At 40.1% G+C, this 71,419-nt stretch overlaps 6 protein-coding genes across 7 annotated transcripts; all 6 read right to left on the bottom strand.

Annotated features, from left to right (window-relative positions):
• Positions 1 to 14,806: 14,806 nt before the first annotated feature.
• Positions 14,807 to 34,515, bottom strand: hoxd3a (homeobox D3a). 2 transcript variants are annotated; one of them, XM_033617832.2, is made up of 4 exons: positions 34,196 to 34,515; positions 19,044 to 19,103; positions 16,875 to 17,433; positions 14,807 to 16,502 (listed from the first exon to the last, which is right to left on the bottom strand). In XM_033617832.2, the coding sequence occupies exons 3-4, from the start codon at positions 17,329 to 17,331 to the stop codon at positions 15,751 to 15,753; spliced, it is 1,209 nt and encodes a 402-aa protein (XP_033473723.1). In that variant the 5' UTR covers positions 17,332 to 17,433; positions 19,044 to 19,103; positions 34,196 to 34,515; the 3' UTR covers positions 14,807 to 15,750. The 2 variants fall into 2 exon arrangements, with proteins under 2 accessions (XP_033473723.1, XP_033473724.1); XM_033617833.2 differs by having other exon boundaries at positions 16,890 to 17,433; positions 34,196 to 34,513.
• Positions 24,780 to 28,583, bottom strand: hoxd4a (homeobox D4a). The gene is made up of 2 exons (XM_033617838.2): positions 27,168 to 28,583; positions 24,780 to 26,750 (listed from the first exon to the last, which is right to left on the bottom strand). The coding sequence occupies exons 1-2, from the start codon at positions 27,634 to 27,636 to the stop codon at positions 26,452 to 26,454; spliced, it is 768 nt and encodes a 255-aa protein (XP_033473729.1). The 5' UTR covers positions 27,637 to 28,583; the 3' UTR covers positions 24,780 to 26,451.
• A 6,478-nt stretch (positions 34,516 to 40,993) lies between the features above and the next one.
• hoxd9a (homeobox D9a) lies at positions 40,994 to 42,784 on the bottom strand. The gene is made up of 2 exons (XM_033617835.2): positions 42,079 to 42,784; positions 40,994 to 41,589 (listed from the first exon to the last, which is right to left on the bottom strand). Exons 1-2 carry the CDS (start codon positions 42,650 to 42,652, stop codon positions 41,345 to 41,347), a joined length of 819 nt encoding a protein of 272 aa, XP_033473726.1. The 5' UTR covers positions 42,653 to 42,784; the 3' UTR covers positions 40,994 to 41,344.
• Positions 42,785 to 44,369: 1,585 nt separating this feature from the next.
• hoxd10a (homeobox D10a) lies at positions 44,370 to 46,702 on the bottom strand. Its single transcript, XM_033617834.2, has 2 exons — positions 45,855 to 46,702; positions 44,370 to 45,104 (listed from the first exon to the last, which is right to left on the bottom strand). The coding sequence occupies exons 1-2, from the start codon at positions 46,603 to 46,605 to the stop codon at positions 44,830 to 44,832; spliced, it is 1,026 nt and encodes a 341-aa protein (XP_033473725.2). The 5' UTR covers positions 46,606 to 46,702; the 3' UTR covers positions 44,370 to 44,829.
• Positions 46,703 to 47,552: 850 nt separating this feature from the next.
• On the bottom strand, positions 47,553 to 52,169 carry hoxd11a (homeobox D11a). The gene is made up of 2 exons (XM_033617839.2): positions 51,395 to 52,169; positions 47,553 to 50,770 (listed from the first exon to the last, which is right to left on the bottom strand). Exons 1-2 carry the CDS (start codon positions 51,996 to 51,998, stop codon positions 50,535 to 50,537), a joined length of 840 nt encoding a protein of 279 aa, XP_033473730.1. The 5' UTR covers positions 51,999 to 52,169; the 3' UTR covers positions 47,553 to 50,534.
• A 4,002-nt stretch (positions 52,170 to 56,171) lies between these two features.
• hoxd12a (homeobox D12a) lies at positions 56,172 to 58,599 on the bottom strand. The gene is made up of 2 exons (XM_033617836.2): positions 58,010 to 58,599; positions 56,172 to 57,470 (listed from the first exon to the last, which is right to left on the bottom strand). Exons 1-2 carry the CDS (start codon positions 58,569 to 58,571, stop codon positions 57,232 to 57,234), a joined length of 801 nt encoding a protein of 266 aa, XP_033473727.1. The 5' UTR covers positions 58,572 to 58,599; the 3' UTR covers positions 56,172 to 57,231.
• Between the last annotated feature and the right edge of the window lie 12,820 nt (positions 58,600 to 71,419).

The raw sequence follows: 71,419 nt of genomic DNA, 5'->3' as shown, positions 1-71,419 counted from the left end.
ACAGCATTAATCCTGATAGAGAAAAAAAACGATTACAGTATATTTAGAATTCCCAGTCAGAAGTTATGTTTCAGATTTTACGGACAGTATTAATGCACAGCTGTTTTTACAATCTGAATCACATCACTGAAACCCCTGTGTCCCACTGTAGCCATTTTTTCTAAATATATCCTAACAGACTGCAGAGTGAAATCTTGATTCAACAAGACAAGATAGTCACAAAATTCCCAGCTCGGTCTTAGTCCATATTGAATCTTTGGAGACAGATACAGTGCTCAAACGAATATCAGATTGACAGATTGATACATGAGGATGCCGGACGTGTTGATAGTAGCAATCTGTATGAAACACAGGCCAGAGCAGCGAAGAGAAATTACTTATTTTTTTGATGCATGGATCCCGCTGTTGAGCCTAGTTCACGGAAAGTTCAGTTGAGCAGCCGGCTCTGTCTTGGTCCTTTTGAATGGATTCACTCTCCACTATCTCTCTGGCAGGCCGAGGGTAATGGATGAGGTGCAAGGTTCCAACAAAAAGCACATCTGCATCCACACGATAAAGTGTCTCACAAAGGAGAGGCAGGTTTCTTTGAACGGGGACCCTCTTGGAGTTTCCCACACATGGTCCTCATAAACAGTTTAGGTCCACAAGTAACCAAAATGTTACTCTTTGGAGATAGACTGTTGAAAATGTGTGTGACTACATCACTATGCTGCAAACAGATGCACACACAGACACATTCATGCATGTTCACCGCTGACCACAGCACTATATGACATAATGATAATATCAGACCAAGAATATTCGAGTAATGGTTTGGATATTGGTGTAAATAGTTCTTAGATGTGTTTTCTCTTTGCCTTTTGGTCCATTATTGAGCACATGTCATTGCTCAGGGTAGACAGTATTGTGTAATTGACTGGCTGGCCCTGAGGCAACTGGAGATGTTAGGCATCTCTGTGGTCACACCTCAGTGCCTCACAGTTGGCAAGGCTGGGCTTGCAACAAATCACACTCCACTGACAGCCACGCTCGTCTTTCGCTGCTTGCATCCTGTGGAACTGCAGCAACAGCAACAAAAGGGCCTGCAAGCCAAGGGCAGCACATTTAAATATTACTCAGCACCAAAAATTTCAACTCTATCTGCAAATAAGGGTCCAGCTAGTTCTGATCAGAGAGCTGTGAGCACATGGTGGAAGTGCTTACCCTGCCTGTAACCTTAGAAATGGCTGGGAAACCTCTGCTCCAGCAAATGGGAAGGTCTGGCGGGGGAAATGTATTGTCTGGGCACTCCAGAGAGAGAACAGATGGGGACCTGCTCCTGTTGCTGGGCCAACAGGACACTTGAACAGGCAGATTGCACATTTACATTCACGCCTCAGAAGTGGGGACATTACGAGCCGGCGCTTTAGAGTAACATGCATCGTTGCATCCAACATATAGTCTAGGGCCAGTGTTCCCAAGCTGAGGGTCGGGACCCCTCAAGGGGTTACAAGATAAATCTGAAGGGGTGCCAAACAGGATATTCCTCTAATCTTTGCTTTTTTCATGCAAATATTTGGAAAATTATACCTGACTATGATTTATTCAGATAAAACTGGATGAGAGTTTGGCTATAACCCGACTGTAACATTGGGCAGTGGATACCAACATGAGGGACGGGTGCCTTCCGTGAGGTCACAAGATAAATCTGAGGGGTCATGAGTAAACAGATTTGGGAAGTAGAAGAAATATAGTTCTGCTGCACTATTTTGTTATTTACAAAATGAAACAATCTGGAGGGGGAAAAAAACTGGCAACACATTCTCACTCTGACCTCGTCACATATTGACGTTTGGTCATGGACCTTCCACGTCCAGATACGAAGTGAAAAGATACCCTGGATGCATTGGTTGTTGACGTTCTGGGATGCCGTGTCAAGGTATGCCTGTTACATGCAATTGTCTTCTTTCAAAATACACTTCTGTTTTCACAGGAAATTTACCGTTTGCTTACAGTCTCTTTCAAAATAAATGTATAATGTCAGTACAACAACACAAACTGATGTTTTTTTCCTCCAACAACTAACGCACATAGGTTTAGGAAAAAAGTACAGGGTCTGGCTTTAGAATCTTACTGGATGTGAACACTGCTGGTGAAAGTCGGTGTTTGTTGGACCCATCCACCTGCCCACCCTATTCAGACTTCCGCAGCCTTGACTTTTGTTCTTGTCCCGCCAAGCACAGTTAAACTTTAGGCGACTGGCTGTATATCATGCCAACGGTAAAGGACGTTTATTTTCAGTCAGTGTCCTATGCCATAAGTCATTGCCCAAAGGATTTCCACGACTTTGGAGTGAGACCAGGTTGCTTCTGGTTGAAGAGGCCATCTCAAAGCAAAGTTTGTAACTCATGACGAGGGGTTGCAAAATGATACGGCTTTATTTCAGGAGTCACAAAAAAAAGGTTGGGAAGCACTGGTCTAGGGGAGCAGAAAGCTCTCAGTGCATGAACGTGCTGGTTTACTAATTCGGCACAGACATTAAACAAATCAAAATTGGAACGGTTGCGTAAGAAATGTGATGATATTAATCATTACTCGCGAACTCAAAATGATCCATATAAAATCAGTTATCCTTTCCAGGACAGACAGGAGGCAGGGGAGACACAAGCACAAACAATTGCCAGCATCGTTCCTGGGGACACAAATGTATTCAGATTATGCCTGGTGGTCAGAGTGCATCCCAAAAATCCTCTAGTTTGATTTTATCCCATCTATCATTATTCTCTTTGGCAAACACAATGCCATTGGTTCCCAGAAGAATTACAGGGCAGCACTGCAGAAGACAAACAATTTACTGGCACTTTGCCTCACTGAACAGCACTGTCAGCCTGCCAGGAACCATCCATTTTAAACAATACATGTTTTAGTCACCAAGCTGCACATTTCTTGGATACAATAACTCACAGTATTCATAGAACCATTGAAGTTAAGCCAACTACTTAAAATAATAGAAGCTATTCAAACATGGGGAATGTGTACTCTCATCACAAAGATTCCATTTTATGCTTAATGCATTTAGATTAACAAATATGTCATCTTTAAATAAGAAGACTGTATGTGCTGGAAGAGAATACCATCACCTTACACACCTCTATTCAATATACTGTGCTCTAAACTACCTCACCTTTAAAGAGGGAGAACAGATAAGATTCTTCTTGGCAGGCTTTTCTGCATTAACTCCCTCTCCTACCAGAGTGTAAATTAAGAGGGGAGCTTGTGCAGTGTGCCGAAGCAGGAATGTGGGCCTGAGGCAGAGCAGAGCTGAGCAGCGGGATGCTCCAGGGGAGCCGGAGGCCACATTATGCTGCAGCAGGGCCAGAGAGCTCAGCGTCTGACAGCCCCGTGCCCTCGGCGGACACACCAGGACCACTGCCACCGTATTCTCAGGACATTTACATTATTCAAAGATAAATGCATTGTCAATTTTGTGTCTCCCAACACTAGATATGTGTGCCGCTTCACTCCTCCCGCAGCCAAAGGTGGGCTCACCTACGCCCGCTGCAAGACACACTACAAATGAAATCAAATGTCTTTCTCAATGGTGCAGAATTACTTAACCCTGCATGCTGCCACTGCGCGCTTGGATTTTAGATTGTGATGCAGAGGGCTGTAGGTAAGGAGAACAATAGAGGTAGGACATGTGGCTTTGCATTTGGGTATTTTTAAAATGTAAGATTCACATTGTGCTGCAGCACACTGAGAATGAGGATTGTTAGGGGGATAGAGGAGACTCTTCCTGCGTGTTAATGGAACACTTCATCTCGTTGAAGGCAGAAATTAGATCACCAAAATTATCGGCTGTTAACTGAATAGGTGAATTAGAGACTTGATAAGCTGCACTTGATAAAAGAAACATAATGCAATTAAACGTTTTGTGCCTAAATTGTGACATACTCAATTCTGACCAAGAAATGCACTTTGAAATAACCTTTACATTCTCTACATGCTACTCAGTTGTCTGAAATTTGAAACTCAGAAGAGCTGTCTCAGAAGACTGAGTGGTTTAAGAGAGTAAGGAAATATGGACGCTGGCTTCAAATTTGTAACACATTTGTATCAAGTTGTAAAACTACGCAAACAGTGTCAGACTTGATCTAAATGTCACAGTCAGCCTGCTGAAAAAATTAAAGCTGAAGATGAATTGTGGTACAAGGTTTTCTTTTGAGATTTAGATACATACTGTGTCACACTGAATATTTGTAATGTGTCCTCAACACACTGTGAGGTTAAATGATCCAAAAACAAAGCCGAGCTGCTCCTTTTTGATCTGATATATAAAGGATACCTCTAGTGACATCATGTGTTTTGTTATTGTGAACAAATCCCATGGAAAGACCCAAACCAGCAACTAACTGAACCTAATACCAAGTATTTCCTTTGTGCCTGTTAAGTCGTGTTTCTCTGCAGCCCAGTCGCCAGCAGAAAATGTTGGCATTGTACATTTCTGCAAACCATGGATATATTACACTTGTATGTTTCATACATATCATAACATCGTTTCTAAGGTGACATAGTTCAGATTGCTTGTATGTGAGTTGAGTTCATCAATGGGAGGAGGGGATAGTAGATGGCATGAGACCTAGGTAAGACGGCTGCTAAACAGCCAGTCTCGGCTATTGTCTCATGACGTAAAGTCTCTGGGAGTGAGGGCCAATATTTCGAGCTGATCAAATGTAGCCAGTGGATATCTAAGACAAGACATCCTCTTCTGTGCATCTTCATTTTGGCTAATCTCTATGGATAGGTATTTTTTAAGGCAAGTTCGCCACATTTCAAGCCATGTTTGCAGTGACAGTTCCAGGTATTTTGAGCCAAAACATGACGTTTTCCTAACCTAGGTGGTTTTTGTGCTTAAGCCTATACACACATTAAATCATAAAGTACTGTCACAACAAAAAATTGCATTACAAGGAAAAGAAACATAATGTTTCAAGGAATTTACTACATATGAAATGTAATGTATATATCCGTGGTTTGGTTGCAGAAACATACAATGCTAGCAACTGGGTTGTCCTCTCTGTCATAAACTTCAGTTGTCATCTAACACTTAATGAAACAACAACTAGGTCTCACTCCGAAGTTGTTGAAATCTGGCGCTTGGGCAGTGACTTGTGGCATCAGAAACTGACGAAAAAAGCCATCCTTTAACGTCTGCATGATACATGGCCAGTTGCCATGTAGTTCAATGGTGCTCAGTGAAGTCAGGGGGAAACACGGTGGAACAGGAACGAAAGTTAAGGCGGTCAAAGTTCGAGTGGGGCAGGCGGGAGGGGTGGTGGATGGGTCCAACAAACACCAGCTTTCACCCGAGAGAGCGGTGATCATGTCCTGTAAGATTCTAAAGCCAAACCATGTGTTTTTGTTGCCTAAAGCTAACCACATGTGTTAGTTGTTGGAGGAACAAACCGTCAGTTCACATTGTTGTATTGACGTAGTGTGTTTATTTTGAAAGACACTTTGTGTAAATGGTAAATATCCTGTGAAAGCAGAAGTGTATTTTGAAAGAATTGGCCTAAAAGGTTCTGCACTAAGCTGGTTTAAATCTTATTTATCTGATTGTTTTCAGTTTGTTCACGTTCATAATGAATCATCCTTACGTACTAAAGTTTGTTTTGGAGTTCCGCAAGGTTCTGTGCTCGGACCAATCCTATTTACTCTATATATGCTTCCTTTAGGTAACATCATTAGAAATCACTCTGTAAATTTCCATTGTTATGCGGATGATACACAGTTGTATTTATCTATGAAGCCAGAAGAAAATAATCAATTAACTAAACTTCATAATTGCCTTAAAGACAAAAAAACCTGGATGAGCACCAATTTCCTGATGTTAAAGTCAGACAAAACTGAAGTTATTGTTCTTGGCCCCAAACAACTCAGAGACTCTTTATCTGATGACATAGTTTCTCCAGATGGCATTGCTCTGGCCTCTACCACTACCATAAGAAACCTCGGAGTAACATTTGATCAAGATTTGTCTTTTAATTCTCATTTAAAACAAACCTCACAGACTGCATTTTTTCATGTGCGTAATATTGCGAAAATTAGGCCAATCCTGACCCGAAAAGATGCAGAAAAATTGGTCCACGCTTTTGTTACCTCAAGGCTGGATTACTGTAACTCTCTATTATCAGGTAGCTCTAGTAAGTCCTTAAAACCTCTCCAGCTAATTCAGAATGCAGCAGCACATGTACTAACAGGAACTAAGAAACAAGATCATATTTCTCCTGTTTTAGCTTCTCTGCACTGGCTCCCTGTAAAATCCAGAATTGAATTTAAAATCCTACTGTTAACTTATAAAGCTCTAAATGGTCAAGCTCCGTCATATCTTAGAGAGCTCATAGTGCCATATTATCCCACTCTGCGCTCTGAGAACGCAGGGTTACTCGTGGTCCCTAAAGTCTCAGGAGCCAGAGCCTTCAGCTATCAGGCTCCTCTCCTGTGGAATCATCTTCCTGTTACGGTCCGGGAGGCAGACACCGTCTCCACATTTAAGACTAGACTTAAGACTTTCCTCTTTGATAAAGCTTATAGTTAGGGCTGGCTCAGGCTTGCCCTGTACCAGCCCCTAGTTAGGCTGACTTAGGCCTAGTCTGCCAGGGGACCCCCTATAATACACCGGGCACCTTCTCTCCTTCTCTTGCTCTCTCTCTCTCTCTCTCGTATCCTATTCCTGCATCTTGCTAACTCGGCCATTCTGGATGTCACTAACTCGGCTTCTTCTCCGGAGCCTTTGTGCTCCACTGTCTCTCAGGTTAACTCGTATTGCAGCGGTGCCTGGATAGTGTGACGTGTGTGGTTGTGCTGCTGCTGTGGTCCTGCCAGATGCCCCCTACTGCTGCTGTTATCATTAGTCATACTTCTACTGTTATTATACACATATGATTATTGTCACACATGTATACTATCAGATATTAATATATTATTATTAATTATAATATTATTACTTTCATTAATGTTGTTGTAAGCTACTGTCATTACCGTCTGTCCTGCATCTCTCTCTCTCTCTCTCTCTCTCTCTCTCTCTCTCTCTCTCTCTCTCTCTCTCTCTCTCATTGTGTCATACAGATTACTGTTTTACTGTTAATTTATCATGTTGATCTGTTCTGTACGACATCTATTGCTCGTCTGTCCGTCCTGGAAGAGGGATCCCTCCTCAGTTGCTCTTCCTGAGGTTTCTACCGTTTTTTTTTTCCTGTTAAAGGGGTTTTTTGGGGAGTTTTTCCTTATCCGCTGTGAGGGTCCTAAGGACAGAGGGATGTCGTATGCTGTAAAGCCCTGTGAGGCAAATTGTGATTTGTGATATTGGGCTTTATAAATAAAATTGATTGATTGATTGAAAGAAGACAATGCATGTAACAGGCAGAACTTGACAGAACGTCAACAACCAACACACCCGGGTTACCCTTCACGTTGTATCTTGATGTGGAAGGTCCATGACCAAACGTTGATATGTGACAAGGTCGGCGTGAGAATGTGTTGAAAACACACACGAGTCATGTTGTTACACTGGGTGACATGTTGCTTCATTACCATGAACATGGGCACTGTAGTTTGAATCAATGCCACATACACTGTCCTGCTGCTTAAATACTGGCTGGAGTAAATGTGTATTCATCCACCACTAAAAATAGTCCCCAAGAAACGCACTGTATACTCCTGTTTGAATGTTGTTTGCTAAAACACACAGTGCCCAAACTTTTCAGGGAATTATTTGGGCTTTTATCAAAAGAAACTATATATTTGTCATGGGTATTTAAAGATTTACATCTACAGTAGGAACAAATGGACGTGGAATTTAGTGCCACAGATGGGAAAAGCCAGAAATGTTTGAGAGATATCCCATCACATTGCTCGTTTTGGTGCTTTCATGATATTTTTTAACAAGAGAAGAAATAGACGATATCCCCAGCCTCATTCTTTAGATGTACATTTCTATTGATTTTCATGCCACATACTCCAAACCAGTCTTCATATTTCAGATAGCATTGCTTTACAGTGAATTTTCCTTTAATAAGATATTATTCCTGTTGTCCATAAACCATCCTGTGTGTCAGAGTGATAGAGATCTACCTCACATCCTCAGCAGGGGAAAGACCTCCAGTGAAGCGGCATCCAGTCCCCATCCACTGTGAAGGAAAGGTTACAGAGGACAGACTGTGGGATTGATGTTGAAACTTGCTTCCATGGATGAATTGTTAACTTTAATACTAAAACTTATGAATATACTTATTCATTCAACAATCCATCTCTCATATCTAAAAGTCACAGACTATTTTACTGAAATAATGTGTCTGGGATTACAAATGAAAACCACACAGGATCATTCTTTATCCAGCAGACAGATTAAATTCCAAATCCTGTTACTGTAATAGGCACACTTGTAGCTTGCCATGAATTAGAGCTCTAATTATATTAGGTACTATTTTAAACAAAATAACACATTTCTTATGATCCATAGGTGTAATTTATAGCAAAGCCAGGTTCATTTTCCTGGGCAATCAATTTCGTGGTGTAGCAGAAGACTAATATAATTATGTAAAGCGCTGAGAGCTGAGTATCGCAGTCAGCACAGAAGGGTTTTTCGAAGATAAATGAAGATGCAATTTATTCACTCATAATTTCATACAGAAAATGCCGTGAAAGAAATCCATATGAGCATCAGAAAAGGGTAGAGGCACTAATACTTTTTGATATAGACTACCAGAGCATTGTAGTCAAGCCTTGGGTAATGTATGAGTTACTTCAGGTTTCCTCACATCAGTGAGCTATCTTTCACACGAGGAAGGAGGAGAAGAGCCTTTTGGCCAAGCCCTCTAAATCATACCCAGAGGAGCGAGTCATTTATTATAGTTACAATTATATCAATATCACTAACACATAAGAGCTGCGATAAATCCACGCACATCAGTTTCTGTGACAACATGCGTGATCAATGTAGGGAGGTTCCTCAGCTGCAGTTATTCTTAGCAGTTTGGTTGCAGTGTTTTATGAATCAGCAAGCTGACATGCTTTACTCAAAACTCAATGTGTTATGGGATAAGATACGTGTTTTCAATTCTCATCTTCCTTCACGGTTCCTCCTGATATTTTGCATGCACCAACCAGTAACCCTGCAGTTACGGAATGTGCAAAACAAAGGACTATCTACACTTCACTGGAAATCCATTTCAGTCAGCTGCAGAGGCCAGTTGCAGGAGAGAGGGTGCTGGCAGGGTAAAGATTCATTTTTAAAGGGACAGTTCAACCCCAAACAAAAAATACATATTTTTCCTCTTACCTATAGCGCTGTTTATCAGTTTTAATTGTTTTGGTGTGAGTTGCAATATGATGGAGATATCGGCCATAGAGATGTCTGCCTTCTCTTGAATATAATGTACCTAGATGGCACTCGGAGTGTGGTGCTCAAATCACCAAAAATCATACCTTTGAAAACCTCAGCAGCAATGTCTCTTTCCAGAAATCGTGACCCGGTTAGTCAAGATAATCAGGCAGATGAAACCCTGTCTCACCCAGAAGTCATCGAAATCCGGCGCTTAGCAGTCATTTATGGCATCAGATATCGACGCAAAAAGCAGTCCTCTAACGTTCATGCATGATACAAGGCTGGTTGCCGTTATAGTTTAACGGCACCCAGTGGTGTTGGGGAAAACGTGGCGGGATAAGAACGAAAGTTAAGGCGGCGAAAGTCCAAGTGGGGCAGGAGGGGTGGTGGATGGGTCCAACAAACACAGACTTTCACCATGAGAGCAGTGTTCATGACCTAACCTAACCACATGGATCAGTGGTTGAATAAAACAAAAACATCAGTTTGTGGTGTTGTACCGACATAGTGTGTTTATTTTGAAAGAGACTGTATGTAAACTGTAAATTTCCTGTGAAAACAGAAGTGTATTTTGAAAGAAGAGAATGCATTTAACAGGCAGAACTTGACACAGCACCCAGGGTACCTTTCACATCGTATCTGGACGAGGAAAGTCCATGACCAAACGTCGAGTGAGAATGTATTGGCCGAGCAGTTTCACACGGGAGGTATTTTCTATATTGGCTACTGAACCACATCCGCCAATCGGGAGTGTGCAGAAGTAAGCATACATCTGCTGTGAGCTCACCTAGCACCGCTAAGCTAGCTAACGTTACAGCTCAGTCAACCTGATCAGGTTGGCTCAGTCAAGGTGGACACCGTTAATGTTTACATCTCGCACTGTCGCGAGCCTCTCATCCATGAGTAGATGCACATTTCTTTTTGTATTGTAATGCAGTTGGTGGGTGTAGTTTGGTAGAAAGAAAATAGTTCCTATGAAACTGCTCACACCAGGGTTTATGGATTATCTTGAGTAACCGGTTCTGGAAAGAGACATTGCTGTTGAGATTTTCACGTGTTTTTTGGCAATTTGAGCACCACAAGCCGAGTGCCGTCTCGTTCCATTATACTCAAGATTAGGCAGCCATCTCTACAGCCAATATCTCCAACACTTGGCAACTCACACCAAAACAATGTAGACAGATAAATAGCCGTTTAGAGGAAAAATATGTAGTTTTGAGTTTGGCATGAACTGTCCCTTTAAGGTTTTAGGTGCTTGAGATGTAGCCTAGATAATGCAAAATGGGGAGTAACACTACATCAGTCAGTTTTTCCTCCAGTGCAGCAATCTTATTTCAGGCTCTTCATGTTTAACAAATGATTTATTTGGCCATTTAGGGATGATTTTACAAGTGTGGACAGACTTTTCCCATGCAACATGCCCTGTTTCATAACATACCAACAGAAGGACATATGTAGCCTCTTACAACCAGCACACAAATAATGAGTATTCACATGTGATGCAGCCCTGCAGCAGTCGCTTTCCTTCCAGAAGGAAAAATGCAGTGTAGGCTTTATGAGTTGGCAAACAACAGAGCGTCTGCCTCCTCTGCTCATTCACCTACACACTGTGTGGCGAATCCTTAATGACAGCAGAGGCCAGAGGACAGGAAGGACTTCTGACAATGGTGTCCTCTAACATTCACATCCTCTGTCAGTGTTTACAGATGGTCAGGGTGTGTGATACAGATCAACTGTCCTTCCTCCTCGTGTCTGATAGCAAACAATTACTGGACATGAACACAAATGAGGAAAGAAATGAAATACTGTCTGTCAGGTTAATGTACTGCCACAAAATATGGATGTGCAACTGGCTAATACATAAACCCTTTGTAGAAAATGTGCGGTGTAGGTGTGTGGAATATTGTGAGGAAAAATATGATGATCTTTTTGAAAATGAAAACAAAAATGCTCCTTTTTTCTCTCCTGTAATTTGTATGAATAGTTTAAATTAGAAATTGTGAGTTAATGAACACCAGATGACAAAAAAAACATAATTACAATGCAAATTATGTCATTTATTTGAAAAATATGGGTCTTTCACATATCAAACATTCTCTTTTATTAATATACATGAAAATACTTACATTACATATACATTATAAATTCAATAAGGCAACTTTTACATCATATAATGGCATAATAAGACCAGGCACTCAATTTGATTCATATTAATAAGCCTGAGAAACATTTAGAAATAAAACTAAACACACAAAACTGAGTTCATATTTAAACTATTTTAGTTCAGACTGGAAGATATAAAAGTATGCACATAAATGAACAAGTAAATACATTCATAGATGTGTGCAGATCCACAGTAATGTCATCTAGTAACTTTCCCATCATAATTATAAAAGTGGCAAATTATTTTAAAGCACATTTCTCTGAAATTGGCTCCTACATTTAAGCATTTCAGCCATATTAGCTGTTCTGATTGGATTTAATTAGATTTAAGTCCACAATAATACATCCTGCACTTTACAATAAGTTTCCTCAAATCATCACAGTTTGCTCCATTACAAAGAAATTAGTGAGTTGAGGGATGCTGTGATAAACCTGTGCAGACCTTCAGGCCCCTTCTTTCTGTCACTGCTCCACGCCACTCTGTAGTTTCTGAAACCAGTTCAAACTACCAGCCAGTCCATCTAGTTCTTGTCAGCTCTTGTGTTGAGATGAAAATCCTTTCTCTGTTCACTTCCGTGAAATGCACTGCTGTGATCTTGATCCGGAGTAAATCCACAAAAACTTCCCTCCACACGACGCGTTTAATAAAAGTCAAGAAACGAGACATTTTCTTACTGATCTTAATTTTCTCCTGCGTCGTTCCCACAACTCCTGCTCCCCTCCTGTCTCTCGAGCCGGGGCGCGTAAAAAAATAAAAGCCCTCTTGGGATGGAGATGAATACTGCTGAGGAGTCATCGCGATATGTTCTGTGCGCACCAACTTTCTTCGAGGTGCTGATTAAAGGATTGTCTTGTGTTGGTGCAGTGGGGATGGAATATTTCTTCGTGCACCCTATAAAGAAGCAGAGGAAGCAGCTGTGACTGCACCTCTTTTATTCTACTTCTAACATTTTGAATGAAAGGCTGCCTGCTTCTCTCCCGGTGGTCCAACATGAAAACCTCCACTGCTGCAGGCTCTCTGTCCATCATCATCCCACACAACAATAAATATCTATCCATATTTATGATTAAATAACTAACTGTTTCTAGTCAGGATGTCCTGTGCAGAGATTGTTAGCACCTCTTGTTCTCATTAATAGTTAGCCTACAGTAGGGCTACACTTCCCCATATGTAAATATTACCCTCCACTGAGCAGGCGTGGTCTGCTCTGCTTTTATCCAATCAGGAGCACAAAATGAGCTCCCAGCTGCACTGTCTGCTCCAACAAAGCTGCTCTAGCTTTACTTATTTATGGCTATGATTCACTTGGTATGAAACTGCAAAGGAAAATTTGAGCATAGCCTAAAACAAGTGCATATTGCCAAACAAATCTGCTGCTGTTTACATAAAATAAAAAATAAATTAAAAAATTAAAAATCAATCAATTAAATCACAAAAAATATAGAAATAAATAAAACAAAACAAAGTAGAATAAAATCAAGTAAATAAATAAATAAAATAAAATAAATATTAATCATACACATTTATAGCAACATAGGACTCAAGTAGTATGTTTTCATATAGTTTTCTAACCTGAACCCACTTTATAATGTAGACTGTTTTGCAGAGCAGCTCTAATCAAAGGAACTATGCTGCTGCTATTTCCAATTGGGGTGAAACTTCCTTTGTGCATGCCACATCCATGTCCAATCACAGAGTCAGGGGCGAGATGAAAAGGATAAAATCTAAAACTCCATTTGCTCCATTTGGTGCCACAACTGTGAGACTTTTAGTATTTCCTACATTGTGTGGTAGCCTTTATTTTCCCATTAGGGTTAATTGTTTATTATTGGAGGGAAAAAAATCATAAATTATGTTCTTTTTTTTCCAAATTCAAAATTTAAATCTTCAAATGAGAAAGATGTTTTATTTTAGATTAAATAATGTGACTTGTTTCCATGCATTTTCATTTTAATCTGTATTTTTTATGCAAAATAATGCAGATCACATATTTTTTATTAAATAAAATTTTATTAATATTCAGCTTGATTTAAAAAAAAGAAGAGACGTTTTTCAGTCAATTTTCCAACTGTTATTTTGTAAAGAGTATTATTCTAAAGGCTGCATAAATGCCTAGTGCGGTGCAGAGAGCTACAGTGGGGGAGATGAAAGAAGAAAGAGCTCACCCAGGGTTAAAATGGCCGCCATCCACTGAATACTGAGGTGATTTGTGGCCCATTGTAGCAGCTCTAAGCCAAAATCCAGGAATAATTCTATTATGAAATAAAATGAAATCAACTTAAAAGCTATGTTATTAAATGAATTAGGTGCAGAGTTGGTTTCACTTCACTGCAGGCAGGCTGAAACTTTTTGGGGGAGCAGTGTGTATGTGGGAGCTGTGAGAGGATTTAAAGTCACTGGTGATGATTTCATTTGCTTTGATGCGCTCTTAAATCTGAGGATGTATCATCTCAGAAAATGTGAACACAGAAGCTATTTTTTCTTTAAAAAAAAAAAACTCTCTCCCCTCCACCATTAAAGATTGAGGCTGCTCGGTTTGAAATGTGTTACTTGGATTTGGAATGCAAATGCTTTGTTCAGGAGGAGGAGGGATCAGCGAGGAGTCTGAAAGCGACGAGTTTTTGATTAATGAGCTTTGAAATGGCTCTCCAGGAGCAATAAAGGATGAACTGCTCTCTCCCTCTCTCTCTCCCTCACACACACACTCACACACACATCCATCGTTGCATCATTTCCAATGTCAAAGCATGTTTTTCCTTCTTTTCCTTTATTGTCACCAACCCACCATCAGAGTGCACATATATTTTTTCTAACTTCCACTCCACCAATTTATGAAACATAATTCTGAATGTGTGTACCGATCAATTAGACAGCTTTGCTCTGTAGCAAAATGGAGCTTATTGTCTCGTCCCAGCAGATATGAAGGTAATCATGTGGCCGATTCTAAACAAAAAAATAGCTAAGTGACATGTGGAAGATGCAATAAGCCCATAGACTCACTTCCCTCGTCCCAATGAAACATCAATAATCTCCAGAGCCTTTTAGCCCGCTGAAATGCATTTTGCATTGGATGCATAGAGCCGTCTGATGAGTTTTAGATATCCTGGTGTCTAATTATTGATTGGCTCCCCCTGTTTGGACCGTACAGTAGAGCTGCGGAGTCAATAAGCCTCCTCGGTACTGTTACCTGACAGTGTCACTGGGAGGAATTCAAATAATCAGAATCACAGTGCTGCAGGGTGTTTTGGGGGAAAAATCAACAAAATGCAATAAAAAAATACAAGTTTGAGCACTTTATTTACAAAATGTTAAACACAATAAAATATAACATTTCAATATCATTAGGGTTTCATAAATTTATGGATATCCAACTGAATGGAATAACAATGGAAGACAAATAAAAAATAGTAATGGACTACACAAAATGACATGCTGGTGTGTATAATATTTCATACTTCGATAGTCTACGTTTTGCTTTAGGTTTGACACAAGATTAACCATGGACATATAGTGGTGTTTATACACTCCTATCAAATGCCCCATTTATCCCAGATTTACAATTAGAAATGCTCTTTTTTCAACAATACACTGCGAGTCATAGCATTTTTCGAACCCTGTTTTGCCAACACTTCCAAGTGCACTGATCTGTCCAATCTTACAAAAAACTCCACACTTATAAATACTCGCATAGAAACGATAAATAATGTGCAATACAAAAGGATTTAAATAATAAATAGGCTATATGCTAGTACGAAAGATTATGCCAAAAAAATGATGCGAAATAAATAAATAGGATGCCCGTGAGGAGAGTGAGATCCTACAAAAACAGACGCAAAATTCCCTAAAAGTCCTTCTCTCTAAAGGTGAGCTTCTACTTTCATGATCTACAAGACTTACCTTCAAGTAACGGCATGAAATATTCAGTCAAAAAACTGCGCATTGCACTTGAGAAAATAAAAACAAAAACAAATAACCAAAGAAAAGGAACAACCAGTCTGCCTTTGCGCATCCCCAAATATTCAAGAGAAATGGACAAAGCTGTATTATTTAGAAAATAATTACACAATAGCATTAATAGTAATATCAATAATACTGTAATAATACACACGACTCGCTTGGAGTGTCGTTATTAGACTAGTGAGGTAATAAAAAGAGCGCAACATAATTTTGGCACACATACACACACGCACGCACGCACGCGCACACACACAGAAACCACATATTACAAATGCGTGAGTTTAGGCGCTTCCTGAATCCTTCCCTGAGACGCTTGGTGAGAGGTGAGGTCTGTGTATGTGGGATGGGGATCACAGGGTCCATGATGGTGGTTTCCTGGTATCTGAGCGGCACAGCTGTAGTCCACACTGGTGGATGAGGGGTGGGGAAGATGGCCGAGGTTGAACATGGGGCCCGAGGCTGGCATGGAATCAACAAAATTCCCACCCACATAAACGGGGCTGCCTTGCAAATTGGCGTTGGCAAAGCTGCCGTTGCTCTGCATGCCGTGGTGCTCGTACTCGGAGCCCGGGTACCTCTTCTGTTGCGGGATGCAGCCACCCAAGGGCGCCGTGTACGCCGCCAACCCGTACATGTTTTGCTGGGGTTTGGCGAAGGACGGGGGCGAGGGCGCGTCATAGCTGAGGCTGTTCACGTTTTGGAGCTGACCAGAGTATCCAATGTGATTTGGGCCACTCAGCGGCGGGCTTCTATCCGGGGAGTGTCCCAGGGGAGAGTGCGCGAGCCCTTTAGACTTCTGGTCCTTTTTGTATTTCATCCTCCTGTTTTGAAACCAGATCTTTATTTGGCGCTCGGTGAGATTCAACAGATTGGCCATTTCCACTCTCCGAGGGCGACAAAGGTAGCGGTTAAAGTGAAACTCCTTCTCCAGCTCCACAAGTTGCGCGCTGGTGTAAGCAGTTCTGACCCGTTTGGAGGCTGGTCCCGGCGGGCTCTTCTCATCACTCACCTCGCCACCTGTGAAGAAACAACAGCATCATTTTAGCCTCTTTTGCAGCCATTGTTTTACTGATGCAATCATAAGTAAGCACAACAAGGCCCAGTCCACCTCCTTCCCATACAGATACAGGTAGATTTCGTGGGTGAAGCTGGGGATACTTCTCCCCAGTATTTGTAACATGTGCATTGTCCTTTAAATAAAAACATGGAAGCAGGAGAGGACTTTTATTTTTAAAAAATTAAAGACATTAACACCATGAATTGATGCAGAAATGGCACAAACTGGCGCATAAACATTCACCAGAATGCAGGAAATAAAAATCTGGCAGTGGACCCCCAAACCCCCCAAAGTTGAAATGAAACCTACGCCCTTGAGGTATACACACGCACCATCATGGTCTCTACCTGCACTGGTGCAGTTGTTGCTCTTCTGCTTTGAGTTCTGCCGGGTCTCCTTCATCCAGGGGAATATCTGCTTGGTGAGGGTCGGTGTGGCAGTGTTGGAAGCGCTGGATGGGGACTTCTTCTTCTGGGATGCATTGCTGTTGGAACTGGGAGAAGATGCGGACAGTGGAGGTGCCTGCTGCTCCCCAATACTCGTGGCTTGGCTACTGCTGTTGCTTTGACTGCTGCTTTGCCGCATGCAGTCTCCGTTCAGGTCACTGTCTTTGAGGGTCGGTGGCCGGACAGCAGAGGTCTGGATGGGACACACTGAGCCCTGGTAGTCATTGTCAATGCTAGAAGCAGGGTAGGACTGATGAGCGGGGCCGTAGTTGTAAGAGTCTGGTTTGGGGAAGGTGTAGCCTCCAAAAAGTCCAGAGTTATCGTAATATGTTGCTTTCTGCATTTTGGGGATTCAAAGCCAACAAGCCAATGAAACTCTGTCCAATGGCATGGATGTTGTTTATTCACGTGATTGGTGTTTCCCACCGTTGCTCCAGTCTGTGACCTATACAGAGAAATATATCATGAGGACACACATGGATAAGGCCTACACTCATTACAGCTCCAACTTCTTTAACACTAGCCATTTGAGATTTAGGGTTTAAATCCACAATAAACTAGGATAGTCACTCTGCTCTGCCCAGTATTCATGCTGCTGGAGGCTGCAGCAGCTATTAAATTAGAAATTACCAACTGTCTCTGCGCTGTCTATAGCAGTGATGCATCTCCCAGCCCCAGATTTGAGACTCATCTCTGGCACAAAACAGTTAAAGTTTAACTTGCGTTAAAAGGACCCTCTGGGAGGCTTTAGGAGTCCCTCAGAAATAAGCTGAATCAGCATTTGACACACACACGTACACACAATACCCTTTTCACTAATCACAAGGCCTGACAAAGCCCGTCATGCATTGTTCCCTGCAGCAGAAATATAGCCCACCAAGGCCGCGCACATGCGTTTGGATCACTTGTTTACGCACGCAGGAAGCTAAATACTCATCTCCTGCACCGTTTGTTATTAATGTTAGTATTAAAAATGTGGGTGATAGAGGTGTGTGTGAGCAACTGTGTGTGTGTGTGAGAGAGAGAGAGAGAATGAGAGGGGGGTGGGGGATGGGGGAGTTAAATATGATATTTCATTAGCCTTTACACATGCCTTAACCCTTATATTTTTGGTTGGTTGGCTGGTTTTCTGTGTTTTACCCATCCATGCAACATTTCCCTTACTTTTAAATAATAATATTAATAATTAAGAAAAAATGGATCTATTATTTTGGATATTTTTAAAAGCAGCCACATTTATTTTCAGAATATAACACAGAAACGCGCGTCAGCATTTGCACCACAAGTTGAAACACAAATATCAAAGGGCCCTGTACTGTATGTTGGTGGCTCGAGGAGGTGCAGCCTGCGCCGTGCATAACAATTGCACCTGTCAGTGTGGACCGCGGCAAAATTTATGACCGCAAATGTTATGGTTGTAAACGGCCTCAGAGAGGAATGAAAAGCAAAACAGTCCTCAAGACTCGCAGCCCTCAGAAGTGTAAAACTAAGCGTAGGAGGAAGGCAAGGGAAAGAATTTCATAGTCGGCGACTTCTCCCATACAAGAGGCTCGGTTTATAAACGGTGCCTCCAGTCTGGCTGAGCGCGAGGCTGCAGCCAAACACCGAGGTGAAAGACTGAAGACATTTCTGCTGGGTACAAAGAGGCAGGGGATATAGGTGAATACGCATCGGTTGGTGGTGAAATGGTGAAATTCTTCCTGATTGTTAAGGCTTTATAATTTGCATGTCTTTAAGCTATGTTTTAAAATAATGTAGCCTAAACATAATGTTATTTTTTTTTGTGCGTAAAACAGTATTAAGTGTGCTGTTGCTCATTAGGCCCTATTCACGCGGACGCACAATTGGACATACTGGAATGGGACTCCGGCCTGCGCAAATAATTACCCGTACAGGCGAAGTTAAAGTCATCCCTCATGTCTGTGTTCGTGATTTAAGCCTCCTGTGAAACACTGTGAGCACCGCTAATATGTTGCCTAATAACAAATCACCCTTTCACCTTGTTAGCAGTTGCTCTGTGTTGTCCACTCCCTTCATTAAAGAAATGTTACTCACCGAAATCTGCGCAAATCTCTTTTATATCCCTCACGCATTCATCACTGCTCCCACCTCGACCTGGAAGAGAAATAAAATAAATGGGTCTTAACATTAGAATTTTTTCCTCTGTTAAATCACAGTCAAATATTGGCTGCAAATTCGATGCATACAACTATAAAATAAAGATTAATATCATCAGGCTCAGTCTTTTCTTCCACGTTTAAACAAATGAGCATTAAAAATTAGTAATTTAATTTAGCTAAAATCCCAAAATATATTTTAATTCAAATTATTCCAGGGCAAATAATTATTTCATTTTTTTAATGTATTTATTTGGCTTGTTTAATTTTGCTGCAGTGACCACATATGACATTTTTTTTCCAAGTCTCTGCTTGCAATGTTTGAAAGAAAAAAGTCCTACATGTGCACTTTTGCCACAAAGAGCCAGCCCAAATATTTAGCAGTCATAAGCTTTTTTAGGTGACCTTTGGGTCATTTAGCTTTAAGTCAAAGTTTAATGAACAACGAGCAGTTTGGCTTCAAGTAGACTCAACTCTCAAGTAAATTCAAAGCAGCTTTTCAGCGGTGACTGAAACAGGAGAAGCAGAAGATGCTTGACAGACGGCGAGAAAGCAGAAATTAAACCTCAGGATATTTTCGGTGATTTGTTTTTTTTTAACGTCTATTTCCTGCTTGTATCTGAGGATAATTACTTAGAATATAGCTGTGGAGATTTAAGATTCCCTTGCTGAGGAATACGTGTTAAAGCTGGTCGATAATCTGCGCCTGAAGTGCTTTTTGAGCACACTGGGTTACTAGTAGCAGACATGGCCCTCTTTTCACACAACAGTGTTTTTCGCCTACGCGTTGTTACGGTAAGTTTGGTGCACACAATGGGCCGGACTCAATGTGGAGTGTTATTATCCCAGTTAGTCGTTTCTCCTGGTTAGCCCTTCAAATGCAGCTCATATTTCAAGTTAAACAGCACTCCAGAGGCGTTTTATTGTTGTTGGAAATGTTTGGCACATGCGAGAAATAGCTGCAGCTGATAACAGTTTGATAATACTGTGTCACTGTTGTATGGAGGAAACTGCAAGGTTTGGTTTTTGCTGGAGAAAATACGAGCTCCTTGCGAAATGAGAAATCACCAGTTGCTGGAAAATGTTTTGTTTTAATGCTGATTTTGGTGAAAAATCAGCTGCTATTGCGCAAATACGCACGAGCATACATGGAAATGTTGTGCGCATAAATCAAACCTTAATACACATAAGCAGAATATGAGCAAAATTAGGAATAATTATATTGAAATATAAAATAAATAACCTTTTATTGTAGCGATTCATGCCCAGTATTTAGTCCCAACATCAAATTTTAAAAAAATATTCACGAGTTACAATTATCCAAATGCAAGTGAGCCAAAAACGCATCCAAAATGATATGAAAATTAAGCATTTGCCTTTATCCTTGTTCACTATCCAGTCCGGTAATCCTTCAAAATATCCAATATGAATTCATGTATAATATAACGCTGCAGGTTAACAAAGCCATACAGCTGAAACCACATAAATCACGGCAAACGCCAGTGTGACGATAAGACAACAAATTAATGTGATTTACGATCCAAGAGTCAAAAAGAAAAGTTCCTCTCCTACTTCTTCTTCCCTCCGAGCCGGTTTTCATCGAAACGTGAAATCAGCTGAAAAGCAGCAGGGGCAGCAGCTCGAGCTCAATCTGTCGATAATATTTGAACGCGCTTCTTCAAAAATATATATATATTAGAAATAATGAATCTGCTTTTGAGGAGGTATGGCTGTGGACTCCATATCCGCACGCTCGCCGGCTGAGAGCGACATTAACAAGCATCAGCTCCTTGAGTGGAATAAATCATATATATTTCCTTGCATTATATTAACCCGTGGTTAAAGGTTGCTTTCTGCCGTGCGATTGCTTACCTGCGAATCAATTCATCATAAAGCAGCTTCCCTCTCAGTCTCAGCTCCTTTCCACGCAGTCTCTAGAATAAATCCTTCACCCTTTGTCTGTAGACAATGCTGTCCTAAACCTGATCTTGCTGTTTTTCAGACATTTCCATATACCAGTGGAGACAGTATTCCCGAAAGAATGGAAGGACTCGCATTCAACTACCAATAAAAAGCGCACAAGGTATCCTTATTCCAGAAAAAAAAAATCCCTGGCAATCAATCACCCATTGAAATATACAGGAATTCAGAAAAGGGATAGGCCTGTGCACATTTGGAGCTAACATTAGGGTTTTTTTGGGGTGTTTCGGAAGCTTTGTGGTGACAAATAAAGGCGCTGCCTTAAGATACAAGCATATTTGTTCACGTGATTGTTCTCTTCTACAACCGAGCCTTACCTCACCAATCCATTTTGATAAAGGGTGGCGTTTATTTCCTCATCTCAACTGTGTGAAAATGTTCCACTGCCTATTTCTTTTCATCTCCTCCTGAATTACAACCCGGCTGCACTTCAGTATTTAAACACGAGCATCATATTATGGGCTGTTGTTAAGGTATCAATAATAAAGATTTACACATTCTCCTCCTCTGTTAGAGCAGCTACAGCATCTACAGTGCAGTGTGTGTGCGTAGGTTGCCATTGTGAATTTCTCTGCTTTTTTAAAAGTCACAGCAGCTTTGTAATTTCCTGCATTTTGTGCATTTTCTTCTCACTTGTTTTTAAAAAAGAAACTGAGTTCAATTTCACAGCAAAGCGCGCAAACTGGGCCTTAAACGCACCACGGTTCTGTATTTTGAATAATAATGTAAAGCAATACTATTATACTTTCTATTTATGTCCTGTTTGGTCGCTCGGTAACTGCGATGATGTGCTTTCTTAAAAAAAAAAACATGATTTATGAAATAAAAGACATGTGGTTTTCTCTTCCAGCTGGGGCTGGATTGTATTCAAATAAACCACATTATCATCTTTTGTTTGTTGTGTCTGTCTTCACACACTGCCTCAAACAAAGAGTGGGAGAGACATGTCTTCTCCTGCATTGTTTTCAATACCAGAAAGAAAAAAGAGGAACAATGGCACCGTTTGATAACCAATAAATAAATATATTGGGAAAAAAAGACTAGGATGGATTGGAAGATTTGGAGCGAGCGTCGGCTGCTTCAGCGGTGGGTTATCTTTGCTGAGAAGAAGGAGGAGGATAAGAAGAAGAAGAAGAAGGGATGCAGGACTGGTAGCGTCGCAGCATATGTTCAGAGGGTAATAAAAGTGAAAGATTTACAGTTTTCGCCCGGCCCCCCAACAGCCTCGCACCCTTTCAGGAATTACTGAGAATGATTTACAAGGAGGCAGAACTGTCAGCCTGTGCCCAAACTTCCACGACTTCTTGGAAATCAGAATCAAATCATCCCCCACTCACACTGAAAACAGTAGAAATACACCTCTGTCCTCTCAAGCACAAAGCAAAAATAAACTATTATTTATCTTGTGCTGAAAACTATAAATCAAGATGCTCATACTTTGCAATTTATAATTTCAATACTGTTTCTCTTTTTTAAGAAAAAAAATATTGAGTGACTTTTATATTTGCAGTAAATTGGTAAAAATCTGAATTAAATTCTGAATAAAGACTCAGTGGGCCCTGTGGAGGGGCCACATTGAGCTGTGTCCGAAAGAGCATTTATTCAGAGCGAGCACCCATAAATATATGTCACTGCCCTTTAGTTTTTACCATTTATCCTATCAATTCCTCTCAAGACTCATGCGTAAACAGCAAGCTGCAAAAATTCTACCATTTCTTACATATCTGCTAAAAAAAAGAAGACATGCACACAGCGACTAACCACAGCATATACAACCCTGCTCAGAGCGCACACATCAAAGACAGCAATTTATCAAATATCACGACATTTGATATCGTCATTTCCCAGCTCGGGCAACATGAAAAATGCTGAAATATTTACCTACCCAAGCATCCATCGGTTCGGATGTGTTGCTAAAGTACGGGGCTACGCTTGCGCCGGGTATCGGATATTATTTTCTTGGGGGATCTCTTCAGTTTTCAAGTCTGATAGAGTCCTTGCGATTAATGACGACGCCGTGTTTCTAGGGGGACGTGCTGCATTAATTATTTAGACAATCACGTGGTCGAGAATAGAGAGCGGAGTGGTATAGTCTCTGGATTATATCTCTGAATGCAGACAGCGCACTTTAATATATCTTAGGGGGGTTGTCTGGCTCGGAGAGGCTTCTGCGAAAACAGCTGGAAATCAAATATGGCCGGATGGAGAGCAACGACGTTGTATTCCTGCACTGGGTGCAGTGTCATTGAAAATGGCACTGCCTTTGGCTCCCATTTATTGCTGTTCAGACATGTAGGTCAGTGTGGCTACACACTGTACGTTGTAGTAGGCTGCTCTGACCTGATAATTACTGGGGGGGGCTGTGATAGGATATGTTTAATTTCAATTCATGTTTTAATATCAGGCAGCAAGTTTGATATGAAATGTTTTTTAAATGCAAAATAAAAAATAGCATTCTCTCTGCATCTTAAAACTAGTGATGTATATGAGGTAGGTTATTTGTCCAATTGTGCCAATAACACCTCCCCTCCCCTCCCCCCACCCCCCTCATCCCCCCCCCCCCTCCCTCTCCGGCTCATCCTCTCTTCAGCATCTATGTGCAGATCATTTATGGCAGGATGGTGGATTGGTAGCATCACTTTGTCTCAGCTTCTCTCTGAAATCCATATGACACACGCTCCTATTTTACGCATACACACACAAACATATAAGCGCCATGTGCGCGCCTCTAGGCCCCCGTGCGCCCCGGTGGGGATCAGACAGTGGTCACTGGGGATGAAAACACTGCTGAGTGACTGAAGATTGTCTTTCCACATGTCCGTTTATGGCCACTTGTGTTTGTATCAGGGCTGATTCTGCAGTGTGGTGGGTCGGAGGTCAGTGTAGCGATGGGTCGTATTCAATAAAGGCATAACTTGTGAAGCATGAGGGAGTTTAATATCAAATATAGAGTGGTTTATCATGTGTGTGTGCCTGTATTTTAAAAATATTTAGTGATAAATGTGGCGTAATGTGGGTTTGGAGCAGCACCACCGCCTCTGATAAACTTTGCATGTGTCAGTTTGAATCTACGAGGCCAGTAAACTTCATTTGTGTTTCTATTATATAATAAAGACTCATGTAACTAATAAATATTTTGCGATATTGACTCAATGCAAAGTCTTACAAGAGAGCAAAGCCAGTTTTTATTGAATATAATCACCTTGAAAAGCTCCACTCAGAGCTTGTGAGTGTTTTTGCGCAATCATGCGCTTCTTTCGATAAGAGCCAACGAGGCTGAATTAAGGCTGGAAACTCATTCTTTATGGTATTTTTAAAGATATGCCACACTTATAGAAGACTAATAATATATTTATGATCGTAAATTCCATGCCTGACAGGAGAAGAGGGTGACTTTGCCCATGCAGCGCACATTTGGTGCATTTGTGGATATTTTGTGAAGGGGGCTGTGGGTCCATATGGCTCCACACGCTTGTTGAGAAATCTTTTCCCACCAAAAGTGATCCTTTTGAAAACGGCGCAAAAGGACTGATGCTAAATAACCCAACAAAATATGGGAATAGAATACAAATTTGAGCAGGAAGGATTTTTTTAAAATACGTCAGTGGGCCCGGAGAAATTTATTTCCTCCAAATCTAAAGTATTCTCCTCTGATTTTTTTCCCAACCTCGCGACAAATTGCTCTCTGCAGCCATTTAAATGCATAATCAGTAGAAATCTTTATTTTCCAATATACTTCTCGCATCTCAATACACAATACAAGGTAAAAAGCATGTACAAAAATAAAACCAAAAAGATTGCATATTGACATGAGACAAATGCACAAACCAGAAGCTTTTTGGGGGCTGAAAAAATACTGTTAAAACACGTGTAGAAACTATGGAGATTGACGCACTGACTCTTGCTTTGAATGCTTTGGTTTTTTAAGTGTGGACAAAAAAAGCCTCCAAACCAAAGCGAAGAGCGCCTGGGAGAGAAAATGCTGCTTGTCCGGCGGGTCAGGGGTGCTGGGGTCAGTCCTTGCGGCTGAAATGTGTCCCCTGGATGAACCTGCCACTGCTGCTTTTGTCGACCTTCGGTTGAAATACCTTTTCAATCGTCTCGTGGTGAAGACTTCACAGAGAAGACCTTCTTCGTACTGGGAGAGCTTCTGGGCTTTTTTTGTTTGTTGTCCGAGGACAATGACGGTATAAAACAAGAAATATCTGTCTTGAGACGTGACGTGAAAGCCCCCCCTCGGTTGTGTCAATGAAAAACTAGAAGATTCCCACATGAACTAAAGACTAAAACTTCTGCATAAAGCCATGCTAATGATCCACAAGAGTTCAAACATATTTTTTTTAGATTAATTAAAGTTTAACGAATTAATTAAAACTGTATGTGTGCTATACGAAAATTTACACTTTTTAAACAAATAAATAATGACGTAAAAAAATCATATCAAGAAAAATAAACAATTATACTCCTAAATATTCTGGATTTGATTATTTCCGATGAGAAACATCCAATATTCATTTTCGATGCCATGCAGGAACAAATGATCTTTCATATAAGATTTCCAAATGGCACGAGAGAGCCTCTGAAAATGTACACTGTTTACAAAGATGTCAGGAGAGATTTATAAGGGCACTCAGAATAGTATGCACACAGGAATGTCTTGCTTTTGGGAATAATATTTAGGCTAAGAAAATTTCAAAGCTTTATTGTACAAAATAAATTAAAACATACGAGTCACAAAGAAACCTGGAGCTGAGAGATTCACCGGGGTTTTTGCAACTTAACGAAAGTGTGTTTGGCGTGCTCTAAATGCAAATAATGGTTCCTTCAAGTATATTTATATATATATATATATATATATATGTTGTGCGTTTAATGTGAGGTTTCAATAGCAGGAAAAACTGAAATATCCTTTGTGTGTGTGTGTGTGTGTAGAATTTGAACCAAGGGCTCTCCTGCTCTGAATAAAGACATTTCAATCTTTAAACCAGCGTGAATCCACGTGAGAAGAGCTGCAACACTTTTGTTTAAATCCATGAAATCAGCCGAGGTTGCTCATTAAATGTCCTCAGGTGGGTAAACGTCCAAAGGGAAAAAATAAAGGAAAGAAAAAGAAAAGTTTCGATGTTTTTGTCTCTTTGAGGAAATAAAACAAGGAAGAACTTTCAAACATCTGACTTATAAAGGCTGATTGATTTTCTGACTCAGTCTCGAGTCAACACTGCTGGGGTCTTTTTTGTTAAATAAAAAATAAAAGGCTAAAAACAACATCAGTCCATGCAGAAGTCAGATGCACCCTTTTGTCTTTTTTATGTACAGTTTATTTCTAAAAAAAAAAAAAAAAAGGTGCGTGACACCTTCCTCCTCTCTTATAATGACGTGATATCAGTCTGGTTATCCTTCTGCATGCTCTGCAGATGGCTGGAGGTTGGTGCAGATCTGCCCTTGGTGTTGGGGAGTTTGTGATCTTTCTTCCATTTCATCCGTCTGTTCTGAAACCAGATTTTGATCTGCCTTTCGGAGAGACAAAGAGTGTGGGCAATCTCAATCCGTCGCCGCCTGGTCAGATACCTGTTAAAATGAAACTCCTTTTCAAGCTCCAAAACCTGCTGCCGGGTGTAAGCTGTTCTGGACCGTTTGGGCTCAGATCCTGTGTAATCCGGGTTCACTATAGGAGAAAGAAAACAAACAAGGAGGGAGAGAAAAAAGTCATCAAATGTGGCCAATGCAGCATGCAGGAAAAAACAATACAACAAGAGGCGTCTCTCTCCACACACCCGGGGCGCTCAAACTTTAAGAACAAGCTTCAAGGAAGCGAGAGCAGGAAATAATGAGTGGGTTTTAAATGAATTTAAGCAGATTTGCAGCAGATTTAAGCACCATTATAACCGGTCAATATGTGTTTTCAGGAGCTTTCAGGCGCTCACCTAGCGGCCTATTTCCTGAGCTATAAAAATTTATGACTTGTGTAATTGGCGAGGCCTTTCAAAGACTCCCATAAATATTACACTGAATGATTTCTAAAGTACAGGTCTCAGTTGGTCCATAAGAGAAGAAGAGGAAGAAGAAGAAGTGGAAATCTTACCAGTAGTTACGTGGACTTTCTTCATCCAGGGGTAAACTACTGCAGGCTGCTTGGACTGTATCCCATTTTGGCTCTTTGTGTTTTGCTGCTGTCCACAAGTCCGGGGTCCGGCCACTTGGACCGGGGGCCCCTGCTCAGTCTGTGCGCTAAAAGGACTCGAGTGGCTGGATCTCTCGTGCACATGACCCCGTGGCTGCACTGTGGAGTCCTGCACAGTGTTGCAGCTGAAGGGCTGCTCCGTGTAGTTTGGCCGTGGGTAGATCCCTGGATGCTGAAAGTCTGTGTCCTGCGATGGACTGTAGTAGTCCGAGCCCTGCTCAGGTATATAGTTATTTTGTGAATATTCCTCGCAGGGAGGAAATTTGGGATCCACATACTTAGAGTTCACCATATACGAACTCATGGCCATTAATTTCTGAAGGTAGAAAATACTAATTTTTCTCGAGTTGTCTTTTTTTCCTCCCTCCATAAAGCCCTCCTACTTGGTGTCAACTGAATAAAGTTAGCGAACCATGTGACCAGATCGGCCAATAGAGGTGATGCTGGTCCATAAACGGGTAAACATACAACTAAAAGCAATTTTATCTAACTTAAGATACACCAAAATTACACCCCGGTGGCGGAAAAACAAATATTGCAATGAAACATCTGCGTGCGCATTTTGGATAATAAAAAAGCATGCTGGGAAAATAAGAAAAACACACATAATTCAGAATGTACCCCAATATTTAACTTTAAAATCATATATTTAAAAAGAAACATGAAACCCTGGCTGCATTTAGAGTCGATTTATGCACGCAGATATACAAATATATCAGTTTCTAAGCTCTAACGTGGAGGCACGGTGTTCAACAGAGAAACCAACAAAAGATACAAAAAGCCCCATGGCATAAAAGCAGCGAATAATGACTGAGGACAATTGATGGACACTGTCTTTGTCAAGAAGGGGTCATCCAAAAGTTACACGAATCTCATCACTTCATCTGCTCCCATCCCTTTGAAAAAACTGTCTCTGAAGCCTATTGGCCAGCAGCAGCAGCCTCTGGGAATCAATAATGTAGAGACACAAGCGACCCACAGGAGGAAGAGGCTGCAGCTGGAGCGTGCACTGGCTTTCTTTTACTTAATCCATTTTGGTGTTTAATTCCAACATGACCCTAGATATTAATAATCCCTAATTTTCCTGTGCAACATTTTGCGTCAGATTTCCTTTACAGCATATAGAGTTACAACACGCCCTGAGCGCCTCTTTGTGAGGTATGTGCTGTTGTCAGATCTCATCCATAAGCCAACACTGTCACTGTAGCATCTGACAGCACGTCATGCACCAGACTCATGATCATAACAATAATAATAATAATAATAATAATAAAGATGGCGGATAAGTCGAAGTTTTTTCATCGACCATATACTCCCCTAGAATCGAATCTGTGATTGTGGTTTTATGACACAAATTCGGTTCTACAGGGTATATATAGACGACGGCAAGCCCACTTTTAGCAAGCATAACCACAGCACTTTATTTGCAGGGCACTTCCAAGCCAAACAAAACACACACTGTGGCTCACAGAAACAAAGTTACACGAGGAAATAAGAGGCAAGGATCACAACCAGATGGAGTTAAACACACTCTGCAGAAGTCATATTACAGGCTTTGATCATATCAGAATGTCTCACTGTATTCAATCTCAACTTTTACGCATTTTTCTCCCTTTGAAGAAGCTTTTCCTCCAGATTTTATAATTTCCCTTTAACGCTTTTCTTTTGTACAAGCATCTCATTGAGTTTAGGTCAAAAGTCAAGTCTGCAAAAATGAAACTGTAGGCCTGCAGGCGGCTCCTGCGCAGAGATATTCCTGTCAGTTTAGCCAGTAAATGACAAGCACAAGCCACTGAAGGAAAATACCAGTATGTCAGGTCAACCCAGGTTTCTGCGCAGTGTGTCCTCTTCCCCAACATCACACTCCCAAGTTCAGTATTAGAACAAACAAACCTTCTTCAAACACATAAATAACTTCTCACTTTTCCAAGCTGCCAGCTTGTAATCACAGATAAGCATTGGTCAAATACAGAGATAACAGTTAGATCCTCGCTGCCTAATAAAGGGGAGCTTATCAGCACAAAAGATGAGGCGAGAGGCCACCGAGGTCAAACTAAATCATTTACAAACTTATCAAAAAGTTCAATTATTTTCGCTGCTGGTGACAGCTCAAAGGGTGCAAAAGTTTACCAATTCCCCGTCAGCCATTAACTAAAGCACCATGGCGGCTACTGCACGTCCCTCTGAGACATCCTTACGCATGAATTAAAGCTGAGGATGATCCAAAAATGGCCAAGAGAGGCTAAATATTTTTTAAAAATAAATATATTAATGCAGTAATTGAATCTAAATATGTTCCCTGACTATAGAGCCCATAGCAGGAGCAGCCTTGAATTCTTATGGTGCTGATTTCAACAAATTAAATTAAAATTAAATTTGTTTTGAGGCACATGTGGCCAAATGTGACACAGGGGTCACATCATGGCTCTGGAAAATCTTGCTTAAAGATTGTGGCACACATTCAGCCCATGTTTTCTTCTTTAATAATAATAAAAAAGGCACATGGGGACATTTTTGTCTAACTGATATTTACCGGAGTTTGCATTTTATTGTAACGTCTTGACTTGAGTTACATTTTCAGCTTGATTCATTCATTTGGACACGTTGAGAGAATACAGGCCTTTAAAGGGTGAAATTAAAACAGAGAGCAGCTAAATGATTATTTTACATGTCTTTATACGAAATAAAATCTCACCATGACGCACATCTAAGCTTTAATCTCCACTCTGCAAATTTACACTCAAATTTTAACCAGAACATGTAATATTCGTTTCAACTGCAGCTTAAAAAGAAATTATAGAGTCTGCAAAAATTCGTTGTTGCACTTCACATCTCAGTATTAGTTACATAGACAGCCTGACCTGTCTTTCACCTTCCTCTGATGGACCTTCAGACGGGTCAAAGCCGAGAATCACAACAAAAGAATGATAAAGTCAGCGTTTCCTGACAGCTTGTGTTAAACCAAAGGCTAACTAGTCCAGCTTGCGCCTTTTTTCATTTTAAATACGAGGTGTTTGACTATAAAAAAGCTCCACATGGAGCGTTTGGGAGCAACAGAAAACACGAGGCCTATTTAATCTAATAATCGGGCGAAGGAATGGCGCGTTTTTTCGGTGCGTGATAATACAAAATAAAGGTTAAATTCCCGTTCAGCGTTGTGTTGAATATTATTAAACATTATTACAATGGATTTCTAAAAGTGGAAGAGGAAATTAATAATTTAAAGGCCTGCAGCAGGAATGGCCTAAAGTGAAAAAAGCTGCAGACTTAATGTGAGAAAACCTTTGAATTATTTTTTTGTTGTTGTTATCTCAATGCTTGTTTTAGCTGTTTATTAACTTTAATGTGGTTAAAGCAGCCAAGCTCATTTTCTCTTGTGAATTATGAAAATTGCAACATAATGACGGCACATATTATTTTGATGAGGCCTTTAATAATATTTCACCTAAATCGTCAGGAGACTTAAAAACAAAACAGACAACAGGTTGATTCTCCGCCTCCAAGCAAACACCAAACCCCAATGCTATCAAATAACTCCATCATGCAGCACTGAATCAGCCCAACAACATGAAGAACACCATACGAAAAAGCATCGATTGAGTCTTAAGAGGTTTAAAACCAAACTGAGCTCAGTAACAACATTAAACACAATTTCCTCCCCGCAGCATCATCATCATCATCATCAAACTATCCCTGCTCGTCCTGAGTGCGCACTGTTGCCGCTTTTAGAGGCAGGAAACAGTACAGCCCGAGCACTATGCGTGTGACATCACACGCCCATACCACGAGCATAATGATAAAACACAGCTTACCACAGAGACCGCAACACATGGCACACCGTGGAACAAACACATCCACGCTGAAGAGTAAAAGTCAGCCTGGTGTACACGCTCCCTGCCAATTCAAGCTCTATTCCAACCCATCTGGACGGTCTTACTAATACACAATGAGAATTATATTTTGGCTTGTCAAGTCCCGGGCCATAAAACAAACTTTAATGGCATCACGTGTTTCCTCACAGCCACTCACAACACCGCGCAGGGCCATAAATAACCCTCAAAGTTGCACTTACTCAATAACGACGATTACACTGATGTGCACTGAGGAAAAGTCGCAGAAAGGAGGAAGGTGGGAGGTTGTAACTGCCATGATAGAAATGGGAACAGAGGTGCACTGGGACAAAATAGAAAATACTTTATATTTTTTTATTGGCACTGCAGATATGTGCAGGCCTGTACATTACTGATGCAATGCTTGAGCAAACAACAAATCCCAGATCCAAAGATAACTGGATCTCTGACTATTACTACTAATAATACAACCTGTTATCCACTTATTCAATTAAAAATATATATTTCTTTACCTCTTCATTGGACAAACCCGATTATATCACCTTATATATCATTTTACTGAACGACCCTGATCCTAAGTGTTCACAAAAACACCAAACATGCACCACTGATTTCTGCTCAAATACATTTTCTCCCCAGTGAACCTGACACAATAAGACTGATGTCATTCATTCTTCCGGGCCAATCCCAGAGTGCACAGCAGCTTCGCTCCTCCTCTCCCTTTTTCCTGTGCAAACTGCAGAGGGGCTGGTGATGTTGAGGTTTGGATGGCTGCCACTGTGGGGCAGGTATGATAGATGGAGGAGCATCAAATCAGGTGCTTGTCACTTTTTACATGCATGTCCTCATAAAAAGTTATTTCCCTGGAGATAATTTGAGGCTGGAACCTCTGTGTGACCTCCTGGGTGATTTAGCTGCACTTGCATAGTCCCTGCTGTAAGTTGGTGCAGTGTTCGCTGTGGTTTTATGGGTTGCATGCATTTAGATGAAGTCATTTATTTTCAGCTCAATCAGCTTTCATTCATAGTCATCATGGGGAGGATGCCATGTGCAGTCTCAACTCAAGAATCTGTGTGAAAGTGATGAAATAGTTACCATCAGTGAAGCTAATTTATCAAAAATCTTTACCTAAATAATTCTTAGGTGACAAAACATCTGTTCTGTCTTTATAAGATCAATTAATGACACATTAATTTTGCTTTTCTGCATTTTAAATGCTGTTGAACACATAAAAATTCAGCACACCTCCAAATGCAGCATCTCGTCTCATCTGTCACCAAACTGATTTATTCCCCAGCATTACCCTGAAGATAGTGCATTTTCTTACACAATACTCCAAAACCACTTTCAAAAATGGACCAGATCACGTGACCACGCATCTCAGCCAATCACTGCGCACGGGAACCTGCTCGCAAAAGCCTGCTGAATGGGAGCAGAGAGGCAGAGCGTTGGGCAACAGCGCCTTCTGCTGGCATTTTAACGACCTCCCTCCTTTCCCACTGCAAAAAATGTCCATCTGTATAACAAGTAATTTCACCTTATCACATGTCTGGTGGGAATATTGACACAGATGTGCAAGAAGCAGGAATAAATTGCACTTTTAAATGCAAATTAGTGTATTATAATATTCATTTAGTTAAGTGAAGGTCTCTTAAAGCAGGTGATGCAACTTGATTCAAAGCATTGGTTTAATTAAGTAATTCAAACAAATGAAACTGCAATTATCACAAGAAATGTCATCCAAGGCTTTTGCAAAATTATCTTTTTGGATTTTTGGGATTAATTGAGATATATAGACTGAATATGAAACTGTGTGCCAAGCGAATATAGGCATGTATTGCAGTGTAGATGTTATAACTTACCATTAAGCAGATAAAGCGAAATAAATGCGTTGCACATGATGATGGTGATAATGATATGGGGGGAAAATCACTGAATAAATAATTTTGTCTTAGTGGAAAACGAAAAAATGAAATAAATGATATAAATAACAGCTTTTATACATTTTGGATTTCATATAACTTGATAGAAATAAGCATTTGTTCACAAAACATATCACTGTCACACACCAATCCGAAAAAAATCCGTTATCAGACTAGACTAGATCTCTGAGGGGATTTAAATAAGGGTGAAAAAGTGAGACCACATCCATTCATGGAAAGTGCTATGTGTTCAAATGTGTGCAGGGGCCTGTGGTGAGACATTGTCCTACATAATCACACACAGCAAACACAGAAATGCTTTAAGCTGTGTCCACAAGTCGAATTAGGAAAACACAGAGTGAAGCCTGTCTCATGTTCTCAGGCTTCTACTTGTGCCTGTCTTCCAGGGTCCATTTTGCCGCATTGCAGTGAGGCTGTAAATACTTTCGCAGCTGCCTGTCAGGCAACAGTGAAATACTGTCTTTGTTCAGTTGGCCCCATCTCCAGGCAGCTGAAGACGGCTATGAAAACTCTACTTCTGCTGCCAGGGCTTGCATATGTGGAATATAGCAAAGCAGATTTGCTCTGTGGCGCATTTTAGCACATGAACAGCATGTGAAAATATGGTTTCATCAGATCAGTGTGGTAGCTACAGACATGATGTAACTTCACTGCTGAACAGAGGGAAATAAAAAGGCGTGCAATTATATGCTTTAAGATGAAAACAAAATGGGGGATGTTTGGTTCAAAACATGGAGCTCTTTAGGAATTTAATGCAGCCAGTTATCTGCATCAACAAACACTCACTGGCTTCAAACACGAGTATATTTCTACAGAATAATCTTAAAATAAAAGGTATAAACCACAAGTATACATTTAATAATCCAGATTATTTCTTTTAAAAAAATCCCTTTTGATTCATGCAGCATATAGCAGTAAATGCACATTTACATCAGCATCATTACGCACATTTTCTGCGTTTAAAGTATTAGAAACTATTAATTTCCATCCTTCCAGCAACACATGAAAGCATCAAATGACCTGAGAGCCATTACCCTGCTGCTAATTTACATGACTAATGAAACAGGAAGCTGTCAAACTTCACGTGCAGACACACAAACGCAATTAAAGTCTCATTATCACGCAGAGAGCTTACCTATAGCCGAGAGGTAATCCATGCTTATTCTTGGAGCTTTACCTATGCGGTGCATTTTGATAAAGCAGTGAAGAGCCGGTGCTGCTGCTGGTGCTGGTGATGTGTGTATGAAGAGGTCAGATATATGTAAGAAAGTTGAAGCGCTCCTCACGTCATCCAGGAGAAAGAGCAGCGCAGTGCCGCAAATATGTGCTCATCAGACGTTTATGAAACGAATGCGATTTTTTTTTTTTTTTAAGAAACCCGACCGTAGCGTATCGGTTTGAACGCCATAGACGCAGAATGCAGTGGGAAAAAAATCGCTTGGGAAATCAGGAAAAGAGCCATGAAGACGTTTGCCTCTCACACATGACCAGTGGCATCCAATGACAGGCGATGGAGGCACATAAAAAGGTCTATTACCAAGTTGTAAATTGTCCTCGCACAAAAAGGAATTTCGACTGCTGCAGTTCTCCCCATCTTTGCGCATAATAGCACAAGCCCCTCCATGTCCTCTGGAGGAAAACAAGAGCCTTCTACCCCCCTTTTTCCTTCTATTACTCAATCATAAAATGGTGTATCTCAAAGTGCAGAGGAGCAGCCAGACTAGTTTTATCTTTATCATAATACAAATTCGTTAGCACAACAGAGAAAAAACATATTTGGATGTAAAATTTGTCCATTTTTCTTGAACATGTGGCAAAATCATGACGTAATGTTACTTTGTTGAGAATGAAAAGCGACAGTTATGTGTAAAAATAAATATAAGCTATTAGAAATCATGTCTGAACGGGTTTTGCGTGAAAAACTAAAGCTATTTGCATCAATGAACGACGACATTTTGTGCTTTTCTTTTCTATTTTTGTTTTTCACTACGCGGCCTAAAAGCACCAGCTGTTTACAAAAGGCAACATGATCAAACCAGCTATCTTACTAGACTCAATTATAGCCTACTAGCGTGTAAATAAAGAAAAATAAATGGAAATAAAATGTGTCTTCTTTAAAATATAGTCTAATAACCATGTTTGGTTCTATATGCGTTTTGAATTGTGGACATATTGCGCATAAGGCCTGCTGCTGTTACCCATAGATATGGAGACAAACAGGGAGAAATAAATGATGGTATAAGCCTACTATGACAAATTTTCCACGCTTCTGACCCCTCGACATTTAAAGGCTAAATATTACCAACTGTCGTCACGTCCATGTGTACGATTCTGCAGCAAAACGGAATTTGTTTCATTTCATTCTTGTTCATCTGGTTGCATGCCAGAGTCAGCACTGTGCGATTTATGGTCAGGCTAGGGCTCAAGCTCTGGTTTCCTGTCTTATAGCTGTGTGTGTGTGTCTGTGTGTATCTGTGTGTGTGTGTGTGTGTGTGTGTGTGTGTGTGTGTGTGTGTGTGTGTGTGTAGGCCAGTTCAAGAGATCAGGATTTGTTGCACCACAAAACTATGACATTATATTAATTCTATAATCCAGTGTAGTCCAGTGGGACATGATCCATTTCATATTGGAGGTAAAAATAAACAAATAAATAGCCTAAATAAATAAATAATCTGGATTATCATCGCTTTAGTCTCGGTGCAGAGATACAGACTGCTGTGTCTGGTCATTCTTCTGACATGATGTGAGCGTCTCTTTTCGAGGTCACTGATGAAGAGTTGCCACATTGTACTGGGTAAGCTGTATCAGCTCCAGTATGTGATTTGGAGCTGGACCAGTGCACTCTGAATGAATGATAGACAGACAGTAAAATCTAGCGCGCTCACTGTGGCCATTTCCTTTGATAAGGGAAACCAAATGGCGTCTGCTGCAGGTCAGCTGGATAATAACAGCCGCCGCACAAATCAGAATAGTTAAATAATACATTAAAAAAATACCAAACTGACCCAAGTTTAGTTTGGTGATTTAGTTAGTTAAATATAGGAACACATGTGGCCGGTGGATGGAGGCGGTAAGCTATAGGCCTACAGAAAGCTGTAACATTAGACACCTAGAGGACTAATGAAGATGTGGCAACCACCAGGACAACACGTCTCACAGAGCAGCAGCAGCAGCTCTCCATTTCTGTTTATTAATTCATGAGTCTGCTGGGCTTTTCTGCCTTCCTGTTCTCGTATTCCTTACTAATCCGATTTAAGTACAAAAATCCGTATTAGCTTTATTTCATACCAGTTAAATTGAAGCCAACCGTTGGAGTAAATAGTATGTCTATTGCATGTGTGTTTAAGTCCCCATAGTGCTTGTTTTTAGTTGAAAAATAGGCTGTTTAAAATAAAGACATTATTGTTGCTGAAGCGAATTTAAATAAGCAAATAAATCTGACACGAGCTTAAAAAAGAGAGGAGCCTTAGAGGGGAGTTTAGGATGTGGTAATGTGACATTACAGGCTCGGATTATATGGTTTATTTTCATCACAGAGATCTAATTATTCTGTCTGTGCGGCATAATTCTTCGGCAGTGAACCCAAATATGCAGAGGCCGTAATATCTAGAATATTTCTTTTTTTTTTTTAACATAATGGTTGCACTGACAATTGCATTGCTGCATGTTTACACCCCGCTCTGTCCATATCCAAGGACAGGGATTAAGAATTTAGTCATAGTGTCAATAACATGTCGCCTAAAAAAACATAAACCAAAGACTGATACATGCACACTAGCACTTCACACTGTCATTGCTTATTCGTTATACACAGTCCCAGATAGTCTAGCCTGTGATTCAACATGCTTTCCAACAGCACACAGAATAAGGTGTCACTGCAGCTCTGCAGCATCAGTGTGGACGATTCCACTCTAATGCTACAGTCTCTTTTGTTCCCATAGAAACACACTGTAGCACGTTCGAGTGTTTACAACATGTGATGTCACTATATAGAATAACTGCGTGTCAAATGACGTCATAGACCTCGATTGTTTTACATTTAATGTGATTTTCGTTGAGTTAGATTAAAGATAATATAATGTGGAATTAAAGTAGCCTGCTGGTAGTGGTGGAATGTAACTACGTATATTTACTCAAGCACTGTAGTGAAGTACAAATTTGAGGTTTTTGGTTGCTTATTGCATTGTTAATACATAAAACAATTATTTTTATTATTATTATTAGTTTATTACCAAGGACGTGTGGCATGTTGTGTCTCTCTTTTCTCTGCAATAATGATTTAATCAATTAATTACTGAACTCCTAAAAATAATGGATTTAACCATTTAATAAACACACGATTGTCCCATTTTACGTGAAGGTGTCATCGGAGGTCGGGGTTCTTGATGTGTTTTTGAAGGTCCAAAGTTTCTAAATTATTTTACTCGACAACATATTTTCTTCATAGAAATATAGCAGAGAAGCTCTAAATGTAGTACTCAAGATAGTCTTCAGAATTCCAGTTGGTTTTCTTGGTAATGTACCAAAAAGTTTCCCAAATTATTTGACTTCACCCTTGTACTTTACTTTCGGCTACTTGATCCAATGCTACTTTTTAGGCTACTTCAGAGGGAAATATTGTAGGCCTACGTTTTGCTTATCTATGGACCTATGTTTTACTTGATGCATTGTTACCATTGAATTAATATTAATATATTATTTTGTTTTAAAATCATCGTATGTTCTGTGCGTAAAATTGACCAGACTACCCAAAATAGCGCAAAATGCATAGTGCACCTCCACCAGCGACAACAGTGTAATGCTAATGTCCACATAAATGCATTAGTAGTAATAATAATCCAATAATGCAACAATAGTAAAACACTCACAAGAGTCAGAGTTTTGATATTTTATGTAAACTACATTTTGCGAAAAATACGAACTTGTAGCCTACTTATATTCTTAACGCAGGACTTTTACGTGTAATGGAGTATTTTTACTAGCTTCACACACACACACGGTCATGACTACAACCTCAAACATGTACATGTATCACACTTTCCCATATTGTCCTCTGAATGTATTTCTCTGAGACACTGAACGCAGCATACCGTTCAGCATTGTTGTGGAAAAGCCCGAACATTAGTGTGTGTGTTCCTAATCACTGACACACAGCTCATTTCCACAGCTATTATCTTCACACAGCCTCCACAGCAATCACACTGGACAGACAGTGCGTGGCATCTAACGGGGTGTAACATGACTGTAGCTAATGAACAGGGTGAAATAGCTGACCCCCACTCATGACCTGTGTGCAAACAGACACATGACTATGTATAGCCGTACAGTGAGAATGACTGCGTGGAAATCGGCATGTTGACAGAAATCCCCCCTTATAATCGCATCTTCCTCGTTATCAAAGAACATGTTTGATGCAGTTATTGTGTGCGTGTAAACAGCGTGTGATGAACGTCGTCATTCTGGGGTCAAGTTTCCAGCCGTGACAGTCACCAGTCCGCTGTGTCACACATGTAGGCCATACAGAGAGACGCAAACAATCAGTTCAACATTTACTGTAATTGCTTCAATATTCTGTGTCCTGTCTGAGTGAGCGCTGCCATTGGCTGTCAGTGTGTGATACTTTGAACATGACTACAATCATCAGGACTGGAGTTATGTTCACTTTAACTGTCGAGGACGCAGAGCAGGGAACACTGAGGGAGGCGCCTCTTGCTCTTCCTCCACAGACTAAATCAAAACACACCAAACCGCTGCGTTATCACCAAATACTGTCCATAATATCTAGAGAGTAAATGCCTAAAGCTTCATAGTCTGTGGGTTTTGCATTTGATAATGGAGATAAGTAGACATGGGCCTAAATTGTGTTTGCGCAAAGCCTCACAAAAACATTAATTGTGGTCCTTCTTAATTATTATTTTTAATTGTAAATATATTTGATCATTCTAATAATGGCTGACGTGCTTGTGTTAATTGTGTATATTCCCCTTGATACATGCGTTACCATTTGGAAAAAGAAATATCTATATAAAGACAGCCGTCTTCCAAAGGCCCAGTGTGCCTTGTCTGTGGTCATGATCACTCCGCTTTGTTTGTGTCAATGATTTCAACAAAAACACAAGTGTGAGCGTTCACTGTATGGGGGAATAAACAACCCAAGGCGCAGTGTCACATTGTCTCTGTTATGACTAGTAGCTCCAGAGTTCCGAGCTTACATATAAATCTAATTATTCAAGGACATTAAAAGCACCCAAAAATACGCAATTATACAATTTGATGTCGTTTAGAGGAGTGTGTGGCCTTTAAATGGACTATAATTGTTCGTTTTCGTCTGTAATGGTGCACTCAGCCTGCTCTTGTTCTGTGTCGATTGAATTTGGCTGCTCTTTGTGCAAATGTATGACGCACTGCTAAGGAGTGGGGTCTGAAAACTATCACGAGATTAAAAATAAATGTATGTTAAAATAGGCCTGCATGAAATTGGGACTTTAAATTTTACAAATGTTACAGAAGCCTGCTTCTCCTTTCTTCCTCTTCTTTCCCCAGTAACATCAGCTTGCGATTCAGGCCGGAAAGCTGCATTATTATCCATTATCACTGCTTAAAAACAGAGCTCAACACTAAATCTGGACTTTTACACGCTCACAATCCAAAAACATGCAGTTTTATAAAGGTTACCTAGAGATAAGACCCTACAGTAGCCTATAAAATGCACCTTTCATTTAAATCAATAAATCCACGAATGCATGTTGTATGGTATGGTCCATGTGCTGCCTACATGTTCCATGCGGTTGAATGAACCGCTGTGACTGAGACCAACAGACCAATATCGCCCTCTAGCGCTCTCATCACTTTCCCCAAATGAAGCCTGCAGCTCCAGCTGAGGTAAACAGATTGTTTTTAGTTCTGCGTAATTCGGGGGTTTTCCATGTGATTTGACCAGTGCTGTAAAAACTGTCATCACTGATTTATTTGCGCAAATTTAATAACAACCCAAAAATGAGCATGATGTTTTTTGTGTCCTCTGGTGCAGCCAATGTGAGGTAAAATTAGGACACATGGCCTGGGTTTAAATTTTCAACAAAAAGTAGAAAATCTCACTGGACACCAGTCAAAGTGAAGTTTTTTTTCCCATCGGTGGGAAGTGCAGGTGGTGAATAAACGTGACCATTAAGGTGGGGGGTGATTTCCTCTGAAACAATTCATCGACCAGACACCCTGTGGAAAAGTGTCTACATTCTGTTTGTCAGCAACAGACTCAAACGCCACAGCAAAAAAGGGGGTTTCAAAGGAGAGTGTAATTACTGGCCAGGACCATAAAGTCATTTAGGCCAGACGTCTAGCCATTTCTATAGCTTTATTGGAGCGAGGTTCTTCCTGCTTTAAAGTCATTCTTCGTACAAGTTGGACAATAAATTGGAAATCCGCCGCAACACCTCTCCCAATCGTAAACACTTTATTACTTCTACAACTTTTTGGAGAAAAGTGAAATCTCACATACAGTGGAACCTCAAGTAGTCCTTACAGGCGAATTTAATCCCTTTAATGTTGCTGCAAATAAGAAAATCCAGCTCACTATTTAAGGTTGTGTTGTATTTTTCTGTTTGGCTGCAAAGCCTGGTGCTGCCTTCACGATCCTACTAAAAACAAGGCCTCAGGGGATTTTTTATCTTATTTTTTAATGCTTTAATTTTACTGGCTTCAGTGGAATTACGCACCACTTTAACACGATGAGGGAGCTTTAAATAAATTAAAGAAAATAGTAAGATGCATATTGATATCTAAGTTAAAATGGATCATTTCTAAAATAAAAACACGCCTATTTTCCAGTCACGCACCTCATTGTCAGTTATTTCAGAGTTAAAGTCTTGGAAATGGGTCAAAGCACCGTGCGTAATCTCCGTGTGTGTACCGACAACAGACAGCAGTCAGAGTGTTTCAGCTGTGAAAATGTTTTATATACAACTCCAAATTCTTAACAACTATAAAAGCAATACACATAGGCACGTTTCCTCCAAGCACAGGCTGCTTGTGGTTGTGTAAAACAAATAACATTTTTTTTTAATATGAGACGGATCCTGTCTTATATCCACCAAAGACAAATTCCTGCACATGTGATTTTGATGCATATTTGGCCAACACGTTATGACACTGACACGCAATATTACGCTATACCTAGAGGGGTCTAAAAAATGTTTTAAAATGGCTACCGAGACTCCTGCCAAAATGAATTTAATTGTTCAGATGGCTTCCTTAGGGTATACAAATGTGTGAGTTGGCAGTGATTTCATAGCAGGTCCTTGCCGCTCCTCTCTCTGTTCATCTTCTTCATTTTCATCCTCCTGTTCTGGAACCAGATCTTCACTTGTCTCTCGGTTAAACTGAGTATGCGGGCCACCTCATAGCGTCGGTCTCTTGTCAGATACATGTTGTAGAGGAACTCCTTCTCCAGCTCTAAAGTCTGATATTTTGTGTACGGGCATCGCTTCTTTCTCGTGGAGCGCGCGTGAATCCAGGTTGCTGCAGGGTTGTCTGGAAAAACAGATACATATGTGAAGTGAGAGACATGTTTGAGGAGGAGGAGGTTTTTCATTTTTTGGGTAAATGGTTCTCAAATTCGGGGACGTGTAAGGACACGGGTGTGGTTTAAGGGGATCAAAAGTAAAATGAGAAATTGTTTCATGTTAAAGACAGTGCGTAAAGATGACTATCTCCATTACATGTTGTCCTGTTTTTACAGGGAGGGGAAATAACATGATATAGAAAGTAACATATCCATAGCTAAAGTCTTAGTCAGGGAAAATCACATCAAAATGCAGCAATGTGTATCTATTTTAAGCGTACTGTGACATGAAAAACTTTAGGATCCCCTGTAATAACCTTAGCAGGGCGGGTTTTTCCCTTCTCGAGCGAGGTATAGTACGAGACACTTTTATAGGTTAGTAAAACCTCCAGTTTTACACACCCAGCTCATACAGTTCTTAGGGTTGTAAATCAGGATTGGCTATTTCGTTTACTTACTTGGGTCAAGTTGTTGTTGTTTCTCCTCTTTGGGCTCGCTGTGGCTCGAAAGCTCACTTCCACTGTGCTCTTTGCTCGCTTTTTCTGGACACTCCGATACTCCACACGCGAATTCGCCGGCGAGCGGCCGAGCCTCAGCCTCCAGCGTGTCGCACTCTGTAGCTTTCGGTGGCAAGACTTCTGGCTTTGTCCCGTACTGCCGACTGCTGGGGTGAAATCCGGCGAACGAAACGTGGTTGGAGATGGGGTCCATCCAGGAGCGGACGCCTACATATCTGCCGTCCGACGCGGGGAGATGGGACTGGTGGTGGTGGTGGTGGTGCACGTACGGATGATAAATCCCCTGCGGGTGAACCGAGGACCAAGACGACGGGAAAACGGCGGACTTGGGTGCGAAATTGCAAGAGGAGAAGTCTGCGTTGTCCCCAGCACCTGACGGCCTCGGGGTCACCGAGTGTGGAGCCTGAATAAAGCGAGCACCGTACACATCCTCCGGCTCCTGCCCCATGATAGCGTCCACATAGCAGTTACTGAGAGTGCCACTGGAAGACATTTTTGATCTCTTCCTACTCATATAATAAGGGTTGCACTGTTACGGGAAGCTTCCCTCTATGAACAATCATAGTATTTTTCCTGGCCTGCATCTACAGGGATTGGTTACATGGATCACGTGGTCATATTTACCAATACAGCGAGTAAATCAATCCTGCCCTTGCGCTCTCTCTTTTTTTCGTCAGGTTTAATTTAGCTTTTCATTTCTCAAATAATAAAAAGCCCCATCAGATGTGACTGGAGGGAGAAAACAATCGCTCAAATGAATGCAAATGGCTTTTTCTTCTTCTTCTTCTGTTTCTCATGTGCGGGTGGCTGCAGGACGCTGCAACAATACAAGCAGCTCAAAAAAAAAAAAAAAAAAAAAAAAGGAATAAGACACATTTCGTCCCTCACACACACACAGTGCACCAACACCCCGTATCTCAATGTATGAGAAAACACTAATATCGTCTTGATACCCTCAATGCTTGTAAAATGCTTTATAGACTTACGGAGTCCTCGTAAAATAGATGTAATAACATGCTGTAAAATAACAGACGCCATTTCCGTTCACAATGCGCTGTATCCATTGTTAATATTCGGCCAGGAAACATATTTTCTGGGTTGGTTTAATTTTTAAAAGCTGAGCCGGAAACGGCAGTTGTGAAATTATTGTATTCATTCAAAGGAGGGCAATGATGTCTTTATGTATCAATAAATGTTTTATGAGGTGCGTGTGATTATACATGCCGTCAATAAAAAAAAAAAAGGAAAAAAGACATTGAGAAGCAAAGTCCATCTGTGTGTTGCTGTCTGAAGGGTCTAATTTAAATATAATATACATGTTGCCTTTTTTAAGTAGACTTTTATCCTTGTTTTCAAGAGAGTTTGATGACCTTCAGGTTAGAAAAAGCAGCACTTTTAAAAGGGGAAATCGTCCAGTTAGAGGTCAAATCTGCAGACAGGATCAGCCTGACAGTTACATGTCATTTGATCGCACATAAACACAACATAAGAAGTTATTCTGGGCAATTAAAAGCAATGCAACGTGGCTACTGAGGCCCTGCGTCGCTCACACGGAAGGAAGCGTCCATGCCTGTGAATTTGTGCTTGAACATAACTTCCCACCATCTGATGGTTCGCGCAGACTGTTAGTTTATTCACAAGCAGGCCTGAAAATAAAAACACCATGTTTATTTGATTACACGGCCTCCGCCTCTTTGTGTGTCTCTGCTGCGCTCTTCGTGGACACAGAAAAACCTGGAACATTTTGTTTTATTCAGACTATTTTGGTTTAGATCTTGTGCGTAAATTCACCATTATCACTGAGTGTAGTTTAGTGTGTCTTCAGGGAGCTGGTGTATCTTATAAAGCGTATAATAATAGGTTAAGTATTGTAGTCTAACAACTAAAAACCGCACGTGTTAACACTGCTGGTTGCCCACAAACTAAACATTTTCATGTTTTTAAGCTTGGAGAGTCATCGTCGGACTAAGTCGGAGCATAATTGTTTCTAATTTAGTGAAATTAGAAACACATTAGGAACATTTTTTGGAACAGCATTTATTTATTTATTTATTTATTTGCAGTGGAGTGCAAAAGAGATTGTATTTTTCTTGCTATTTTAATCCTCATCCACACCATTTTACGCACGCTACTGCCCGCGTCATCCAACATAATACTGCACATTTCGACAACGATACAGCAGTCACCAATAACTGTAGACAAGACACTTTGATAACACAAAACACAATGAGGTTATTTGACAATTTATTGCAAGATAACATGCCACAAACATGCAATAAAGTCACAGATTAACATTGTTTTTCCGCCATAGAAACATTTCACTGTGGAGCAAATGGCTTGCACTTACTGTAAAACAAATGTTGCACTACACGACAATAAATGTGCTTTCATGACTGAAAAATAAAGAGTAACTCTTTTTTCCAAAACAGCTCGCCATCGCGACACAATAGAATATCCATGTCTACTGGCTAGTGGGAAGAAATGTACTTCTCCAATAATTTAAGACCAAAAAAGTGTTACCCTGTGATAAAATAAAAACAAATACACGACGCCACACAAAGTACTAAAATTGGCTTATATATAGTCACAGTTTCGTTGAAATTGAAGATAAACGTCCAATGCCACTGAAGCATCAAACTGAATATGAGAGGACAAGAAAAAAAAGACAGCTAACCACAGATACATGCGCGCTCACGAAAAGGTGAGATTTGAGGTCAGTTCACGGATGCGGTTTTCTCTGTTCATTTTCTTCAGTTTCATCCTGCGGTTCTGAAACCAGATCTTGACCTGCCTGTCGGTCAGGTTGACGCTCCTGCTGATCTCTAGGCGGCGCTCTCGGGTCAGATACATATTGAAGAGAAACTCCTTTTCCAACTCCAAGGTCTGGTGCTTTGTGTAGGGACATCTTTTCTTTCTCCCACTTTTTGCAGTTAACCAGTTGCTCGTCGTCGTGTCGCCTTTGCAGTCTGTAAAGATTCACATCAGAGACATTTCTGTAGGTTAGTGATTCCGCCTCAACACACACACTCACCTGCTGCTTTTGGATTTCACCTCTGGGAAATAACACATGATATAAATGTTTTCCCAGACTAGATAAAATGCACGGGATGTTATTAGACACGTACATGCCACTACTAATAAAATAAAAATGAAATTAAACCCCCAGCTCATCAAAGCGCACACAGGAACACATCATGCAGCCTTAAACATGATCCAAAAATCTATTAATTTCATGAAAGCTTCTGATGCATTATCATGTTTGATTAAATTGTTACAATTACCAACTTTAAATAGAATTTTCAACAATTATTTCATCATGTTCTAGTTAAAGATGCAGACTATCCAGAATTAGGCATCTGCAAATGCTCAATTTTTAAGCTCCTGGGGTGATTAATTTCTGCATTTTAATAAATATAGCAATCTTTTTTAGTTTCTGAAAAGCGTGCAATATGCACACATATAAAGCAGCAGATAGTGGAAATATATTTTTAAAATAATGTACATTATTTTGGATTTAAATACCTGAAGGAAGAGAGACACAGTGTGCATGCTGCATGGTAAAACCATTCTCTGTTGCCCATTACTGCAACCTGAGAAAGACTCTCATTAAACATTACGACTTTAGGGTTGTTTGTGTTTTATACTTGGTTTTATGATGCTGGAGCTCAGCACTGCAGCGCCACAAGATAAAAAGCTTTTCAATGTAGCCAACCCACCTTTCCCTTCCTTCTGTAGCAGTTCAGGACTGGACACAGAGGCTTCCATGGAGCAGTTTTTCTCCCCGGAGCTGGACTTGGGGTCCGGGCTTTCTACGCGTGGGACCGGTGTCCTTGAGGTCTCGGGGTTCTGCGGGACGTCCTCACTTTTCTTTTCCACATCAAAATTTGAAGGCGCCGTGGCGGGCTGCGGTGGTTTCGGGGTGACCCGGCTGAGCTGCATCAATGTTGGGTTTGGACTCGGCGGCTCATGGCAGTAGTTTTCTTGGTGTTTCCCATTCGCATAAGTTTGGCTCAGTCTGAAATAGCCCGGGACCGGGATCTCGGGACCATCGACAGGACAAGACTCGGGGATAACGTTAGAATATGCGGGGACCTCTGACGAGCTGACTTTTTGTACTCTCTTATCGGAGTACATGCAGCAGTTACTCTCTTCCTTTATGCTCTGTGAAAATGTACAGTTTGACATCTGACTGGGCGGCTCTATTCTGCAGGGTCTATTCGGATCAGTCCAGTTATCTATTTGAGGTATGTACGAGTGGACATTCATGCCCATATTTTGGTGGTTGACCTCCCCTCTTTTGCCGAAAGACGGCAGGAGTCCACAGGTTTGCATTCCGTAAGTTCCCATTTCTGAGCCAGACGGCATGTACATGTTGCTGCTGGAGTAAAAGCTGTCCGACCTGCAAGCACCAATTAAAGAGTCCACTAGAAACGTGTTTGCCGCAGGAGAGCTACTGGGAAAGGACATTTTGGGGGGTTAAGTTCTTTAGGAGGAGAGAGATGTCCTTTGTAAGCTGACATATCTAGGAAAAACAATCTCCGTGTAAGTCAGGATGCCTCCCGACCACATGACAAGCCCACCAATGAGATTTGAAAATGGCCTTGAGACGCAGCCTCCTCTCCCCTGCGCACACACTCGTACTGCGGATGCAGACGTGGTCAACAGCGACACCTACAACACGGACTTGAAATTGGTTGGCAGACTTTACAGAGGCTGTGCAGCCAAAACTGAAACAATCACATATTAAAACAAAGGCACGATGTCAGTGACATCACAGAATAAAACACAGAAAACACACCACGTTCATGTGGCTCTTACGCGCGCAACTGAAGCTCTATAACGTGTTTTAATGAGTTAAATGCTTCAAAGGATATGTGTGTCTTTGTGTGAGAGACTGAGGAAAGGAAGTGTGTATGTGTGTGTGTAAAATGCTGCCTATATGGCGCATAGGCGACAACTGCAGACCATCTGAAACAATGTGCACATTTCTACTGAGTTTGTTTTTACACACATCACCCACACACACCAACACCAGAGTCCGCATTAATTGTATTTGCATATAACTTACTGTCTTTATTATATCTGAATTAAAATCTGAATGGAAACAGAATAAAGACACATTTTAATATACTGTTTGCTCTGTCATTGTTTCATTATTTCAGCAGTTGTTTTATTTCTTGCATATGATTAAATGTTTTATTAAAAAGCACCATATGACTGTGTTCGGCCATTTAGATTTCCTGCATGTCAGCATTTAAATAAGGAATCTATAAGATCCACCATTTGCACATTTAAATCGACCTACCAGAAGTTCAGCATGCGTGAAGGTCAACATTACAACCCTGCTGGAGTTAGCCTCTCAAATAAATTCCACTTAAGACGGATAGAAAATGGTCCTTTATTATTAGCACAGGTTATAAGCACAATCTTTATTTGCATTTTGTCACAGGTATTTCCGATGTTCCAAAAAATAAAAGTATGCACACTCTGGGGATTATTTTTGCTCAGGGCTCCATTGTTTTTGTCTGCAAGGAAGGTACATGTGTGCAAGATAAACTGAGAAGGGGAAAAAATAAAAACACTTTGTACCTAAAAATAATCGCAATGATCCTACAGGTCTGTTACAAATAAAAAACACTAAATGCAGCTTGGAATAATTATATCTTTGGTCTTTGCGCCAAGATTTAAATAATCCTTAATCTTGTGTAAGAGGATGTGCAGATCTGTCTTCAAGGCTCTCAGATATTTACAGTTGGTTGTAAATACGCATTTGTAGTATACAAATCATCTCAGCATCACAGGATTCACAAACAACCACATACAGACTCGTTAAACCCCAAGTTTAATCAGTGAATATGTGTAGAAAATACATTCCTCCGATTAGTTATTAAAAGAAAGGAAATTTAAAAAAAAACATTTAACTGAGACATCTGACAACACGGACACCATTTTTGTTTTAATAAGCATGTTTCTAATAAAGACAATTGCTCAAATATAACATTGGGCTATTTTGCATATCATGTGACGCACTGAATTGAAATAAAAAATAATATGGGAGTATATTATTTAGGCATAATCAACAATTCATACACGCACAAAATGTACACAAGTACCGTAAAAGTGGAAAAACAATGGCATAACAACAAATATAACAATAATAATAATAATAACAATAATAATGATAATTTAAAGTAAATGCCAGGAGATCCACTAATATATTTAATATTCTTTCAAACATAAGGGTAGATATTTATTATAAAAAAAAAATGAGGGTATAATAATTTAAAAAAGGACACCGACATTGTAGATTCATGCAAAACTTGTGCCCTCGTGTCCTTCATTTTTTTGGAGTAGCTGTCACTCTTACATTTTTCAAAGCAAATAGCCAGACGCAGATAAACAATAATTCAACAGTTATACAGCTGAAAAATAAAATGAAATAAAAATTAATTGTAAAGCACATTTACGTGAATATTTTCCCCACATCGCCAGCATAACATCTGGAGTGTGTGGAGACAGATTGCAGCGGCCTTTGAGGTTGTGCGGCCTTCAGGTGATGATCGAAGTCTGTATTTTAGAGTTTCAGATTACAAAGACACGAGTTACATGTATTTTGCTTGTCCTTTTAAAACACTTGAACATGACTTGGAAATGTAATGGCCGCCTGGAAGACACAGGAGTTGCAGAAGGTAAAGTGGGTGTTGAGTGAAATAAATAATGTGTGTTAAGATTGATTTATTAACGTATTAATCTATTTTTTAGGGAAGCTGCAGCTTTTACTGTGGAATGGTTTGACTTTGACAAAAAGAAGTAATCTTGGACATTTTATTTAAAATTCAACTATTTAAAATCTGTTGAAAATAACTAAATTTAAGCCACCAAGCGTAGTTAACTAAAATAAAAATGTAAACTAACCCTCTCTTCAAAGGATTTTTCCTCCAGTGAGTTATTTTCATGCAGGCTAGATGTTAAATTTGACTCAACTCTGCATTTCCACTCGCAGCCAAAGCAGCAAGTCTGCCCTCATGTGGATACACCGAGAAGCAAAGTGAAACATCCCACACAGTTGGTAATGTAATTTCACTGTAGGACATGATGACAACCCAATTAAACGCTTAATGAAACTCAGTTTTCTAATAGGCTTTTTGGGAAATAACTGTAGGTGTGACGCATCACAAATGAAATAAACATTAATCCTGCTTCAAACTATTATTTCATAAACGAGGGCTGTGATGGCTGCTGGAGAAAAAATCAAATTAAAGATCAATAAAGCGACTTTTTGTGTGGAATCGATGCGTTTATCGACTCATAAGATACAAGCTACAGTGCTCAGGTGAAGCAGCCTGAGGTCACTGTATAATGGAGCTGCGCACAGATAGAAATGAGTCACCTGCGTTAATTACACATGGAAACGCGCATTTCATGCCAACAGTTGGAAATCTTTCTCCTTTGCAGCAGATTTGAAGGCGTCAAAGAAACATTTTGCGCATTGAGAACACTAGAAAAGCAGATAAACTTCAAAAATTACTTATCCTTTCATATGACGGTCCTTGTTAGAATATCCTCCATTGTATCCCAGCTACCAACACAAGCTCTTCAATGTGTCAAAAGGCGCTAAATATAAAACGGGATGCGCAGAAGTGTCTTATATTCTCCACACATTTGTAGCCTGGAGTGAAACTACACAGGAAAGAGCATCAGAGCTCTTGTGATCTGGGGGTTGGGACACCAAAGTGCAATAGCCCCCTATTTAGACATTTACAGCTATGTTTATTATACTGTCTAGACGGTTCAAGGTTTAGTAAACAATCCAGTGTTTCAAAGCAGAGGAAATGACGGGACTTATCAGGCCTGCGAAGCGTCAGATTTCAGTATGCATGAATCTTTGGAGAGAAAAAAAATCCCCCCTTTTTCTCGTGTTATTTAAGGACTTGGTTAAGTTCATGTGACAAGGTTCGTGACTATGATACAACATTTGTCGTGTCTATTTTAAGTTTTCACACCACAACGTGCATTACATGCGTCTTATAAATGGAGTTACACAAGGTAGAAGCCTTACATATAGTTTATATAAATAATTTCCACGCGTTTTTCGCGCTTTGCTGGAATATGTGTCGCCAATAACACGAAATCATGTGAACACAAATAAATAAATGCAGGAATTGTTTGCAATAAAGAAAAAAAGAAAAAGTGGCGTCTTGGTTTTGCCAGATTTTTGTAAAATAAATTGTCTAAACAGGATGATGAGGGATCAAATATGCAGAGGGGACCAGTCTTTTAAATGTGTGTGTGGCTCCTATTTTGCTCCCGTGTCTGTGTGCCTGTGTGTGTGTGTGTGTGTGTGTGTGTGTGTGTGTGTGTGTGTGTGTGTGTGTGTACAACAACTATGTCAGGTATCAGAATAAAGGATTCCCAGTGAAATACTGTAGGCGGTCGCGATTCAGCTTTTTCTCTTTCATCCTTCTGTTCTGAAACCAGATCTTCACCTGCCGATCGGTCAGGTTTAACATCCTGGACAGCTGAAGACGCTTTTCTTTGTTAATGTACACGTTGAAGAAAAACTCTCGTTCAAGTTCTCGGATCTGGTATTTGGTGTAAGGACACCTCTTCTTCCTGGACTTGGTTGATGAACCTGCACAAGGAGAGAAAATGTGGGGAAAATTTGAAGATCAGGCTCCAAATATTGGACTGAAATGTAGATAAGAGGATGACAGATGCATTTATTTGGGTGTTTATTTATTTGGTCATGCACAATGGCCCTCTGTCTCTCTCTCTCACACACACACACACACACACACACACAAAAACACACACACTGGGAGGAACAACAACAGCGGAATTTGCATTAAAATGAACTTATACTGCTCTGATTTGTGCGCATAGGTTACTGTATAGAGGTAGACTATTGCATCCCCCCAAAGTGTTGTTATATCTGCACAATATTAGCTATAAACCGATGAAATAAACTTTAATAAAACCCTTTTCTTGAATCCCCCATCAATACACATCACCCCCAGCAACACAGTCATTTTATCAGACACAAGGCAACCTTTAAAGTATGTTTAACTTAACGGTTTCCCATTGTAAATACCTTTACAACCGTAAACTAAATCTTATAGGGATATAAAAGCTTTTGCCTGCTTATAAAGAGCCACATAACCCAGGACGGCCACGGTGGTGGACACACAGTGCAGCCCAGACACTCCATTGTCTAACTTGCACACCTTATATCCAAAACAAAGAGGGAAAGACTTACTCTGTTGGTTGTTCTTGTCGCCGCAGTTGGAGGATGAGTCCTCGTCGGCGCTCCCGCTCGGGTCAGCTTTGTGCTGCTCCAGTTTGGTTAAAGCCTGATTGTTATTCGCAGCATCTCCGGCAGCAGCAGAGTCTGTCTTTTGTTTGGGGTGCTCCGCGTTGGGCTTGTCCGAGTTAGGAGTGTCCAAAAACTGATCGAAGCCCTGGGGGAGAACCCCATTTCGGCCGACACCGGTGAAGAAATTGCAGGGCGAGCTGGTCCCCCCGTGGTGGCCGTAAAAGGACTCGTTTTTGAATATCACATCCGCCCTGCTGCTGGAGGACTGGATCAAGTCCCGGTGCATTATCTCTTCCGTTGAGTAGTAAGATGCGTAATTGCCCCTATAGTGCCATTTGCTGGGATGGTCCAGTCCATAATCCCTGAAAGCGACTTCTCGAACAGGTTGGACTTGGGCTATGTTGGGTGAATAGGGGAAATTTATCTGACACGAAGTAGTCTGCGGTAAAAAGGAGGAGACTGATGTAAAATCGGGCGTCGAAACGTAATAAGTGCAGCTCGGTAAATACATATTTGACGCACAGCTGCGATCATCGTATTCCGTCATATCTCTTCTTCCCTTTTCCTCTTTGCAACAGAGGAGAGGAATTGGCAGCCTGGCTGTGTTAAACTTTGTCCATCTATAGCACCACAGGCGCGTGGAAAGACCCCGCCAGGGAGAAAAAATCGGAAACGTAGGCAGACCTGCAATACATCTTGATCGATTCTTGAGGTAATTGTGTCATGTGATCCAGCCAAGAAATTACCATACATCAATATCAGTCATTAAAAACTGTCCGGAAAAACTCATGTGAGCGCATGCAAGAGACTTCATTGGCTCCCTGGCTGCAGAGGAAACTCCTCTCAAGCCTTCTTGCCCTATAGCTCACGGAAAAAAAAAGAAATTTGTGAAGCACCGCTGGAACATTTAATTGAAAGCTTTACAGCAGCATCCTCACTGTATAATGACACGTAATGACAGACACACGCCTTCTATCGGCAGTAGATTTGCGCACTTTGGAGTGTGCGCCGTGTGTTTGTAGCAACAGTTAGGGTGGAAACATTGAAGTTGACCTCCGCATTTAATGCAAAGCTTGGAGGGAATGGCACCAGGGCCACCGTGCCTGCACACATAGCTGCACAGAAGCCTGTTTGATTCACAAGCGACTCATTAGCTCGGCTTTTATGCAAATAAATTTTAGGCTTCATTGCGTGTAATCACTGCGCACCATGATGGTTGGAAGACATTTAGATACACAGCAGGAAAATACTTGAAGTTATTGTCAGAAACAATTATCTTGGTCTGCAAAATAAGGCTCAGGCGCCACAAGAAAAATAACAAGACCACAAAATGATGATAAATTCCACCGCTAAGCATGCTGACAAGCCCATATTTGCCTCTGCTTTAAAATCAGACTGTTAGAATGTTAAAACATAGCATCCGGTTTGCTTTTCATTTGTTACACCTTAATAATAAATGCAGATGGACGCGCGTGACAACAGCCAAACAAAACAGCACGGTATGCTGCTGAAAAATAAAGCAGAGTTGATTTTGGATGCCACAAATAAACACAAGCTAAGTCAATCGCAAGCATGAATCACTGTGCACATTCAGCATGGCCAAGTCCAAAACAACTGGCTTTGACCGTCTGTGGTCTAGGTGATGTCCACCAAGCATTCACCAACAAGCCTCTGCACCCAAATCATTTTATTGCACGAAGGCAGCCATGCCTGCAGAGTTTAGGCCTCTCTTCTCGGAGGAGAAAACGGAGTTAAAACACTGGTGAACGGATACACGTCTGCGAGACTGCATCTGTATTTTTTGTTTGCCACTGTGAGTATGATTTCTATTTTCATGCTTTATTTTTTTTACGCGTATAAAGGAAAGAAAGTAAAGGAAGGAAGCAAAGGAAGGAGGAAATATGTTTAAAGAAATTCACGTACTCCGCAGTGTTTGTGCAGAGCGTGATGTTGGACATTTAACTCAAAATTATCATGCACATTGTGCACCTTCAGTGGTAATGCAGCTCTAATTTGAAGGCCAGTGTTGCAGGCAGAGGACAAACATTCTTCGCCGCTTTAAGCCTGAAGGTCACACGCAATGTGGAAGTAGCTCAAAGGAGACTGGCTTTATTGTTATTGGGGGTAAAATCAGCTCTGTGGTCGAGTTCTCTGTTTTCAGCCTTTATCACACTTCACGTCGAAACTCCTCAGGCAGTAAACAGCATGGAAAACACAAGTCTGTACATTTGTAGAAAAAATAGGGTAAAAATCAGAATATTTTCGTAAATTAATCCGACGCACAACCTACAGAGAGCAAAAATACTTTGTAGGTATCACCAAAAATCAAAAGTATTGCAGTGACATGTTAAAAAAATGTTACAAAAATAAAATTATAGTTTCAAACTAAATAACTTTAAATTCTTAGACAAGAATACAAAGTTTAGGGGACCTGTTGCTCATCACTTGTGCCACTATTTCTTTTAGATTGTAGCTTTCTTTTTTGTCTTTTGTTGTGCAGCATTTTAAAACGTGGACTCTCAATTACTGCCATTATTATTTCCATTGTTATCAATTATTCCTTGACGCGTTTGCGCTAAAATATTGCGTCATGTTTAACGTCCTGAGCATTAACGTTGACTTTCATGTATGCGCCCAGCAAAATTAGATTATTCACATTTTAACTCAACATTTCACATTTCAAATGACTGTTTTACAAGCAACAATTACAAGTTTTGAGGCACAAAAAACTCGAATTCAGCCTAAATTGTCGTGTTGCTGGGCCTGTTTTCTCGTGCGTAATATCAACTTTAATATTACAATTTAACCAAATAGCATAGAGACTGAACTAGACCCTACTTTACAAAAATGTTCATATTTAGTTGATACATTTCTCATTTTTATTTTCTATCTCCTCACAAACAAGCAGCTTTATGTTAATATTGTGGGAAGTAGTAATGCACAGCCTTACTAACTAACTTGACCTTAACTTTGTTTTGGCGCCCCCACTATCTTGAGGAGCTATATGACGCTGTCTGGCTGCGTTTGGCAGTAAAGCAATAAAGCAACAAATACTGCAGGAAAAAGGGCTGCGTATTTGACGCAAAGAGAACTCAGTGTAGCCCTTCAAAATAGTCTGAGTAATAAAAACTAATAGTAGGTGAAACGCGTTGTTTGGGGAGGATTTTAAGCTGAGGAAAAACAGACAAACCTCGAGTTGAAGCACAACAGGCCCGCAGTATGAGTGTGTGTGAGTGCAGATTGTGTGCAAAATAGTATACTGAAATTATATCAAGATTGGACCAATAAAAAGGAAACATTTAGTAGGAGCAGCTCCACAAAATAAAATATCAAAAGTGGAAAAAATAGATTGGTAAGACTCATTAATGGAAGAAGCATCTCATTACTGGGTTCAAAATGTTACCCTGACTTCCATGAACCTTTAGTGGGACTGCAGTGGTATGTTCTTGTTGCAGCGATGCGGTGATGATGACGTGATAATGATGTAATGGGAGGCTGCATTAATAGATTCACCTCATGTAATGTTTCACGTATAAACTGTTGGTGGTTAAATCCTGGAATTTAAGCCTTTAAATAAAGTCTCTCCATGTGTGACCTCTAGACTGCAACTTTGTCAGTTCTCAACTTCAATGTGAAAGCGACAACAAAGTGTTTTGGTAAAGATATACTTTGGATAACAGTAAACAATGACCCAGCTAGATATGTCCAAACCACACACACACACACACACACACACACACACACACACACACCAACAAAATTGCTTCTATTACGCACAGAGGAGCCAGTTTGGCGTTTAAAGTGCAGCAATGTCTCTGAAAAAATTAAAGGATGCATATATGACTTCTGAATTACACCAGATCCATTTGGTCAAAGCCACAGTAACCTCCTACTGACATGTGGAGGTTCTGCCTGTGTCTGGGTGTGTGCGTGTGTGTGTGTGAGTGAGTGTGTGAGACAGAGGGCTGCTGCTGCTGTGGTGCAGGCTGTTTTACGCGTCTGCACATAGGCACAAAAGAACGTTAAAGAAAATGCTCAAATATAAGTTTTTAAAGAAGCATTTTGATGTTGAAAATCCAGTCAAAATAAAGTACATTTATAAGTATTTTCGACTGGGTATACAACTTAAATAAAGCATGATCACGACATGATATTTGTTACAAAGCAGCTGGTGATTTGGGCTGGAAAAAGATTTGAATTTTCTCTTTTGGAAGCTGCTTGATGGACCTAAAGACAGACATTTACGAAAGGGACAGCTAAGTGCAGGCTAGGATGTTTCATTAAAGTGAACAGGGGTGCTTTCCTAGAAATTAAATTAAAATAACTGTGTATAAAGACATCAAATACATTCATTTCATGCATACATGATCTATGTATAAATTGAGGATTATTCAGTTTATATTCAGTGAAAGGTAGCCACACACGCACATCCTATACGCTGATCTCTTCACCGCTGCAGTCAGCCAAGAACAACATTCAGGTCTCCGAAGTACATCCTCTTCACCTCTATTTAAAAATCAGACTAATCTGGTGGGAGAGGTGCAAACTATTGACACCTTTTACATGTTCAGATGACACATAAGTATACTGATCAACTAGTGAGCGACTGGCTGAATGAGCGTGAACTCAATATATATAAATGAAGCCAAAAGGTCTTAGTCGTCATTCCACACGTTGCCTAAAATATAAAATGATTCACATGATGCACAATAACTCGTAATCAAGCAATTTAAAAATTATCTTTATTCTGAAAGGTATTCATTTGCAGGTTGCGTCCATTTTACAAAACCTGAGCCCGTGCGTAAAGAGATGGCGCGTTGAATGCGTATTCTCACCACTAACATGCTTTCTGTGATTATTTATAGATATGTTCATTCCGAAATGAAATTAGGAAATATTCTTTCATTAATTGTGTATTTTTAAAAGACTGGATCAACTGAGCAAGGTTGATTACATCTGATGTGTGTTTGTGCAGCATATTTACGCACAACACCTGGCCTGACAACAAAAAAATCCACTCTTATTTAAATACACTTATAAAGTAGCTCAATCCAACACTATCCGGATGTCTTGTATCCACAAACACTTGTTTTCCAGGCATTTGGAGTAAACACCTTCAGCACTAAATGCGGCGCAATCCTTTCCTCCACGTCTGGACTCTAAATGCGGCCATGAAAAACACAAAACAACGCAAAGCTGCTCATTTAATCAGATTAACAATAAACTGGGGGGAAATCAGGCATTTATTTGAATAACATCAATTAGGAAATAGACATGCAATTAGAATATATTTTGGCAAAACTGACCCGTCCGTAAACATGAACTTGACTGTTGCTTCCACATTATAGGCCCACACACCACATGCGCAGACCATCATACAAAATACACAAACACATAAAGAAACATATTCCTGTTTAAATAGGTCATAGTTTATAGACTTTTGAGTTGGATGAAAAACAATTTGCTAAATGTTTATTGTATCCGCGGGTACAGGCCAGCAGGAGTCAGGGCCTAGTGCGCATTTGGAGAATCTCAGTATCAAAAAATGACCAGTAGAGTAGATTATATCTTAATCTGGATCCATTTTATAAGTATTAATATCATTGAACTTGGGGCTTGATGAAACTGGAGCCTATTATGTGACAGGAATATAAACATTTTCATACATATCTATAAATACAAGTCCGTGCCACAAACCGAGAGGGCATGTGATGAGCTGCAACATTCATAGTACAATACGTATTCTGTCCGCTGCTGGTCACGATCAAGTCCAAAGGTCATCAGTACGCCGAGAAAGCGTGTTCGCGCATCATCAGCCTTTTCTTCTTCATCCTCCGGTTCTGAAACCAGATTTTCACTTGTTGGTCACTCAGGTCCAGTCTCTCTGACAACTCCTTCCTTTTCTGTCTGTTGATGAATTCATTCGTCATAAATTCATTCTCAAGTTCAGCCAGCTGTGGCTTCGAGTAAGGCTTTCTCTTCTTTCTGGTTTTCACTTGTGACGAGCACCATGGGGCACCTGGAGGGAGCAGAGGTAGAAACAAGTTTTATACTTTAAATTAACACCAAGCTCAGGAACAGGGATGGAGACTGAAGAGAATTAACTGCTCCCTGTGGCACTGCGGCTAATAGTGTGGCTCACATCTTACAAAAATATAAATTGGTTTTATCACATTATATAAATATTAGAGGGCTCGCCTACTGTACGTATAGGAAAATATGGCTGATATTACCATGAGCCCCAGACACAGTAGCTTCTGTAAGGATATTATGGGAATATTAAAATAATAATCATGCCACAGGAGATATTAACCGGCCATAAAATAGCCATAGACAGTCAAATGAACGTTAGGCTCTATAATGTCACACACAAACTAGCCTATATTCGCAAATGTAAATTGATTAGTCTCATAACGATGTGGCAGGAGATCACCAGAGAGGATTGGCATAAAATAAGACACAATAACCAGAGGCACAAATCTACTTAGAGTCCCTTTAGTGTTATCATAATGAAAAAGTGGAAGCAACAAAATATTCATGCAAAACAGGCTACTTAACCTTCTGCAAAAGCCGTCCTGGAGCATGTGTGACTGGATGATGGGTGAATGGGATTCTGCTCCTGTTTGGTGCCGTTCACATTCAACGCAGCTGAATCCGGATCGAGCTGGGCCGCAGAGCTGTGAGACCGGCTGTCCAGCTCTGAGTAGCCGCGGTCACTGGCGGCCCCATGCTCCCCGGGGTAAACCTCATCTCGCCTGCCAGAATCCTCAGTCTTGTGGTTTGTGACCTGAAAGCATCGAGCCGACTCCTCCAGATGCGCCTTGACGTGGCCGCTGCTGGAGGAGTTCGTATTTATAGACACCGAGTTGGACAGAAACGGCGGACAGTAGCCTCCAAAGGCGCGGCTCTGTGGTGGTGCTGCTGGTCCAGACGTGCACGAACTTGAGGAAGTCCACGGGAGCGTGCACACCTCTCTCCTATTGTAAGGGATCTGGTGCAGCCCGGGTATGTGGGCTCCATTACCCCGCAAGTTGGAGAAATACAGCGACTCAGGAGGAGTAAAATTCAACAGAGAACCAACATAGCCGGGATTTAAAGGATTCCGCTCACACATTTCCATGGAGCTTTCCTCAAACGCTTCTTGCAAGCCTTTTAGCAACTCCTGAAGAATAAAGGGTAGGTAATTGTTGATTTGTTAATACAGCGTCACGTGATATGCAAAATATGTTGTTCCGCCCCACCCTTGCTCCCAGTACTGCAAAGCAAAAATACTCCATGAGGAAATATTTTGGTATTGAGTGGGTGGGGGGATGAAGTTAAATTCTAACCATCTGTGTTGTCTGGAATATCAGAAGAATATTTGGCTCATGTCAATTTCAGTGTCAGAGGGTCTCATTTCAAAAGCACATGCGTGGAATCTGTTTTGGTGTTATAGTGCTGTGACATGAGGAGTAACAAGGTGACTCTGTGGACTGACTCATATAGAACAAGGGTGAATACAGGGCCTTAAATGCACCACGGGAGACCCGAGACAATGCATACACATATTTATTATAATCATACAAAATATTTTCGGGGATGTAACGTCCAGAATATTTTCTTGTATTGACATTCATCAGAGTGCCTTTATATTAGGTTACATTATATTAAACACAGTACGCTGTTTGGTGGTGTTGCTTTCTTGTGATCACTCCTATATAAACAATGCCTTCATTTATGTCGGCGTCGAGCTGAGGACACACGCAACATATCCGCATTTCCAAAACTGCGCATCGACTTATACAGAAACTCTTAAATTAGGCTAAAAACACTATTTTAAGACGCGCTTTGACCACCTGCAGCTTTCCACACACACCTTATACTCTTAAGGCCACATCTAGAATAAACTCAACCTACTTGTGCACTTCAGGTTGATAGTGTCTATAAAAATGTAACTACTACTTTCCGGAGTAAAGAAAGAGACCACTTCATGGCACCCTCACTATAATACAATCACGACATTTAAATCATCTATATATTAGCACCTTACAATAAAACACAAAAATATTTTCCGTCGCAAAATGATTTTTCCATCCTATACGTTTAAAAGTGTCAAACTGAACTTGTAAACACCATGCGTAAATTTAGCGATCCAAGTCCAAGTGCATTTCACCAGCAGTAACTACAAGAGTCTCGCTATAAAGAACTATTTCAACACACTCCTCCTGCTGGGACTTATCTTGTGAACTGTATACATGTATGTGTTTTACAATCACTGTAGTATTTCCGTTATACAACACTACACTTGAGAGCAAACACCCAGGGGAAACTAACTTTTAATAGGCCTCAATTTTTCTGGTATTATATTAGTTTTTCGCAGTACAATGTTTCCTGAGACTTGGATTAAGTGAGGTGTGTGTGTGTGTGTGTGTGTGTGTGTGTGTGTGTGTGTGTCAGGGGTGGGAAGTCAAAAAATACTGACAAAATACTGATATGTTGGTATATGTACTTTAGTACATGTATTGTGGTATGTCTATTGCAGTAGATGTATTGTGGGATATGTTGTGATGTTTGCATTGTGGTGTGTGTCTTGTATTTGGGTTGTGGTTTATGTATTTTATTGTGTCTTCCATGTTTACAGTGTATTGTGGTTTTAAAATATTTTAAACTGTGTATTTTTAACAACATTTTAGGTCGACATGTAGAAGCCTAACTAGGTACAAGAGTTGAAAATTAGCAACGCTATAAACTCTCTGTGCAACACATCAGCCCCATACTCTGCACTGGAACTATGTTAAATTGCATTGTCCCTGTCAAATAGAAATGAAAATAAAATAAGACAAAATGAAGAGTTGGAGCAGTTGCTTTTGTAGCACAAATGATCCAGTGGCGGAAAAACGCATTTAAGGATGATCGTTTGATGATAAGTGTCATTGCTACTGATCACTTTAATGACAGACAACAATTGGGTTCCTTATGACTCCATTTTGTCCATGCTCAAACAGGCTTATTTTATATTTTTTTCACAGAACCACTCAGCCTAAAAACATCACACTGATATAGAAAATACTCCTTTACCATTTAAACCAGACAACTTTCCCAATATCATCATTAAGTAATCATGTGAGTAGTTGCGGCTGTAATCCAATAGGTGGCAGTGCAACTTCATGTGTGGCCTTGATCCTGCCATGCTGTCTCTGCTCTTCTCATTGTTTGCCAGTTGCTTAATTCTGCAATTAAACATCATCTGCAGTTTCAGTCATCACTGGAGTTATGCAGATTTACTGGGCACGTGCTTGTGGCAGACTGAGGGACCATCGAGTGTTTGTGTGTGTGTGTGTGTGTATGTGCAGCAGTGTGTCTACAACATCTGCAGCAGTCAAAGGTAGGACAAGTGCGAACACTAGGCTACATAAACGTGCATTTCTTGAACATCTCTGTTGCAAGCATGTTTGTTGCAAATTAGTGTTTCTAGGGTGTTTAAATGTAGAAAAAGAAACAAAAAAGATGGCAAAACGTGCGTAATGGCGACACTTATTTTAGAGATTAAAACAAATTAACTTAAAATTATAATGTAGAAAATTTAATACAATGATACAGAAGAACAAGTGTTTAAATCTAAAACATTTCACTGTAAAAGTCTGGAAATTAATACTAAATAAAGTCAACAATATTACACAACCAACTGCATTATTTCTAAAGTGAAAGGAAACTGTTTTATTTTTGTTTTTAAAGCTATGCTGTAGCTTTTGTAATATATTTTAGGTTTTGTTTATAACTTAAACATATTTAAGATATATTCAAAAATATGTACAGAGTGTTTTCAATATTCACGCCCAACTACTGTGATATATAAAAACATGTTTAAATCGCGGGTAACCCACATAAACTAAAACACAGTGAGCAACGTGAATTAAAATGAAACTTTGTTTATCGCATCTAAAACTTATAAACAAATCAATCCTAACTGAAAGAAAGGAAATTAACAGATTTGTTTCATTGTCATCTTACCATAAACGCGTCCTGGCAAATGTTCATTTTAATTTCTTTTGCTTTGCTATACATTTCCCACAAAACGTAGCGTTTCATCACAAACAGCAGAACTCCTGAGGGCCAACTGGGCTTCAAATATTCCCTGTTTATACATTAAAATGCAGAGGTTTGTGTATGCACCCACTGAATTGAGTTAGGTGAAGTTACGCCAACAGTCTGCATCTTTATGTCACAAAGCTGATGGGCTCCCACGATTACAAAATTAGGACAAGTTTTAGTGTTGAGTTTTTAGTGTCCTTTACTGCCCTCCGTCCTTCGTGTTTAGGGTGTCAGGAGCCAAATTGAGGAGCTTCAGTCTGGTTGTGTTTCCAGGCCCTTTGAAGACGAGCTATCCGCCGTCTATTGTCCTTGGTAATAAACTTGCTGCTTCCCTCGTTCAAGTTCTTTGGGCTGAGAAATGCTCCCTGCAATCCTCCAAGTGTTGAAATCTCAACAGTCTGCAGAGTTAGTGGAAGTCAAAGAGGCTATAGCGTTTAATCTATATCATATAATTGACAGAGACCAGCTTAAAACAAGTATACAGAGTTTGTGCGTGGGGAAAATATTTAAAAGTTGTAAGTGGTTCTCTAATTATTTTCTAATTATGTCCATTTTGGACCTGAGGGTACATTTGAAACTCTTGCATAGACCTATTGAGAAGTACTGAGCATAGGAAGTATTATTTGTAGACTAGAAATAGGGTTTTATAGAGCAGGTTTATGACAGTGTGGAATATTTTCGTCTGCAGTCGTGAATTTACTAATTATCGAAAATATTTAGCAGTTTAGTTTCTGACCTGTCGAAGCGGAAAATGTGTTTGTTATAGTATGCGAGAAAACTGATTAAATATATCGAAACGAAATCATATCATAAAGAAAAAAGAAACGAGAGTTTTCTTCGAGAAATTTTATGGCACGGTTTGAGGTTTCCAACAGGTCTGATGCGTTTTGTCAGCTTTCAAAGAAAAGTTCCTGATGAAACTGGAGTCACACTTTGGGACAAACTTTAGCACAATAACGTCAGGGTTTGCACTTTGTCCACTGGATGGGAAATGTCGGTAAAATAGCCCAAATAATAAACTAAAGGCGCACAGATTCAAACTAGCGTAGGCAGAGGATGCATTGGTTATAATCCTTTAAAAACATGTTTGCACCATGATACGCTGAAGCACGTTATCACCAAGGTCATGTTTAAATCTCTGCATTGTCCATGTTGCTGCCTGTGTTTGTTGCTTTGCATCTGTTGATTGTTTCTGTTCTTATTCTGTATTGTAATGTGTTTTTGTCGCATAACAGGAACCCAATGAAAAACACTTTTTCACTGAGTCAGGCCAGTTTAAACTGTAACACACAATGTTACTTTTAATTCTTTATTCCTGTATAAAAGGATAAATGTCTAAAAACGAGCACAATGTTAAGATTTAACAGCATGGGATGCAATGTTTTGTTTAGTTACCAAAAAAATAAGTAATAAACGGATGGACACAAGTAGCTCAGGAATAAGTTTGAATCGATAGATAACGAGTTACTTGTGAATAGATTATAATAAACTAGATAATGTTTACTAAAATAGTGACGTCTGTAATAAAGACCACTTTATAATGAACTGCTGCTGCTGAAGAACAAAAATCTAACATCTAACCTACACATTATTACAGGCTACAGAGTTATCAAGTGTAAAAGTTGTCTACATTCCGATTAGTCACTATTGTTGAATAGTGCTACATTATACTTCATAGTAACTATTCGTTATTTCTTACCTCAACATTAGTGTCTCAAAGCATTTCCACCAAAGCGACCAGTAGGTTATGTATTCAGATTTTACTCTACAATTCGTTTCTTAATGACAAACCGAGAAAGCAGAAATCGACCAACGATGTTTCATCTAGATGAAAATACAGAAACATGAGTGACTGTGGAAATTTACACCCCGTGACTTAATTAATTAACTGTATTCGGGGAAATTATAGTCGCCTTTTACTATGTGAGTGATACGTTTGTATTTAATGAACAGCATCGTGCTGTTCTCATCATAGTATTATTCTAACTGTGCGCAATATTTGACTCATTAGCGATGCGGGGAAGTGGGACAAGACACACGCAATTTATTTCTCCGTTCAATATGCTGGACATGTGGGCTATGTCTTCCACTGTTTAATTAAAAAATAAAATAAAATAAAATAAAAACAGTAATACTAATAATTGTCTTTCAGCCATCTACCACATTATTTAAATTGTTCATTTCTTGGGCCTGAACGCGACATTCAGAGACTGTGGGTCAAGGCAGCTGTTATTTCTGTCCCTGTCCTGTTATTTGATTTGTTTGCATTCACAACAGGTCGCCACTAGATGGCGCTCTCACTTAAGGAAAGAAGTGTGGAGCCCAACAAAGGCATAGGTGTCCTCACAGTGCAGCCTTAAAGCAACAGCTTCAGTCTGCATGCAACACTGAAACGTTTGATTAATGAGCTGGCTCAGCTCACTGTGTGGGTTAATCACAGAAACAGCTGATGTAAAAGTAGAAGCAACTGAGGCCGTGTCTTTCACAGGAGAAACATATGATTCAGCATCACTCACAACAAAAAAAGCCATTAGACACAGGCTTAATGTTCTATAGTGGTCTTAGGATTCTTTGTGTTCACTGGCTACACAGTCCTTAACATCAGAGTGATATGATTCTCTAAATATTTTTCCTAGTCAGAAATTTGGGAGTGGGTTAATTAAAGATATGCCCTCACTTGAACAAAGTGTCCACGAGCAATATTTTCACTATATCATTATAAGTTGTACTATGAATCCTGTCTGCACTGGTTTCTTTCATCATGTCATGTGAACTTTCTACATGTGAAGCACACCAGTGCTACAAAAAACAGAAAAGAACCTTGTGAACACACTGTGTATTCATCAGTTGCACATACATTTGTTCTACACACAGACTGTAACCACAGCTCATTAGATACACATGTAAAGTAAAATTTGAATTGTGATTCAGTAGTTATTTGATTAATTTAGGATAGAGGTCATGGTAAGTGATCTCCATTTGTACCCTGTACATCCTATGATGTCATGTTGACAGGTGCACTTTATTGATTACAGTTTGGACTATAGAGCTATAGTCTATTTAGCAATTAGATAGTGGCCATTGTTTACAGTGGAGGGCTTACTTGCAAAGGACCACACAAAATCCAGTGATTCTAGCACATGGAATTTTTCAAACACCAGTAGATGCACTCTTCCTTCTGTGCTGTGATACAGTTGGTGGGTGTAGTTTGGTAGAAGGAAAATAGTTCCTACATAAAACTGCTCACAACAAGGTCTGTGGATTATCTTGAGTAACCAGGTCATGACTTCTGGAAAGAGACATTACTGCTGAGATTTTCAAATGTATTTTTTGCACTTTGAGCACCACAAGATGAGTGCCATCTAGTTCTATGATAATGGAGAGAAGGGAGACATCTCTACTGCCGATCTCTCCAACACTTGGCAACTCACACCAAAACAATTTAGACTGCTAAATAGCACTACAGGTAAGAGAGAAAATATCTACTTTTGATTTTGGGGTGAACTGTCCCTTTAAGGCACATGGTGGCTGCTGTAGAGCTCCCCCTCTGAAGGCCTGCCTTCAGTCTGGGACCATTATCAGCTTCCTGAAATGTTGCAGTCAGAGTAACAATGACTGTAAGAGATGATATTCTTTAGGCATTATGTGTTGAAAAATGAATGAGCTGAAATAGGCACCAATATGGATAGTAATGTTCAAATACAGCCTGGTATTTTTCAGCAGAAAGAACTCCACCCAAGTTCCTTAAAACTCAGAGTGCAATAATTTAGGCAAAATCAAGTGTGAGCAGTCCTCTAACATTAATAACTGCAGCAGACAATGCAAAATGAAAGAATAATCACACAACATATGCAGCTGACGCATCACCTGTTGCCAGACAGGAGAATGCACATGTTATCTGGAGTATCACTGGAGTATATTTGACATTATGTGCATTCTGTTGTACTGTCTCTTGATTATTTCTTGATAATATAGACAATGTATTCATGTGAGGAAGCTTTGAACATTTGTGTGGGTTAATACTAAGCGGGTTGGTTGAGCACAGGAAGTTGAAAGGATGGTTGAATTCAAATTGTTTTATCTTTTAATGTTTAATAAGGCTGATGGCACTGATAAATTATGCTTTCGTAGGAGACCACTTATTTTCAGGAGGACCATATGAATATTACTGGGCATATTACTGGTGAATGATGATACAAAAAGGGTTGAGTCAAACAGAAATTTCTCCAGAAATGTTTCATAGGGGTGGCCAGATGGGGCCACTGAAACTCTTGGAGTAGCACACCTTTTGTTACCTTACAGTTAATGTTACTAATGATCTGATGTGCATATACTAATACCACTCCAGCTCACATATTGAGTTCCACACCAATCCTGTTTATGTGTTCCTGTGGGTGTTAGGTGATTCATTGTTTTTCAAATAGGCTGGTTGTCCTTTTCCTAAAAAGAAAAATGTACTGTTTTAATTTAAAGGAGTACATTGATTGTAAGGACCAAAACATTTACCGTGAACGAGCCTTCAAGTTTAAAAACACCACACGGAGGCTCTCCACACACTTAATTGATTTTAACTTGTTAGCTTTAATTCACTTCATGCTTATGATTCACGATTATGCTTTAAGTCTCAAATACTTTGTGTTCTCAGCATCTGTTATCATTGACATTACTTTGCATTTCCATACTTCAATAAAGCCAAACTGTGGCCTGTTTGTTTTCTGATGGTCTTTTTAACACTCTAAAGTAACTGTTAGCACTCAGCTAGCTAATGTTACAGCTCAGCCAAGGAGGATTCCATTTATGTTTACAATGCGCACTGTTGGGAGCACAAGCCTCATGACCATGAGTAGATGCATGCTTCCTTCTGAGCAATGATTGAGCTGGTGGGTGTCGAGCAGAGAAAAAATAGTTCCTACATAAACGACTCACAACAAGGTCTGTGGATTATTTTGAGTAACCAGGTCATGATTTCTGGAAAGAGACATTGCTGTTGAGTTTTTCAGAAGTAGCCTATTTATTTATGGTCTGAGTGAATACCTGATTCTGATTGGCCGCAGGGTGTTAGTTAAAACTGATAATGAACACTTACCAAGTAGTTTCGGTGAAACTTTCGGTCCAGCATTTTAAATAAATTCGCTATCTACATAATAGTAAGAGTAACCATAGCAACAAGGATGCAGTAAATGCCTCTGTTTACAATTTATTTACAACACTGAGTGCAGTCCTTCAGTGCCACATCCTCTCAGCACCACAGGATGAAGACTAACACACAAGTTAAAAGTAGACTGCCTCTCTGAATATACTGATACTTAATTTTTATTCTTTAATTTTTATTATTATTATCATTATTAGTATTTATTGCTTTTTCTTGTATATTTTGTACTTTTTTGCATGCCTAGTTTTTTATGTTTTTAAATTTTGAAATCTTGAATCTGACTCTTTCCCCTTGACTGCTGTAACACCGGAATTTCTCAATTGTGGAATCAATAAAGGTGTATCTTATCTTATCTTAATCACATCAGCAATCATCTCACATCCCAGCCGCTATTCAACTTGCCACTTCAGGCTGCAGCCGACAGTAACATTACACATGACGTATCGTTTGTTTGTGGAAAAACTTAATATTGATTAGGGACAATTATGTTGCTGAATAGCTAGCTATTCCTAAACACAAGCTTGCTAGCATAGCATTGTTGCCTAATAGCTGAGCCAAATGGTTCTATGAGCTAAGTGGACTAGAAATATCTCCCGTTGCTAAGTCATATCTAAGGTTAATCCTATTTACTGGAGTTGTGAATAAAGTTTGCATTGCATAAGAACATTACAGGCGGTAATGATTGTTCCAGGTATTAGCTAAACCCTCAGTTGTTGCCAGGGAAACCAAGTTATGGCTTGTGAAAAACTGATATCAAAAAGTATGAAAATATGAATATTCTTTTTCCCTTTGGAAAAATGACCATGGTATAAGTAGGATCATACTCTTTAAGCTGTCCATTATCAGGAATTAATGGCTTTTGCAGAGGCCTCCGCTGCACGTTCACGCCTCCACATTGGCCATTAACACCTGATACCTGATAACAAACACCTGGCAGGGCATTATCCCTTACACATTTGAAAGAAGACAAACATCTCTGTGGCTGATATTCTCAACACTTGGAAACTCAAGAGCATTGTACAGGGCATTCTCCCCTGTACAATGTAATTAAAAGTCACCATGTGCCTTAAGTTGCAGTTCCTCTAATGACCACTAGATGCAGCATCCAACAAGACAGACTGTATGGACATGGCTGTGAAACCACCTTCAACTTCTCACTGGTAATACAGTCAAGCTAATCCCACATCTTTTAATGTGCCTCTAGTAGAAGCCATTTTCACAGAAGACCTTTTAACTTGTCACAGTAGGTAGAACATAGGTGATGATATTAGTTAATGACGACTGAATCCCATTTAGCTGCTTCAGTTTCACTGTCCTGGTATTGCACGTTTTGGCTCACTGTCATGACTTACTGGGACACTTGATTGGAACAGATCCATTATTATTGTCATCAGTCAACAGTTGTCTTTTGATCATTTGGCCAATTAGGAATCTTCTCAGGACTGTGTTAGCATGGTCATGACTCTCTGTGTAACTTTGTGGCACCTGTGAGGGTGGGACAACTCACAACTTTGTCATTTGTAAAGGTAGACAGACGTGGCTCATCATAGCTCACCCACTTTCTACCTGAGCAGAGGTTTGAGCAGCAGAATAAGTGAATACACCTGTGTGGGTGTGAAGGGCCTTTATGGCTTAAAGGTAAACATTTTTAGGAATTTTCTCGTGACTGACAGCCATTTCAGCTCATCAGTATCAGCCATATTGGTTGCTGCTTCCCTGTCCCACCTCAGCTCCAGCCAGGCTCCCTCCTGTTTGTGTATAGATTTGGATTTCACACACGACACATCTGATTTCCTACAGTGTTTTAATTATGTTAGGCATCAATGATGTTCATTTAAGAAAATCCATGTGTGTTATAGGTTTTCTTTCTTATTTGTGAACACTGCTTTTATGCTGATGTCTTTACAGTATAGTCATCTTATAGATAATCAGTCAAGTCCCTTCCAAAGACTGTTGATTTTTACTCTCATCTTATTGCTAACTGCTGCTGTGTATAGAAATGTGCTTATTAACAGTGGCCTGTTGTTCATTTGGGCTTCGTTGCTTCATATTGCTGAATAGTAGATGTTATTGCTGTATTACCGTATCTACATTTTCTATTTCCTGTTGTGAGAATGATAATTTTGTTGCTGCTACTTCTGCATATTTCTCAACCTGTCATTGAGTCAACCTGAGTTTAGAGAATATTGCCAAAAGACTGCAGTTAAGAATCAGCCAGCTGGCTAACACTGGCACATTTGTAAAAAAAAAAAAAAAAAAAAAAAAAAAAGAAGACAGTTGATTAATGTATAATCCTTATCAATAAAAAAAATAAAAACGTATGACTATCAGATGAGTTTCATATTCATTTTTACAAATGTCAGGAAAGAATACTTGTATTCTTTATACATAGGGAACAGTGTTCATTTTCAATTAGTGCTGATCATTATGAGTGTTTAACACACGACTTCCAATGTAATTAATTTTAGTTTGCCTAACACAGATGAGCAAAGTACAATTTTATTACCTCTTTCCAGAAATCATGACCTGGTTATTCAAGATAATCCACAGACCTTGTTGTGAGTAGTGTGATGCAGGAGCTATTTTCTTTCTATTGAACTACACCCACCAACCATGTCATTATGCTGGTCTTCGACAATTCACCCCACTGAAAGAAAAGAGGTTTTCAAGAGTTTTACTGAGCTAGCTAATGTCACAGTTCAGCCAGCGCCATTAATGTTTATGTCTGGCACTGTCACAAGCATGAGCCTCTCATCCATGAGTAGATGCATGCTTCCTTCTGCGTGGTGATTGGGTTTGCTGATGTAGTTTGATAGAAAGAAAATAGTTCCCAAATGGAAATGCTCACAATGAGGTCTGTGGATTATCTTGAGTAACCGGGTCATCATTTCTGTAAAGAGACATTGCTGTTGAGTTTTCAGAGGTACTTTCTGGCACTTTGAGCACCACAAGCTGAGTGCCATGTAGCTCCATTACAATGGGACAAAGGCAGACATCGCTACGGCCGATATCTCAAGCACTCGACAGCTCACACCAAAACAATTAAGACTGATACCACTACAGGTAAGAGGAAGAACATGTATTTCGTTATTTTGGGGTGAACTGTCCTTTTATGCCTTCATTTTCAGGATGTTGTCACAGTTTAAGATGACACTTAGCACACTGGCGACTCCACAGATTGGAAAAAGTTAACCAAGAAGTGAAAATCTGAAAACTGCTAAGGTAAATGCGGAGAAACCCTGTGACCTTTGCTATTCACACTGTGGCCAGGCTGACTCTGTATGAATTCTCAAATTTTAGATTCACATGTAAGGATCCCTAATTATTCGTGCAGGCAAAGGTGCATTTAAAGTGTGCTATTCGGTGCAAGCAGCGGTGTAGTTGATGGTATACACAAGTATCCAGTGTATACCCACGTCTTTCTGGCTGTTTAGAGTAACCACCTATCAGCCAAAAAATACTGGAATAAAGAGGAGAGTATACCCTCCTTCTCCTCGGGAGCCTATCTACACCCATCTCAACAACTACCACTACACCACTAACAAATCAGCTGAACTTGAAGAGCATTAAAAACATGCATCTGTGCCGTGAATCAGGCACTGAAGAGCTTGAGAGCCACTTCAAGTCCGCCACATGAAAGGTTTCATGTCAAGTATAATTGTAGCAGAAGAGGGAGGGAACACCCCTTCACTAAAGTGCCATGTATAAATATGCCCGCAGTTTTTGAAAAAGAAATCACAGTGTTGAAAAGTAAATTTCACTTTAGGAACTTAATTATCTATGCTGACTTTATTTTTTAAATGTAGCCAAGATTCAGTAACAGACAAACACATGAACTAAAGAACATCACTTGATAAGTCTTTAAAGAAAGTGATCAATATAAGGTAAGATTTACGCTGTTTTTGGCTGATCAAGAGAGAAGATGAGCAGAACAGTGAGATCTGGTTTATCATGCTCAACAATGGTATCTTAAGTAAGGCTTAGAGTAACATTCAAAGCTACGTTTTCAGTGATGTTTGCAATGTAAAAATATCTTTATGTAAAACCTCTCCCGAAATTTCTTAAGATAAATCAGATGCACAATAATGAATGCAAATTACCCAATTATATTCAATGTAACTTCCTGAAGATCTTAGGAGAGTGCAAACCTTGAGTGTAATATTAGTTTTTCATTCAAAAAAAAAAAAGAATGTGTTCACTAATTAAATGATAGGTGAATTTAATGAAATGAAAAGGGATATATGAATTGGTCTTATCATGTGAGTAGTAAAACATGATTCTCCTAAATAAGGTGAGAACGTTATCTTACATAAAAGTTTTTGGAATAAATAATGAAGTGAGCTGAAATATATTTAAATTTCATGCAGGAAGTTAATGTTAAAATTCAAGCTTTAATATCTTGGTTTTGTAGCCTCATATTTGCCAATATTCAGTGTCATATTCTGTGCAGATGGAAGAGCAGACAGCAGATTTTGTTCTGATTTGAATCTCATTATAATGCTCAACAGTATTATAAAAATAGGACAGGAAGTATGAGGTTAGAGAAGTGGCTTTTTGGCTCTTTGCAGCTTCCATCTCCTCTCAAATGTCTTTGCAGAAGCCTAATTAAACCAGCTTTTTCTGTTGCCTATCCATTCATTGCCATACACACTAATCCTGCCTGTAAATGCTCCCTGAGTGCTGTGGACAGACACTCAGGACACCAGGTAAACCACAGCCCACACCTCCCCATTCAACACCTCATA

This window comes from Epinephelus lanceolatus, chromosome 14, assembly GCF_041903045.1.
Source record: "Epinephelus lanceolatus isolate andai-2023 chromosome 14, ASM4190304v1, whole genome shotgun sequence".
NCBI classification, from domain to species: Eukaryota; Metazoa; Chordata; class Actinopteri; order Perciformes; family Serranidae; genus Epinephelus; species Epinephelus lanceolatus.
This window is presented reverse-complemented; position numbering and strand designations above follow the sequence as displayed.

Bases quoted from the DNA above. Each gene is read 5' to 3' on its own strand.
- hoxd3a (XM_033617832.2), bottom strand. From the start codon at position 17,331: ATGCAGAAAGCAACATATTACGATAACTCTGGACTTTTTGGAGGCTAC. The intron at 16,503-16,874 runs GTGCGTGTGTAT...GTTTCTTCACAG, and splicing joins TGCAGGTAGAGACCATGATG to GTGGCGAGGTGAGTGATGAG.
- hoxd4a (XM_033617838.2), bottom strand. From the start codon at position 27,636: ATGGAGGGAGGAAAAAAAGACAACTCGAGAAAAATTAGTATTTTCTAC. The intron at 26,751-27,167 runs GTAAGATTTCCA...TTTCTCCTATAG, and splicing joins GAAAGTCCACGTAACTACTG to TGAACCCGGATTACACAGGA.
- hoxd9a (XM_033617835.2), bottom strand. From the start codon at position 42,652: ATGAGTAGGAAGAGATCAAAAATGTCTTCCAGTGGCACTCTCAGTAAC. The intron at 41,590-42,078 runs GTAAGTAAACGA...CTGTTTTTCCAG, and splicing joins ACAACAACAACTTGACCCAA to ACAACCCTGCAGCAACCTGG.
- hoxd10a (XM_033617834.2), bottom strand. From the start codon at position 46,605: ATGTCCTTTCCCAGTAGCTCTCCTGCGGCAAACACGTTTCTAGTGGAC. The intron at 45,105-45,854 runs GTGGGTTGGCTA...GAATCTTTACAG, and splicing joins GCTACAGAAGGAAGGGAAAG to ACTGCAAAGGCGACACGACG.
- hoxd11a (XM_033617839.2), bottom strand. From the start codon at position 51,998: ATGACGGAATACGATGATCGCAGCTGTGCGTCAAATATGTATTTACCG. The intron at 50,771-51,394 runs GTAAGTCTTTCC...CTCCTTGTGCAG, and splicing joins CGACAAGAACAACCAACAGA to GTTCATCAACCAAGTCCAGG.
- hoxd12a (XM_033617836.2), bottom strand. From the start codon at position 58,571: ATGGAAATGTGTGAGCGGAATCCTTTAAATCCCGGCTATGTTGGTTCT. The intron at 57,471-58,009 runs GTTAAGTAGCCT...TGCTCCCTCCAG, and splicing joins CAGGACGGCTTTTGCAGAAG to GTGCCCCATGGTGCTCGTCA.